The 72,089-nt window shown below is 45.8% G+C and overlaps 5 non-coding genes across 5 annotated transcripts; all 5 read left to right on the top strand.

The window, feature by feature from the left end:
• The first annotated feature begins 4,235 nt into the window (after positions 1-4,235).
• On the top strand, positions 4,236-4,398 carry LOC146205660 (U1 spliceosomal RNA). Its single transcript, XR_014704607.1, has one exon. It is a non-coding gene; the product is annotated as a U1 spliceosomal RNA (small nuclear RNA).
• Positions 4,399-10,456: 6,058 nt separating this feature from the next.
• On the top strand, positions 10,457-10,619 carry LOC146205661 (U1 spliceosomal RNA). Its single transcript, XR_014704605.1, has one exon. It is a non-coding gene; the product is annotated as a U1 spliceosomal RNA (small nuclear RNA).
• An 8,939-nt stretch (positions 10,620-19,558) lies between these two features.
• Positions 19,559-19,720, top strand: LOC146205662 (U1 spliceosomal RNA). The gene has a single exon (XR_014704603.1). It is a non-coding gene; the product is annotated as a U1 spliceosomal RNA (small nuclear RNA).
• A 5,968-nt stretch (positions 19,721-25,688) lies between these two features.
• Positions 25,689-25,850, top strand: LOC146205663 (U1 spliceosomal RNA). The gene has a single exon (XR_014704610.1). It is a non-coding gene; the product is annotated as a U1 spliceosomal RNA (small nuclear RNA).
• A 5,592-nt stretch (positions 25,851-31,442) lies between these two features.
• Positions 31,443-31,604, top strand: LOC146205664 (U1 spliceosomal RNA). Its single transcript, XR_014704575.1, has one exon. It is a non-coding gene; the product is annotated as a U1 spliceosomal RNA (small nuclear RNA).
• The last annotated feature ends 40,485 nt before the right edge of the window (positions 31,605-72,089 follow it).

Consider the following 72,089-nt stretch of genomic DNA (forward strand, 5'->3'; position numbering starts at 1 on the left):
TCAGTGGGTGAAAACGGTGTGTTGTAAGTGCTCCTAAATATACACGAAGTTGTTCGTGTGACAAGGATATGGATATTGGGCGAGCATGTGAATCTTTGAATCTTCAATTGTGCCTTTGTTAGAGGTGCAGATGGGCAGTCCAAGGCATATTTTCAGTGCCTGCGCTTGCACGCTCTCTAAAGTCCAGAAATGCTCATACTCGAGAGTACTGTGAGTCTGTACCGGATGTAGCCAACCCAGAGAGTCTCGCAAAGCCGTATTAAGGAGCGCTCAGTTGGACCCGATTTGATGCCAGGTATGATACAAAGTACATGGCAAAAATTGATTAGCCTTTTCTTCACCATATTAATATGTTTCGACCAAGATAATCGGTGGTCAATAATTACTCCCAAGAATCTGTGCCTGGATACGTATGGTATTACGACTCCATAAAGAGTAATCGGGTAGCGGCTGACACATTTATCCGTAAATGCGATCGCTGGACACTTTTCTGTCGCTAAAAGCAAACTTTGACACCGTAAGTACTTCGATGTCGATGACAAAGCTCGTTGCAATCTCGCGCGTAGTTGTGGGCGCGTCGAACCAGAAGGCCAGATGCAGATGTCGTCAGCTTAATCATAAGGCGTCGTTATAGGTTCTATCATGGTTAATTACTCTTAAATCGAAGGTTGAGTCCCTGATTCAAGATGCCAAACCATGCACAACCTTTCTTAATCGTGCAGAACCATGTTCAACAGCCTTGCTCGTATAAATATGTTCAAGACATGCTTAAACTAGCCCTTCCCCCTCCTCCCCCTACGTTTTCTTCCTTCATTGACCTCCATTTTTTTCCCCTGCGTAAAATCAAGCAATTACATCTGGTTAAGCCCCTATACTGTAGTGAATCTACGGGAAAATCAATGTAGGCTCGAAAAAGAAAAGGAAAGGCTTCGTAATTATCTCACTACTCGCTGGCCACCAAAACCACTCCGTAAGAGAAGGGGAAATTGTGGGTTTGAAAGGGATTCCGTACTGAAAAACTCTTGAATAATTTTGGCCACCTGGGGTTTTTTAACATGCACTGATGCTTTTGCGTTCGGCCTCCATCGATACGCAGCCGCCGCGGTCGGATTCGATCTCGAACACTCCTTCCCAGTAGCCGATCTTCTTGACTACTGAGCCACAGTTCATTCCACAACGATGCTCTGCGGTTGACGCGCATAGCTCCCGTTTGTCGACTCCCCTTCCGGAAGCTTCTTTCAGCCTACTTGTACTTCGCTACTCCACTAACTGCTGCTGCCTTAATTTGTTCTCCAATATGTCATCCTCGCTCTTTAGCATAGCACGCATTGACGTGATAAGCTACCCGTAAACTTTATATAGTCCCGCTTAATTAACCGAGCCCTACAAACGTGCCTGAATGTGTTAGGTGCTTTGTGTCTTACTCAGAATGCAAGGTTCGTGAAGGCAGGAGGCCGGTGAGATAATTTTAAACCTGACAGTGCCTGCCAGGAAGAACTAGCCGGTTACTGGGGTCATCATTGCACTTATGTTCATGTAGGTTTTGTTTTGGTGTGCCAAAGTATGGCAATAACGCAATAAATATGTTCTCACCCTGATAGGTGTGAGCAGGATTCTGCATTATGGGGAGCCAAGTTTCACCGCAGCGCCCCGCATTCCCTCACCAAAATGAGTTTGTAAAGTATGTGCTCAAGTTGTTTACTTACGTAAGGTCAATCAGTAAATGTCTCTCATAAAGGACACACAAATTTTGTTGATATCTAGTCCAAACCTATCAAATAGTGACACTCTGAATTGTTGACTTGGTGTACTGATGTTTGACTTCGCACAGGTTGTCAACACAGTGCCAATTCCGCAATTAACATTCAAGTTGTTGACTGAGTGTGCTACTGTTGTGGAGTTTACAAGTTGTATCATAGTTGTTGACTGCACACAAAATGTCAATCTTGCTGTATAACCATCCTACGTCAGCTATTGTACAGCAGTAACCACGTGACTTATCTGCAAATAATTCAAATTATATGAGGCAGGTCTGATCAGTTTTTTTTTATTTCGAAGAAAATGTATTGCAACAATCTGACATTATTTGAGCATAAACACAAAGATCTCATTGCAGAGTCAGAAAACAACACACTGTACCGCCATGCCAATAAGCAAGCTACTACGGGATTACTTCGTAACGCGGCCACAGGTACACTGAAGAGATGAAAACCCAAACATGTGGTATTATTTGCAACGCGTCTTTGTCTTTTATGCCAGAAGGGTAAAATGAAATAAACATGGAAGCAGACTCATCAGCAGATAAAAAGCAATAAAGGAAGCAAAAGAAAAATCCCTTGCAAGAAAAAAAGCTAATGGAGTCAAGCTATGAACTAAGGTCTCCCAGATAATTTTTGAAGATGATTTGTTTATGTTTCAGCCAGGCAACCCATAGTCAACAAAATTTACGCACATGTTAGTCAACAACTATATGTATTTAGATAGGTCAAAACATGGTTAACAAACTTTTCAAAAATGTTAGTCAACAACTACGCTGTTGACTAAAGGTAGATATCCATTTCCTTTACACTTGTTGTCCACAGTCAACAAACAACCCGTGTGAAAGCTGTTGACTCCAGAAGTTCTCCACGGTCTGTAAAGTCTTTGTGAATGCTCGTTTTTGCAAGGATTACTACCCTTCCAGGGCCTCTACAGCCTAAACACAGCGTGAAAATGAGAAATGGCTAAAAATATTGAGTTTGATGTCACGGAATAGCAACCCATACAAAATATTTTGCGCTTGAGAAACAAAACAAGCTTCGCCATCGATACAGAATTGGAAATTACTCGATGACGCGCTACTCAAAACGGTTCCTTAATTGAATCCCCTGCTATTCTGATGAGAAGGTGGCTTGGAACACAACAGCACAACACTTCGGTCGCCAGTATAGGATAAAAATCTGCATGACCATAACCCTGCACTTTTCAAAACGACGTACTACACAGGTCCGACAAAGTAAAGCTATGGGGGCGCCGCGTACGTGGCGACCCCTTAAAGGATTAGGGGCGACCGCCCCTCCTCCCTCCCTGCTCCCCTGTGCACCGGCCGATGCTCACCCTCCAGTCTCAGAGGCAAATCTCGATGTGGCAGTGCCTGCCAAATGGGCCATGTCAAGTGGTCATGGGATGTCAGGCATCCCTTCAAGCTATCAGCGTTCGGACATGCAAGCCAAACAACTACCACATGTCACAGCCATGCCCGTGATTCTTCGCTCCCAACTCCGACGCCGGCAACTTCGATGCTCGACAGTTGGCATCGGTAACAAGCTTTAGAAAATAGTATCACTGCCAGGCAGAGTCATTATTATGGACATAAGTGGCCTCGTGGCTAGTCTATGCTCGCGGTGAAGGCTACGCTTGAATTCTAGCGAGGTGACACTCCGCCGTACGGGAGGGTACGGTTTGGAATAAGGTCCGATGTTTGCGGCATTGTCAAGCGATGCCATGCAGATAGCACTAGTTAAATCTATTTGTAAATGGGTAGTGAGTGCAGTGCTAGCGCAAAGGCTTTCAGTGCTTATTTTCTGCCTCTGTATGACAATTCTATTCTTGTCTACGTGGCTTTCAGTCGAAGGCATCCTGCGATATATTGCGGAAGTGTAGCCAGTCAATGAAGCGCGCCTGCCTCTAAACACACGTATTGTTTCGACGGCAGAACTCGCTCTTCACACCACGTGACCGCGTGGCTCTGTGCTCGAATGTGTCAGTGCTAAACTCAAGAACAACCACTTCGGCAACGTTGAGGTCCGCACTGATGGTGGTGATTATTTCCTCAGTCATAATGGCACATACCCACAGCGGGAGTTTATTGCGGAGCTCCTCGCGCTACGTCACCTATAGTGAAAACTTCTTCCTTGTTCGGCGCTAGGCTGTGGCTGGCGACAGGAGCGCGGCGCGAGGGGCTCTTCGCAAGCACATCTCGTGATCGCGCGGTTCGGTGCCCAAGAGCGTTGCCCTCGTAGCGGAGCAAAATAAAGTGAAACGGCCCTTCAGTTATGCGATTTATCTGAAAAATTCCGTGTTTCCGCATATATTCAATTTTCAGAGGTGGGCAGCCTATACTACCTATCGCGTACGTCTCGTTTCGACAACAGGAAGCCAGGTAGTCGGGGACATTTGTTCGAAAGGGAGTTGTCCGCACCGTAGCAATATTGGCGGATGCTGTAGGCCTGGTCTCTGCGGGCACCGACAGACAACATCTTACATTGAGCTGGAACTTCGGTGCTCAAGAAGACCGAGTTCCCGGGTGGAGGCCGTCCATTACACTGCGGTCGGCTGATGCCCGCCACTTCTCCAAACTGGAGAGGCTGGAGCATTAAATTTTTGGTAGTTGGGGTATGGCGTAAGCGCCAACCCCTGCACTGAAATCAAAAGAAAGATCGAGTTTCACGCAAAGTGATAGCGGTAATGATCTTGGTCCTGCTCCACAGCCCTACAGAGCAATCCTATGTGGATGCCCTTATTGTCCTGCGGCTGCCTTGAAGCCTCCTGTTTGGGCAGCAGAACCCCCCGATTCACACTGCTAACAAATTGGCAAGATTCAAAGAGGTCAAAATTGTGAGTCCAGGCCATCTGCATATGTGCCAAACGTGTTACAGTGTCAACTAGTGAACGCACTGTGGTACGTATGGGTAACCAACTTGTGTTTATGGGTTGTACTGATGTTACAGTAACAAAATTTATTAAAATGAAAATAAAATAACGTCCGACGATTACGTTACTTCCAAATGCGAAATTTGAGCGCAGCTCTTCAGCTGTTTCACCTTTTTCGATAGATTGAGGCAAAGATTTCGAGCAAGACATGTATGTACAATTGCGGACAACTATTTTATTGTTCACTCATATTCCGTCAGGAAACACTCCACTAACAGTTCTTGACTGCCATGAAGGAAGCTTTGTGGTCGGAGAAATGTAGAGAGCAATTAAGTTATCGGGAGGTTGCAGGAGGCAGCACTTGGGCCCATAGTATATTTGTGCGGCGAAGAGATACCAGCGACTGACTGATGTCGCTCACGCCGCTAGCGAGTCAAGACCATGTGCCCGTTAAATGGCTGCCCCGCCACGGCGGTGCAGTGGTACGAAGCCCGACTACCATGCCAGAGTACCCGGGTTCGATCCCGACAGCCGGCTGCTACGTTTCTATAGAGGCGAAACGAAGAGGTGTCCGTGTGCTGTGCGATGGTAAAGATCCCCAGGTGGTCTAAATTACTCCGTTGCCCTCCACTACGGCTCCTTTTCTTCTATTTCTACTTTCAATCACACCTTCCTCCCTCGATTTACGGCGCGGTTCAGGTGTCCACAGAAACAAGTGTGACAGATACTGCGCCTTTCCCTTCTTAAGCAATTATTATTATTATTATTATTATTATTATTATTATTATTATTATTATTATTATTATTATTATTATTATTATTATTTTAAATAGCCGAATACAACAGATACTCTGCCTTTCCTTTCTATAAATCAACACACCGATTCTCTGCGGTTCAGGTGTCCACAGAAAATGTGCGCGCGCTGCCGCATCTGCGGAGCTGGTTACGAGGGACAACGCCGACAGCGACGACGACGCTAAATCTAGGAACGGGCGCCAAAGATCTGTGCTCTAAAAGTTGAAGAAAAAAAAATCGTTGAATATAAAAGCGGTGTTAAAGGTGCTTTCACTATAAGGGCGAAGCTTAAGCGTCTTAATCATTTATAGCGCGTAAGCTGTACGGATCAGGATACAAGTTCGGATTTCGCCTCCCTGGATTTCGCCGAATAATTTTGACTTTTATTAAGCGCATGTGTCCCCCAAAATGTGATACAAAATCGCGGAATTATGAATTGTTGTTAAAGGTGCTGTGGTCTCACTCTTAAGGCGATGTCTGAGTGTCCCCCTAATTCAAAACGTCGAACCGTGTACAACCTTTCTTATTCTTCGTATAACTGCGACCAACCCGCTTATCCACCCCCTTCCCCCCAAGTTTTCTCTCTCCATCTTCCTTAAATTTGTTTCCCGGTGGTAAAGCAGTGAAATATTTCCTGTCAAGCCTTGACTTCAGTGAATCTACGGGAGAATGAATATATAGTTTCGAAGAAAAAAAAAGAGAATAAAAGATAAATTATCCTGGCAATAGCACGCTTACCAACAATGGAAAGTAAAATGTAATTTGCTTCGGAGGAAAGGAAAGGCTTCGAGCCTGTCACACTCCACGCTCCACCTGACCCGCGCCGTAAGCGAAAGGGGAAAATGTAGGTTTGGAAGAAATTCCGTAGTGGAGCCCTTTTGAATAATTTTAACCACCTGGGGGTTTTTAACGTGCATTGACGTCGCGCAGCCCATGGACGCCTTCACTTTTTTCCTCCATCGAAACGCCTCCGCCGCGGTCGGGCTCGAAGTGGGCAACTCCAGATTAGTAGCCGAGCGTCTTGACCACAGTGGCCCAGCTTAATTTCCCAACGCACGTTTTGGCGGAGCATTGATGCTCTGCATTTAACGCGCCCGAGTTAAGCGGCTCCCGTTGGTCGACCCTCCTATAGCGGATCCCTTTTCCACATGCATAGACTTCGTTACTCGCCTAATTACAGCTCTCTTAATATTTTCCTTTACAATATTTCGTACTTACTCCTTACCATGAATTCTTATGTGAAAGGCCACCCGTCATATATATATATATATATATATATATATATATATATATATATATATATATATATATATATATATATATATATATATATATATATATATATTGTGAAAGAAGGCCAGGTCCAGACGGCAAGGTCGTGAAGGCAAGGCAAGGTATGCCGTCTCAGCGTTTAATCTGATGGAGAAAACCCAAGCGCGCGCCGGAGCCGGCGCCGCGGGACGATGATGATGGTATGCACAAGAGGAAGATGAAGATCATGGTATGTACAAATGAAAGAAAATCCGTGGAGGGCTCGCACAATCTGCCCGGAGGGTCGGAAGCGGCCAGCCTGGCCGCGCCTAACCAACCGATGTACTGCGGCGCACAAACGGCTTCAAGCGAGATACATGAACAATTTCATTTCCACGGGCGGTCAGCTGGGGGATCAACAGGTGTGACATGGTAGTTTACTGGGGAAGTTTGGTTGATTACCTTGTAGTGACCAAGATAGCAATGCTGAAATTAATCACTAAGGCCAGGGGTGCGCAGTGGTGTATAGAGCAGTACTTCGTCACCAGGACGTTTTGAGACCACGCGATGCTTCGAATCGTATCGACTCTTGCGGTCTTGCTGGCACGCTTCTGTGTTGAGGCGGGCAAGATGACGGCATCTGGCCACACGGGATAAGAACTGGGCTGGTAATGATGAGGAGTAGTCTGGCGTAGAGAAGAAGGAAGTGTCGAGGATTGTAGTGGGAGGGCGGTCGAAAACGAGGAAAAATGGGGAGTAACCGGTAGTCCGCTGTACTGCAGTATTATAGGCGAATGTGACGAATGGTAGAACAGTATCCCAATTTCGATGATCCGGTGTGATGTACATGGATAGCATATCCGATAGGGTGCGGTGAAATCGCTCAGTCAGGCCGTAGTCTGGGGATGGTAGCTTGAGGTTGTCTTCTGGAGGGTGGATGACGCACGAAGAACTTCGGATACGACTGTCGATAAGAAGGCCGTCCCGCGGTCACTTAGAAGCACCCGAGGAGCGCCATGACGCAATACAATTGACCTCAAAAAGAAATTAGCTACCTCTTCAGCGGAACCAGTCGGTACAGGGGCCGTCTCAGCATAGCGTGTAAGGTGGTCGACAGCTCTTATAATCCGATGGTTACCCCCATTGGAGAGAGGTAGGGGACCATATAAGTCGATGCCGACTACGTCGAATGGTGTGGCGGGACAGGAAGGGGCTGTAGGAGACCAGCGGGGAAAGAAGTCGGCCACTTGCGACGTTGGCACAGGTGACAGGAAGCAACGTATTTAGCTACGGTGGTAGACAGGCCAGGCCAAAAGAATCGTCTTTTCACGCGGTCGTATGTTTTGTTAAAACCAAGGTGACCTGCAGTAGCGTCATCGTGGAAAGCCACTAGTATACGTGGGCGAAGCACACGCGGTACGACTGGGAGACAGCGAGTTCGATCAGGATAATACACGTAGCGGCGTAGTATGCCATCTTCAAGCTTGAAATTGCGAAGCTGTCGGCGAAGCCTAGCGTTGGGTGGGCTCGAAGCGCCGATAAGGCAGTCGATGATGGGCCGACAGTAGGCATCTGCTAATTGCTGTGAGCGGAGAGCGTGCTTGTTCTCAGAGTCGTCAAAAGAAACTGCAGTGATATGCGTCGGTGGAAGCGATGATCAGCTGTGGTCAGAGGTGGAAATGCATTGTGAAGAAAAACAGGAGGCTGATTCCGAAACCGGGCAGTGAGAAGGAGCGTCGGCGTCTAGGTGTTGGCGGCCCGATTTATAAACGACGTCGAAATGGTATTCAGGCGTAGAATCCAACGGCCAAGTCTGCCTGTCAAATTTTTCAGTGAAGATAACCAGCAAAGAGAATGGTGATCGGTCACAACTGTGAAATACCGACCATTAGGTAAGGGCGAAACTTTTGAACAGCCCAGACGACGGCGAGACATTCCTGCTCGGTAATGGTGTAGTTTTTCTCAGCTGCAGCCATGGTCCGACTGGCGAAGGCAATGACTTTCTCACGTGACTTTCTCACGTTAGTTCCCAGCACATCCACCACTTGTGAAAGAAGGCCAGGTCCAGACGGCAAGGTCGTGAAGGCAAGGCAAGGTATGCCGTGTCAGCGTTTAATCTGATGGAGAAAACCCAAGCGATGATATGGTATGTACAAGAGGAAGAAGAAGATCATGGCATGTACAAATGAAAGAAGATCCGTGGAGGGCTCGCAATATATATATATATATATATATATATATATATATATATATATATATATATATATATATATATATATATATATATATGTCATTGTAGAAGAAACCGGCCGCTAATGTCATCGCGTGAAATACTATTCCAGACCGGCGGGATCGAACTAGGCTATGTGGACGTTATTTGGTACCAAACTTTCGACGCAACCGTACTCTGTGCAGCGTTCATAGTGACGTCAGACAATTTCACTTCCCATTTGTCACCCATGCTTGAGTCAAGGCGGAGGCTGTTGGTTAATTGCGACAGCGATTCGAACCGACCACGTATGTGCAGTCTTCGTCAAAAGTCCTGGAGCCTAAGGATTTTCGTTTCAGGAGCAAAATGTAGCGCAACTTCAACATTACAGGATTAAGGGACTTTAAAATGCTAGGAAGTGGTTTCTTATTGCTGTCCGAAACTATAATATCAAAGCATTTCAATGCACTCTTGCCTTTAACGAAAGCTTCATTTTTGCGGTTGATACGAAAATTGTTTGGCTTCAGAACTTTCGACCAAGACTGTATCTCCGATTGTACGCCTTTCATTTTAAGTTTAAATCCATGAAGAGTGCGACAAATAAGGCGCCTTGGTTTCCCAAAAACAACCTCCTCATGAAAATATAAAAGGAATTCGCACAATGAAAAGATGGTGTTAAGGCAGCTTGAGCGTCCCCCTATTCTTTTTTTTTTTTGGTTGTATTCTATCTCGCAGAAATGGGCTAAAGCCTTTCATGCTAATTTCTTTATTGCGTGCGAATTAGAACGATTAGCAAAAATTATCCGGAACTGTCGTTGGCCTGTAAAGCCTCCAGCTCCTGGACACCCTAAGGGTCCATATTCAGAGCTTTTGTCACCTAGGGGCGTCCAACCACCACCCACATGCCAACCTCCACCCTCCCAATTCCCCCACCCAGCTTCATCCAACCTCCACAACACTCTACTCACCCAAACACCTACAGAAGCGCCTCGATCATATCAACCAATGGTGAAAGGAAATTCACATGCCCAAAAGGCTCCTCCGGGAGCTGAAATTTGTACAAAGCACGTAACTCGCGGGACTCCGTACCCTGGTCAGAGCTAAGTCGAGGAAGAACCACTCTACCAACGTTGGGGTTCGGACTGATGATAGTGATGAAACCCTCAGTGATAACGGCACATAACCACCGCGGGAGTTTATTGCGGAGCTCCTCGCGCTGTGTCGCCTATAGTGCAAACTTCATCTTTGTCTGGCGCCGGGCCGTGGCTTGCGAACAGAGCGCGAGGTGATCTCGTGGGCACGCGGCTTCGTGCCCAAGTGCATCGCTCTTGAAGCGAACCAAGATAAAGCAAAACAGCCCTTCATTTATAACATTTATCGGAAAAATTCCGTGTTTTCGCACATACTAAATTTTCAGAGGTGCGCAGCCTACACTACCTATTGCGTACGTCTCGTTTCCACAACAGGAAGCCAGGTAGTCAAGAATATTTTTTTCCTAAGAAAGTTGTCCGCACCGTAGCAATATTGGCGGATGCTGTAGACCTGGTCTCTGCTGGCACCGACAGATAACATCTTACATTGAGCTGGAACTTCGGTGCTCAAGAAGACCGAGTTCCCGGGTGGAGGCCGTCCATTGCACTGCGGTCGGCTGATGCCCGCCACTTCTCCAAACTGGAGAGGCTGGAGCATTAAATTTTTGGTAGTTGGGGTATGGCGTAAGCGCCAACCCCTCCACTGAAATCAAAAGAAAGATCGTGTTTCACGCAAAGTGATAGGAGCCATCTGCATGCCAGGTAGGCACACAACGTATAGGCCACGAAGAGTCATGTGTGCCAGAGGGATACCTAGTGATCGCGTTGTGTGTTAGTTACTAACGTGTGTTTGTTGTGTGTACTGTATTAAAGTAATAAAATTTAAGAAGTTATAAAACAAAAAGTTTAAAAAATTATTGAATAGAAAGACGGGGTTAAAGGCGCTATCGTGTTTACTGTTAGGGCGAAGCTTAAGCGTCTTACAAATTATTAAGAGCGTAAACTGTACTAATTGGGTTACAAATTCGGATTTCGCCTAGCTGGATCTCAATGACCTTGACCGAATTAGATGTAGGTGTCCAACAAAGTGATACGTAATCGTGAATTTATAAGGTGTTATTAAAGGTTCTGTCGTGTCACTCTTAATCCGAAGACTGATTGTGCCCGAATTCAAAACATCAAACCGTTTAAAAGGTTCCTCAATCGTGCAAAACAATGCTCAACAGCTTTCGCTTGTATAACTACGTTCAAACCCCGCTTTAACACTCCCTCCCCCAAGTTTTCTTCCTCCATCTTCCTTAAATTAGTTCCGTGCGTAAAAAAAAAAAAAAAAAAAAAGAAAGAAAGAAAGTTGTAGTTCAGCTCTGGTTAACCCTAGTTTAATTACAAAAGCAACGGCAGAAGGTCCTTTTACGTGCTACATTATTCCCTATCACGCCCTATCAGTGTAAGGTGCTGCATTATTGGCGACACTTAAGCTCATCCTTTAAGGGTATGACGCGAGAGCGTAAGCTACCAGCCCACATATACAGTCACGCTTCAACCAAGCCGTATGGGCGTGCCTTCGTGTCGTAGGGGTAACGAGTATGCAAACGGTTCTGTCAGGCTGATTCTGATATCACCCTCCCATATGAAAGGAGCGACACGAGTTTGTAGCTCCTGCGCATGGCATAGGGGTAACGTGTATTCAGATGTCAAAGCAGGCCGAGTTTTTGTTGAGGAGACCGTAGCTACGGCTCTTCACGGCGTAGCTGCGGCCACCCGAGGTCTCGCTTTGGCTGTTGGAGTGTTGCTTTTGCAAAAAGAAATATATTTTGTTAAGCCCCGACTACAGCGAATCTGCTGGAGAATGAATGTATATGTTAGAAAACAAAAAAGACTAACATATAACTCTGCCGGGTTGGGGCAGTGGTAAGACGCCCGACTACTGTGCCGGAGTACCAGGGTTCGATCCCGACCGCAGCGGCTGAATTTCGATGGAGGCGAAACGAAGAGACGTCTGTGTGCTGTGCGATGTCAGCGCACGTTAAAGATCCCCAGGTGGTCGAAATTACTCCGTAGCCCTTCACTACGGCTCCTCTTCCTCTCTTTCCACTTTCACTCCCACCTTCCTCCCTTCCGTTACAGCGCGGTTCAGGTGTCCACAGAAGCAAGTGTGGCAGATACTGCGCCCTTCCCTTCGCGTGAACCAATTATTATTATATAAAATGCCCTGGTAATTGTATTCTCATTAAAGAATAATGTAATTTGGTTCACAGGAAAAGAGAGGATTCGTAATTGTCACACATCTCCTTGGACACCCGGCCTGCGTCGTAAGCGAAAGGGGAAAATGTGGGTTTGGAAGTTTCCGTAGTGGAGGGCTCTGAAATAATTTCGACCACCTGGGGGTTTTTAACTTGCACTGACTACCGCAGCACAGGGACGCCTTTGCGTTTGGCCTGCATGGAAACGCTGCCGCCGAGGTGAGGATCGAACTCAGCACCTCCAGCCCAGTAGCCGAGTGTCTTGACCACTCAGCCACAGCTTATTTCCAGAGCGCAAGTTTTGGCGACGCACTGATGCTCTACCGTTAACGCGCCTGCGATAAAGGCCTCTCGTTTGCCGACACTTTTGGATTAGCCCCACACGAAAGGCTAATACAAGAGGGGGCAGTAGTCTCCATCCATCCATCCATCCATCCATCCATCCATCCATCCATCCATCCATCCATCCATCCATCCATCCATCCATCCATCCATCCATCCATCCATGCATCCATCCATCCATCCATCCATCCATCCATCCATCCATCCATCCGTCCATCCATCCACCCATCCGTCCGTCCGTCCGTCCGTCCGTCCCTCCATCCACCAACGGCGCCATGCTGTCAACTTAGTCCTTGTCCGGCGCCGCGCCGTGGCTTGCGACCAGAGCGCTGCACGAGAAGCGCTACCAGCACAGCCTTTGTCAGAAGTTTAGAGCCCAGAAGGTGTACTTCTGAGCCATACTATGTGGTTCGTAATGCATTCCCAGTTTTTCGTACTTGCTGAAAGCAAGCAGATTTTCCGTCCTACCCTCTCCCATAGCTAGAATTTCCACGTTTATTAAAGAAGTCATAATATAGGGCTTAAGAGCCCGACTGTTTCGCCCTCAAAGCGGAACCAAATAATGTCTAACGACCTTCCCGTTTTTTTTTTTCTTTTTTTCTTTTTTTACGCAAGCTTGCCATAAGGCATGTTATTAAAACCTATGTAAACTATTGTCCGTAAGGAACCGGAGAAGGCTCCTGCTCTTATTGTTGTCGGTGAGCCATTTTGACAAGTCATCTTCACTTGTTGTGGTCAGTTCCACTTCCTGCAGAATCTTTATGCTTGATGCACTTGTCCCTGCACAAGTCCACAGCAGGTGGTGAACATCCACTTCTGCAGCTGGTGTGGAACACTTCGGGTATGTGGTGGGTCCGATGTCTGCTTGTGATTCCCATCGGCATGTTACCGACGGGGTAAGGGCCGCCCCAGCTCTTATCCTTCTAAGGGAAACCTCCTCCAATCTCGTTAAGTTAGAAGGTAGGGGGAAGTATACGGGGGAATGAGAGCACGTGTATCTTTCCTTTAAGAAGATGCTAAGATGGGAATAGCGGAGCGGGAATCAAAAGGGAGGTGCATTAGTGGGGGTGCATGCATTAGTGTTTGGAACTTCATGTGTGAGGTGATCAACGTTTTTCTGCTCAGCGTTCTGAGCATCGTCTTGTGTCCAGTGTATCTGGATGCGTATCTTTGTTTTTGTTATTGAGTGCGTGGATTTCGTGGGTTATACATAGTGTCTTTGTCACTTCAGTTATTTTACGGGAGTCTGTATAGATGTAGGCTTCTGTTATAGAATCTATTTTATTTATGGCCTCCATAGCATCGCGGATTGCATATAGTTTCACCACAAGCGGGTCCGTGCATTCTGATACATATTCATTATGTACTTTTCGTTCACTGTGTTTTGGGCTAGTTGCTGCTGTTCTACCCCCATTTTCTATAATTGATGCGTCCGCATATGCAATGCAGGTACCTGGAAGTACATCAACCAGAGGTCGAGATGCCAGGTTTTCTTTACGACAAAGCCGAGTAGTCTTATTTGTCGCTATAGTCGTGAATTTCCGTGGAGGGTGGTCAGCCATTGTTGGTGTTTGCACTGTCACTTCGTCATACATGGATGCTATGGGCATAACGTACTTTCGCTTCCTATTCCTTGTTGCCTCTCGTCGCTGAATTAATTCTGTCAACGTATTCAGCTGTGCAAATTCTTGGAGAATAGGGATAGGAGTAAGTTTTGGTAAGGCCGTGATTGTGCGCATTGCGTTTCTATTTATTGTTTCCGATTCCGCCCACTGACGCCTCGTGAGTCTTTGGAATAAGGTCTGGTATAGTATCCTCGGCTGTAACACCGATTGTACAAGACGCCTTGCCATGTCACTCGAACTCCTCCTCCCCTAGACGAAATACGTTTTATCAAGTTTAAGGAAGTCGCAGCTACTTTTTCCACCCAATGGAGCCATTGTGTTCCTTTGCCGGATTTATGAATATCTAGGCCAAGAACTCTCAACTCGTCTACCTCTTGCAATACTTGATTTCTAATCTTTAGTTACCAATTGTTTTCTTCCATTCTTGTTTGCAACATGAATGTATCTGGACTTTTGAGGTGACAATTCCAGACCTGCATCTTGAACGTACTCATCTAAGGTATTTAAAGCATCTTCAGATACAAATACTGTCTCTCAAGTTGTTTATGAGCAGACCAAATAGTGACATCATCTGCGTATATCATGAACCGCACTTCTGGTATTTCAGTTAATTTCCATGCCAATGGAATCAGTGCGGTATTAAATAGCAAAGGTGCTAACACTGACCCTTGCGGCACGCCTCTGTTCGAGGTGTAATTGCCAATGTTTTTTGCGTTTTTCCGGATAGAAAACGTCCGGTCCTTAAGCAGATTATGTACTGCTGCTATGACATGCAAAGGAATGCTCATATATTCCATGTTGCTAAGAATCTTGGAATGTAACACTTTGTCGTATGCCTTCGCCACGTCGGTAGCCACTACAGTGCGCACAAAGTGGCTATAAGGCGACAAGCATATGACCTCTTCAGACAGTATAGCCAATCCATTTTCTGTACCAAGGTTTGTTCGAAATCTAATTTGTCGAGCATGGTATTTTTATTACTTTCTAACAACCATGAGAAGCGGGCGGCTATCATCTTTTCATAAAGCTTGCAAATATTTGGTGTTAGCGAGATAGGCTGCAAAGGTTTTATGCTTGTGGGAGGTTCCCCAGCCTTTCAGGTATGCAGTTAATCTGAAAACCTGTGTGTTTCAGCATATATTCGATTTTCAGACGTGCGGATCCCTATGTGTACTACACACACGGCTCGGTTCCTCAGCAGCAAGCCTGGTAGTCGGGAATATTTTTTCGAAAGGAAGTTGGTCCGCACCGAAGCAATATCGACGGACGCTGTAGGCCTGGTCTGTGCTGGCGCCGTGTGATAGCATCAAATCAATTTTAGCGGCTGCTGGAACTTCGGTGCTCACAAAACAAGATTTATCCTTGTTGTAAACGCCAGAGTGACCACGCCTATCCTTCCGTACTAGGAAGGGAGACAGGTGTTTTTGACTGGCATGATGCCCGAATTTATAGAGAAAAAATGCTGAACAATTGTTATTATTGCAAAGAAACTGTATGAGATATATATTCAATGCATGTACATGAATTAGTGCTTGTCAGGCCAATAAGTGACCTAGAAAAAAAATGTACTTAGTTCTGTAGAATAACATGGACAAAACTTTCTCTTAAAAGAGGCCTATTTCCTGGGTGGAGGCCGTCCATTGCACTGCGGTCGGCTTATGTCTGCCTCTTCTGCGAACTGGAGAATCTGGAGCATGCAATTGTTGGTAGTTGGGGTATGACGTACTCCTGTACCTAAATCAAAAGAAAGATCGACTTTCGCCCAAAGTGGTAGTTGTAATGCCACTGGTCCTGGCTCCACACAGAGTAATGGCGTTACCACAACACGATCTCACGTAGGAATTTCAAACCTCTGATTCAGATAATGCTTAGTTATTGGTAAATGTCGAAATGGGAGAGCCCGAAATTGGCGACAAGGCAATGAGGTTATTTTTTAAAATAGAAGTAATTCAATAAATAAAATTTGTCGCCATTGAGGTTCGAGCCCGGGGCCTCTGCATTCCAGGCAGGCACTAAGTCCATAGGCCACGAATTGTTTGCGAAGTGTATTGGAGGCACCTAGCGAAGCGTTTTTCTGCCTATGGCTTACTGACGTGTGTTTAGCATGTGTACCGAAGTCACAGTAATAATTTTTCTAAAAAAGGTAATTCAAATATTTTTTTTTTTTAACTCGCGGAATGAAAAGGTGATGTTAAATGCGCTGCTTGGCAGTGCATGGCCATTGAGGAAGCCCGTTAAATAGTACGAGCCACCGCGTCGTTCCATGTCTCGATATACCCTCACAAAGGTCAAATACAGACCCTCTCCCCTCCCCGTAGAACCTCCTCGGCTTTTAACAAGAGCGTAGAAAACTATATCAAGATTGTCGGGGTCCTTTGGGTGCCACGAAATGTTATTGGAGAAAATATATTCATTTCCCTGTTGGAGGAATGTCCGAGGGGAACATATGTGGGCTGGTACAGGCCCTCGATGTAAGTCGTATTGTATATGGTGTCCCCCTACTAAGTTGCGCTCGAACAGGAAAAGAAACAACTGCAGGCAATCCTGAAGAAAGCTAGATGCGCTTGGACTTCCCTGCCGCATAGTCCGGATACAAGAAGAGATGAAAATGGATGCGCGCTTGGCTTGGGGATGGACTGCAACTGTCGGGAAGCCTGCCGGAGTTTCAGACAGACAGAGGCGATTGCAAGGTGTACCTGGAACACCTGGAAGTATTCGCTGCGGCTATAACGGCATCAAGAATGACAACAAACTGCAAGTTTTCTTAATTGCTATCGGTGAGAAAGCTTATGTCAAGCTCCGGAGCTTGCTGTTGCCGGCGGCACCCGCCAAATCTTCTTCCAAAAAAGTTCACTGAAGAAGCAACGCTTGCTTTTCACCGACCGATATCGGTTCAATCAGCGCAAGCAAGAAACCGGCGAGGGAATCGCAGACTCTGTAGTCCCCGTTGAAAAAACTAGCGTCAGCCTGTGAATTCGACACATTTTTGAATCCCTCGATGAGGGTGCAGCTCTATATATATAGCAAGCGCTATATATAGCGCTTCTCCCGTTCTGCTTCTTCCTTGTGTTTCTTTGTCGCGCTGTAAATATCTCTCATTCAGCAGCATGAACCAACTCACCCAACAAAACGTTTTGTTAGGACAAGTTCCGTACGCTTTACGCCAGCAAGTGGAGCAAGAATTGACAAACCTTGAGAAAACTGATATATATATAGGCATAGTCCACAAATATAACAGTAACGAGCTTCGCCCTTACCGCGATTATCGCATCACTATCAACCTAGCTAGTAATTGAGGTCGACCATTATTCCACGCTGCTGCCTGAAGATATTTTTGAAAGCTTCCAAGGCGGAGCCGTGTTTACTGTTACTGACCTGTCTAAGGCATCCTCCATCTCGAGCTGCACAAGCAAACTCAAACTATCAACACCACTCGTGCTTTTTTTTTCTCTATAGGTTTTCCATTTACCGTGGCTTGTGCCCCGCGCAGCGTTCCAAGCCGTCATGAGCGGAATATTCTATATGCCGGGCACAGTTCGCTACTTGAATATCGTTATCATCGCAGGCGAGGACAACAAATAGTGCCACGACAGTGTGGATCACGTTCTGCGGCGCCTGAGTGAACACGTCATACGAATGAATGAAAAGAAATGCAAGCTGTTTCAGCAACGCATAAAGCACTTGACACACTATAGGCTCTACTAGCGTAATGAAGCTTTCGCTTCAACACTGAATTCGCGTTTACAAGAAAGTAAAGGCGCAGTATCTGTCAAGGTCACTTGAAAGTCGAATGTAATGCCACTCGAACACCGGCTGTACCTAGCGTAGTGAAGCTTTCGCTTGAAAGATTATACGCTCCAGACTGTACGAACCTGTGTAGCGATTTTTAACTTTAGCTTATAAATAAATAGTTTTCCAAAAGAAGTAAAGCAGCCACCGTGCATTTATTTCACATCCCCATCAGAACTAACTACATGCACTCTTAATTAAGACAAAGCTTAAGCTAACTTCTCATTTCACCCAAAGCGTATACACAGCTCGTTCGGCCGAAAAGCCTTAAACCAAATTGAGAAACACCGTTTAGGAAAAAATACGCGCGTGATTTTGCATCCCAAATTGCGACGCAGCCATATCCGGCAGCATTCAGGGTGGTGTCATATTATTTCCCTTCCGATTTAACATCAATCTGATAATCAAGTTGGAGGCTATAGTCTGCGATAGAGATTCGATACGGCGACTATATGTATATTCCAATTGTTTGCCGTTAATTGTTATTGTAGGTGCCCACGGAGAAATGAGATACTGCGTCTTCCTTTTCACACACACACACACACACACACACACACACACACACACACACACACACACACACACACACACACACACACACACACACACACACACACACACACACACACACACACACACACACACACACACACACACACACACACACACACACACACACACACACACACACACACACACACACACACACACACACACACACACACACACACACACACACACACACACACACACACACACACACGCACGCACGCACGCACGCACGCACACGCACGCACGCACGCACGCACGCACACGCACACGCACACACACACACAATCAAGTTAACCGAAAATAAAAAAGTATGCGCGCAATGAGCAGGCTGTGTTAAAGGCACTTCGCATCTTATTAAAGCGAAAGGCTGAGCGTCCACCTAGCTTTCTTTTTTTTTTTAATTTCTTCCTTCATTTCCTCCTACTGCAAGACTATTAAATGTATTCTGTAGAGCCCCTATTCAGTAACGGGTGTGCTGGGGACTGTAGCTGTGGAGACAAACAAATAAATATCACCGAGATCATAGGACTCAAAATCTGAGGGGTATGTCGTTATATCTGAGGTATATTGCAAGAAGGGTATTGCCACAGAATGTCATGCAGAAAGCTCTCAGGCTGGTTACATCTACATCGGATGGGTATAGTGCAATGCTACCGCAAATATTTTCAGCGTTTATCTTCTGCCTCTGCATTAAAACTGTATTCACGTCTACGTGGATTTCAGTTACCCGGCGATCCCTTCTGTACAGCCTGACAATGAAGCGCGCGCCTGGCTGTGAACACACACATCGTCATCGGCGAAATACGCTCATCCCGTGAGCTCGTGGCTCCTGTGACCAAGTGCCTCAACCTCGAAGAGGAACAAAATAACTGAAACGGCCTATCAGTTGTGCAGTTTATCTAAAAGTTCTGTGTTTCTGCACATAGTCAAATATCAGACGTGCGCAGAATGTCTATACCACTCGCGTACGTCTCTTTTCCAGAATAGGAAGCAAGGTGGTAAAGAATCTTTTGTCAAAAGGAAGTTGTCCGCACCGAAGCAATATTGGCGGACGCTGTAGGCCTGGTCTCTGCGGGCACCGACTGAGAGCAACTTACCTGGTGCTGGAACTGCGGTGACCAGGAAGGCCGAGTTCCCGGGTGGAGGCCGTCCATTACACTGCGGTCGGCTGATGCCCGCCACTTCTCCAACTGGAGAAGCTGGAGCCTGTAATTTTTGGTAGTTGGGGTATGTCGTACGCGACAACCCCTGCACGGAAATCAAAAGAAAGATCGAATCTTACCCACAGTGATAACAATAACGATCTCGGCCCTGGCTCCACACGCGTCTGGAGCACTCCACTGTGGACAGCCAATAGTTTTCACGGTAGAGTCGTGAAGTCAGCCACGTGACTTCACGCGAAGATTTCATACACCCCCATATCCAAATAATCTTAACGAATTTTAGGAGAGTCCAAATGCGGCCAAAATTGGCTGGGAGGTTAATCCCGTATATCTAATTAGTTTTACTTGAGAAAATAAATTCCTAAATGGAAAACTCCTCAACGTTGAGGTCCGAGCCCAGTTCCTTAGCATACCTGACAGATTAAGCAACGCAAAGGACACGAACGTTCATTGCATACCAGTAGTGTCAAGGGCACCCAGTAAACGTGTTGTGCGATGTCTTCGTAGCTTGTGTTAAGGACGTAAACTGATGTTGCAATAACAATATAGTTTTAGGAATTTAAGAACACGACAAAGGGGGATGATCGAGCTTCGCTTCAAGAGTACACGTGAAGCGCCTTTAACCCTTTAACCCCGCCTTTTCATAAAGGGAACACTGTTTAAGTTCTTTTTTGTGGAGAGGAAGGCGCAGTGTGTCACTTCGTAATGGACACTTGTCAGATATGTCGTCGGTTCGCATCGAAATCTAGCCTTCAGTAATTGACTACAAGATGGATGCTAAACGGGAAGCACAATTATATCACATCACCCTGAAAGCTGCACAGATTACGGGTGAGTCGCAAGTTTGACACAATATCCTATGCGTGTTTACTAAGATACACTTTCTCTCAATTTGAGTCAAGGCGATTGCTTCTTTTCCGAACGAGCTGTAAACGCCGTTCGTAAAAAAAAAAAAAAAAAAAAAAAAAAAAAATTAAAAGCAAACTCGGAGACTGAGAAGAAGCTTTTGCGTCTACTGTTAAGCGTCCTCCTAATTTTACGCGAAGCGTACGCAGCTCTTTCGTTCCAAAAGCCGACGCCGTAACCCAAATTGAGAAAACCCGTTTAGGAGAAAATACGTGCGTGGTTTCGCATCCCAAGCTTTCACTCTCCCGTTATTTAGGATGGGGTCGTACCATTTGGCTTCCCATTATCGTCCCTTCTGTAGTCAAGTTTGAGGCTAATTGGCGATAGGAATTTGAACCGACGATATATATGGCTCAGATAAGTATGAAGCGAGACAGATGCGGCGCCTTCCCTTGCCCAAAACCCAACCTAAACAAAAATATTTTCAAAAAGGAACACCAGTAAAAAATATTACAGTACGCTCAAACCGCCTTCGGAGTAGACGCAAAGATTTAACAACGCCTTTCTTCCTGCGAAAATCCCAGCAAAGTCTACATGGACGAAGCAAGGATCAACGCAGATCGCTTGCCCTGATAACGAACGCAGAAGGGAAAGAAATAAGAAGCGCAGCGATAAGCAATCCAAGCATAAATGCAGCTAAAGGAACCGGCATCGCTCTGGCAAAAGCGCACGGCAATGCAACACGAAAGAACCTCATTAGAGTGACGGACTCCAAACAAGCGTGACGAAAATGCCCAAGGGGCAGAATCGACAGAATCACCAATCGCACTCTACAAACGACGAGAAGGCATGTAACTAACTCTAAACATAGTAGAGTATGGGTACCGGGACATGAGAGGATGAGGGGCAACGAGGCAGCAGACGAGTTAGATCGAGGGTATACGTCGACCGAGGAGACACAATACTCTGGACCACATGAAACTTTCACCGTGTTATCCACACGTACCCAGATTACTCGATCATAACAAGGGCCGACGGAAACTAACCAGGCCCACACAGAGGGCAAATCTAATAGGAGGCAGTAGACTGGCGCGGATTACAAGCCGGTACATGGTCCCCATCACAGACAAACGAGTCTGACGCAGTGGGAGCTCTTGCTGGCCAGCAAAAGGACGGGGAAGCGCAAAGATTTATCAGACGACGAGCCACGCAGCAGTGAAGTGCGGCATCCTGGACTGAAGATCGGCCACGCCGAACAAGTGACCAGGAATGGTCATGAACACCTCAAATATGTTTGGGCGGCAGTTATGACGCCACAACCATATCACCTCATTTAAAACCCAATGATTCAAATAATGCTGACAAATTGGGCAGATTCAGAAAATCCATAATTACCGACGAGGTTCCTTTATTGAGTTTGCTTTATAAGATTGAAATAAGTGAACAAATAAAATTTATCGTCAATAAAGTTTGATCCGAGGCCCTGTGTATGCGGGGCGGACACATCAGCCATAGGCCACGAATTGTATGCCAAGTGTGTTAGGGCACCTATAGTAAACGCGTTATGGCGCGTCTGGCTTACCAACGTGTGTTTTGCATGTGTACTGATGTTACAATAACAATATTCATTCAGTAAATAATTAAAACAAAATTGATAATCATAATGGAATGAAAAGGTGCTGTTAAAGGGGCCACCATGTTTACTCTTAAGACGAAGCTTAAGCGTCTGAGAAATTTATAGAGCGTGAGCTCTGCTACTCGAGTTGCAACTTCAGTTTTTGCCTCGCTGGGTCCGTATGACCTTGACCTAATTAAGTGTAGGTGTAGTAACGCCGGCGCGCAAAGAGCAGGAGCAGAGACGATGGTCGACAGTGAACTCCTTTGTTATCAAGAACCGATATTATAAATACCCTCGCGAACTGAGAGGGTTCTAAAGGGGAGGGGGAGCGCGATAGCAACGCGGTCCAAAACAAAAAGAAGGTGCGTGCTCAGCTGGCTTTCTAGCGCAAAAGAATACATTTCTTCCCTCTTAAAAATGAATCTGTAGTACTGGTTTTCTTGTTTTGCTCGATCGTCTTTGAGTGGGCTGGAGGGGATCAGCAATACCGGCCGTGACATCTGGACGCTCCGCGGAGCTGGAACCTCGTTCCGGTCAATGGCTACCGGCGGCTCTGGGCTTTCCTGTTGCCCCGATTTCGTGGTTGTCGGTGTATTTGCAGGTGACAGACCCGCACTGGTCACACTGTCATAACCGCCGTCTGTCCGAGCGCATGCAGTGGCCTCACCAGATGCCGCTCCTGTCATAGACTCCCGACGATGGCGGACTTGGTCGACGTGGCACCGCATGGCTCCCGTTTACGTGTCTGCTGCTACCATCATCGCACCCGAAGTGGATTTTACAAGCCCTGGCTCCCATTTTTGGCCGGAGCCGTAATCCAGGACGTACACGCTCCTGCCTGCCGAGGTGGTCATGTCGTCAACGTCTGCCGATGAACCCGTAGCTCTGGGTGGCAGACATGTGTCTACAAGGGAACGTGGCTGATATCCGAGAAGTATCTCGGCTGGTAACCTTCCTCCTTTTTGAGGGGCCCGCTTATAATGAAATAACAACCGCACGAGGTTATCATCTAGCTGCCCGCCTCCCGTTTTCCGCAATCCGTCCTTCCCAGTCCGAACCGCTCGTTCTGCTGCTCCACTCGATTGTGGGGGGAATTAAAGGCCCTGTACTACAAGGGGCACAATTTTATTTCTTGCTTTAAATGGGGCGAACTACTGACTTGTGAATTGCGTGCCATTATCGGAGACGATTGTGCGCGGCACGCCGAACAGACAAATCATGCTCCTTAAGCCGCTGATTGTACAAGCTGTATTTGCTTGAATTATGGGCACTGCTTCAATCCACTTCGTGTGAGCATCCACCACTATTAGTTTCATCTTGCCGGCTAGCGGGCCTGCAAAATTGATGCGGATCTGAGACCACTGTCCCGCTATTTTTCGCCAACTCACTGGTGGGGCTGCTGTATAGGCATGTATGTGTACATGTTTTCCACGCAGTTTCGGCACTGTGATGTAATGTACTGATGCAAGGGCGTACTCTGGTGGCTCACCCTCGGTTACCGGTCCCTCAGTCGGCGCTGGCAGCCTACTTAGGGCATCTGCTGTCAGTATACCTGTTTCCCTGGCACGTCTGTAGTGGTAGCCACCCGAGAACAATGCCCACCGTTGAATTCGTGCGACGGTCATAAATGGCGTCTGGCAGTCAGGCCTGAGCGGTCTCAGCAGTGGTTGAAGGTCGGTCACCAGGGTTAATGCCCGGCCTAGAAGATTGGTACAAAAACGAGAAACGCCAAATATGAGGGCTAACGATTCCCGCTCCAGCTGCGAGTAGTTTCGCTCTGCTTTTGTTAGTGTCCTGGACCGAAACCCAATTGTTCTGTACTCATTTCTTTTCGAATAAAAAAAAAATAAAAAAAAACACAGTGCACACGCCTTGAGGGGATGCGTCTATACCAAGTTTCAGCTCCTTGTTAGGATCAAAATGCACGAGAAGTTGTGCATTCTTCAGGATTTGTTTAGCTCGCTCGAACGCAGATTACTGCGGCTGGAGCCATTCCCAACGGGCTCTCTTTTCCAAGAGCTTATACAACGGGCTGAGCACACTCGACATATTCGGCAAAAATCGTTCGTACTACGTCAGCATACCAAGGAACGAACAGCAAATCAATCACGTTACTTGGGCGCGGGGCTTGCATGATGGAGATTACGTTCTTTTCGATAGGGTGTAAACCTTGTCGATCGATACGATGCCCCAGATAAGTGACTGAGGTCTACCTGAACTTTCATTTGTCGAACCTAAGTTTAACACCATGTTCTCTAAATAGTCCTAAAACTTTTTCGAGACGCTCTTCCTAGTCGCATTTGCCTTCCGATATACTAATACGTTATTAAGGCAGACTTGGACGCCTGGTAGCCCGCCGAGTACGGCGTCAATCTTCCTTTGAAAAATAGCAGGTGCAGAAGCTATACAGAACTGAAGTCAGTTGTAGCGGAACAGTCCGCGGTAGGTGTTAATGACACAAATTCCGCATGACGCTTCGTCTAGGGGCACCTGGTTGTACGCATCTTTCAAATCTAGGGTGCTGAAGCATTCTCCTCCATTTAAATTTGCGAATATGTCTTCGATAACTGGGAGTGGATAGATAATGCCCCACATCACATGCAGGATTAACCGTGGCTTTAAAGTCGCCGCATGTTCTGACGGTGCCGTCCTTCTTCCGAACAACTACGATTGGCAACGTCCATTCTGAATGTTGAATGCTGAATACTCTGGACCACATGAAACTTTCCCCGCGTTATCCCCACGTACTCAGATATACTCGATCATAACAAAGGCCAGCGGAAACACTACCCAGGCCCACACAAAGGGTAAATCTAATAGGAGGCAGTAGACTGGCGCGGATTACAAACTGGTACCTATATATCCACCCCTACACAAATGACATATTTTCTCTACGTAATATGCAGACGAATGCCCGTGGTGACACGGTAAACCTACCCTAGAGCATGTCACATGAACCTGTCCTACGGCAGACTTGGACACCATCATAGACAACACGAGTGTGACGCAGTGGGAGCTCTTGCCGTCCAGCAAAAGGACGGGGAAGCGCAACGATTTCTCAGACGACGAGCCACAATGGCAGCAGTGAAGTGCGGCATCCTGGACCGACAATTGACCACGCCGAACAAGTGACCAGCAAGGGTCATGAACACCTCAAATAAGTGGCAAATAAAGTTGTTTCCATCCATTCATCCACGGCGGGAAACTTTTATTGCGCTCCTCGCGCTGCGGCGCCTAGCGGCAACTTCTTCCTTTTCTGGCTCCGCGGAGTGGCTTGCGACCAGAGCGCGGCACGAGGGCCCGCGCCAAGTTCTTATATCACGTCAGAGTGCCGCTCCGTGCCCAAGTACTTCACCCTCGAAGCGGAAAATGTGAAACGACATTACAGTTACGCTGTTCATCTGAAAAATTGTGTGTTTCAGCGCAGATGCAATTTTCAGACGTGCGCAGCTTACGTATACTCCTCACGTACGACTCATTTCCACAGCAGCAAGCCAGGTAGTCAGGGGTATTCTTTCGACATGAAGTAGTCCGCACCGAAGCAATACTGCCGGACGCTGTAGGCCTGGTCTCTGCTCGTACCGACTGACAAAAACTTACCTGGTGCTGGAACTTCGGCGACCAGGAAGGCCGAGTTCCTGGGTGGAGGCCCTCCATTGCGCTGCGGTCGCCTGATGCCCGCCACTTCTTCAACTGGAGAAGCTGGAGCATTTCATTTTTGGTAGTTGGGGTATGGAGTAGGCACCAATCCCTGTACTTAAATTAAAAGAAACATGGGCGAAACATCGACTTTCGCCCAAAGTGATAGTTGTAATGCCATTGGTCCTGGCTCCACGCAGTGTAATGACGTTACCACAACATGACCACACGCTGGAATTTCAAACCTCTGATTAAGATAATGCTTAATTATTGGGAAGGGTCAACATGAGGCCGAAATTGGTGACAAAGATTCTCTATGAGGTTATTTTACAAAATAGAAGTAATTAAATAAAAAAACATTTGTCGCCATCGGTGTTCGAGCCTATGCCCTCTGCATGCCAGGCGGGTACTAAGTCCATAGGCCACGAATAGTTTGCGAAGTGTATTGGAGGCACCCAAGCGTTGTGGTGCCTATGGCTTACTGACGTGTGTTTAGCATGTGTACTGCAGTTACAGTTATAATTATTCTAAAAAATTTATTTCGAAGAAAATTTTAAAAAATCGCGCTGCTTGGCAGTGCATGGCCATTGAGGAAGCACGTTAATTAGTACGAGCCACCGCGTCGTTCCATGTCTCGATATATCCTCACAAAGGTCAAATGCAGACCCTCTCCCCTCCCCGTAGAACCTAATCGGCTGTTAACATGAGCGGAGAAAACTATCAAGATTGTCGGAGTCCTCTGGGTGCCACGAAATGTTATTGAAGAAAATATATTCATTTCACTGGGTAATTTGACAGGGCGTATACCTTCTAAACGAGCCTCAAAACTTTATCACTCTCATCTGAGTGCGCTCGACTCCTCATCGTATAATTGGCGACTTGAAATCCCATGTCTTGAAACATGGATAACCATTTAAACTGCCCGTTCGACACCCAAACATCCGGAGAGTCCACTGGAAGCGCCGTTTAGCTGCTTAAATGTTTGCTAAACTCATACATGGATGAATGCACTGCAGAAAAGTGGAACCACAGGCAAAGTACGGCACGAGTGCTCCTTTTTCGACTGTTTTTTTTTTTTTCAAGTGTGCCCGTGCGTCGTGTAGACAGCGTGCGCTCATATACGTAAACGTTCTTTTTTTCCTTTTTCGTGATTTGCTCGCGCATGTCTTGGAGTATGGTGCTGCGCACGCCCAGGCAACGCGTTGTAGTTTTATTGCCCTGGAACCCGAACTTCCGCGCAGCGCTGCCGCAGCCCGGCAGCCGAAGCCCCGCTTTCTCTCATTCTTGTCTGCGAGCGCCTGTACAGGTGCGGGGAAATCTAAACAAAACATGCCAATGCAGTTAAACATTTTTCACACGTTTTCTAATTAATACTGGCAGCTGTGGTACATGCAGGCTGCAGTGGCAGGCGGCATCCGCTTTCTCGGATGCATTTTTTTTTTGTATGGCGGAAAACGTGAATGCAATTAGAACAGAATGACGTGCTCCGTTTATTTACATTCGCACCTGTACGTAGCTTGTTGGTTTGAAGCTGCCAGTGGGCACTTCGTAATAAAGCCCCATGTTGCCTGCCGCAGCATTCGGATACAAGTAGCGACGAGAATGGATGCGCGCTTGGCTTCTAGATGGACCGCAACTGTCGGGAAGCGAGACAGCGGCGATTCCGAGGTGTACTTACCTGGAACGCTTGGAAGTATTCGCGGCTGCTAACGGCATCAAGAATGACAACAAACTGCAAGTTTTCCGAACTGATATCGGTGAAGGAGCTTATGTCACGCTCCAGAGCTTGCTGTTGCCGGCGGCACCCGCCAAGTTCTCTTTCAAAGAAGTCGTAAGTGCGCTGAAGAAGCAACGCTCGCCTGTCACCGACCGATATCGGTTCAATCAGTGCAAGCAAGAAACCGGAGAGAGCATCGCGGACTCCATTGTCCCGTTGAAAAAACTAGCGTCATCCTGTGAATTCGGCACATTTTTGAATCGCTCGACGACGGGACCAGCTCGACGCGCGTGGCTGCACGCCGGAGGTATAGGCTGCCGACCGCGCCGCCCTTCCGGACGAAGAAATAACATGGGAACGCGTGTGTAGCGTTGTCGTAGCCATGTAAGCTGCGAGACAGGGCACTATGGCCGTGCTGCAATCGCCAAGCAACAGAACAGCGTTTTCGGACAGCACCGAGGTTTAATGGAAGCAGGAGGCCGCAATACAGCGCAATGTGGAAACAAGAGAAACGCTGTTCAAAGGACAAGCCCTGTGGGGACAACGTCGCGAGCGGACGAAAACATCTTGCCATCGGTGTGGTTGACAGCACTCACCCGTGAGTTGCCGTTTTGTAAAGAGTCGCTGCTACAGTGCAAAGGGTCGCGTTGAAAATATAGCAGAACTAAATAATTGCAATATGTTAGTCCAGAGAGCAGTAATGAACTTCCTTTCCTCTCATTAAATTCATTAAGTATTTTTGGTGAAACTACGCCTCATATTCGCAAGTGATTAATTACGAGTGCCAAGATTTGCTTGATTGCCTTTGCCTTTTCAGTTGTTTCTCTGTTTCGCTTATGCTAATTTAACCTTGCGGTGTCGTGCTCTGCCCTTCGTTCCTTCTGACAGTATTTTCTACTTTTTTCCCTCAATCTTTGCTCTCTTTATTCCGTTCACAAGTTGCGACTTGGACTAAATTTTATTGTGTATAGCCTTACTTGACTCATTCGTTCCCTTTTCAACGGCTCCCAACCTTTTCCCAGCATTTTCAGCGGTGAACTTCATGCAATCTTCTATTATCTTCAAAATGCCAAAGCGGTCGAAGGCACTTGCTAAAAGCATTTCGTTCCTACGACGATCAAATCGATCGGGCTACCGTATGAATTCTTTGATGTTCGGATGCAGCAGGAGCACGCCATTGTTGCAAACCTCTTCACGGGCGTCCAAATATTATGTACCTGTACAGGATATTTGCACCTTTATCCTGTACCTGCAAATGACCATGTACGGTCACCTTCATTATTTGTACCATTCTGCGCACCAGCTTATGAGACGGACTCATCCGTATGTGCACCCTAGAAAGAATGATAGTTCCCGGCGACGCTTTGTACTCATTTGCCGTGTAGGTGGGTGGGCTCCAGACTTCTTCTTGTTGGATAAATACGCCGGGAGGTCGTCGAAAATCCTTGTGATGGCGAGCAGCGAAAGTTTTCGACCACCGCGCTGCGGTGTCGATCTCAACCATAACTTAAACTATAGCCACTGATCCACGCCGCAGACAATGTCACTCGCGTCGAAGCGTTTTTCACAGACTCGCAGTAGCGATGATTCAAATTTAAATTCATTTTCTTCCGCTGGTGCACCACTTTTCAACATTTCTCGCGTTTTTTATCAATCGGTAGGCAGGACATCGAAACTTTTTCTTCGTTTCCCCTGTATGCGGACGACGCCACCAGAGATGCGGTATCGTTCCCGAAGAAACGAACGCGTAATTCCGTCTCCTTAACAAGGGTCCCGCAACCTTTTTCTACTCATTGGTTGCCTCTCAGCGGTTTAAACGCCGATTGTTGCCGATTGGTGCCTCTGAACGCAGCCTATAGGTAACATACACTCAGTGAAGTCAGGAAATGATTAGGGTGAAACTAATTAAATAGTGTTATCGTTGTCATGCTGTCACCTCGTGGGTCTGTTCACGACTGGTTTAGTGGCTATTAAAGCATGGCTTGAAACTATAGTGATAGGGCGAAAGTTCTGAGTGTTGCAGCGATAGCCTCTGTAACACCGCCTTTTCAATCCGCGGTTCCTTCATATGTTTTTCTTTAAGTTAGCATTTGGGGAAACGAAGGCGCCTTATACTTTTGAGTTATACCTAACCAGGTCAAGGCCATGTTTTCATTTTTTTTTTTCTTGTAAATTGTAAATTGGTCTGCAAGAAAGGATCTGTCGGACTTCTCGTGGGCACCTGCATCGCGCCGGGATGGAAGAGAGGAAGGTGGGGATGAAAGCGAAAAGAAGGAAAGAGGTCCCGTAGTGGACGGCTACGAAAATATTTCGGCCACCTGGGGGCTTTCAATGTGCGCTCACATCGCGGAGCACAGGGCTACCTCTCCGTTTAGGTTAGGATTTGGGGAAATAAAGGCGCAGAATTTGTTTGGGTGGACACCTTGTACTCGCGAACACACACAATTAATTAGGTAAAGGTCACTGAAAGGTCAAATTTAGTGTCACACAAATGCCGGCTCTACGCTAGGCTCTACCTAGCGTAATGAAGCATTCGCTTCAATAGTGAATTCGTTTACGAGAAAGTAAAGGCGCAGTATATGTCAAGGACACTTGAAGGTCGAATGTAATTTCACTCGAAGACTGGCTGTACTTAACGTAGTGAACCTCTTGCTTCATACGAGGATTTGTCTGGTCACCCTGACGAAGCAGCAGCAACAGCGGTGTGGAAGGCGACGCATAAAAGATACACTCCGGACTGTACGAAACTGTGTAGCGAGTTTTAACTTTAGCACGTAAATAAATAGTTTTCCAAGAGAAGTAAAACAGCCACCGTGCATTTAATTCACGTCCCCATCAGAACGAACCACCTACACTCTTAATTAAGGCAAAGCTTAAGCGAACTTCTCATTTCACCCAAAGCCAATACACAGCTCATTCGGCCCAAAAGCCTTGACCCAAATTGAGAAAAACGGTGTCGCAGAAAATACGCGCGTGATTCTGCATCCCAAATTGTTATTCATGTATACTCTGTGCGGCATTCAGGGTGGTGTCATATTATTTCCCTTCCCATTTAACATCAATCTAATAATCAAGTTGGAAGCAAGTTTGCGATAAGGATTCGATATATATATATTCCAATTGTATGCCAATATTTGTTATTGAGGGTGCCCACTGAGAAGTGAGATCCTGCGCCTTCCTTTTCACACACACAAAAAACAATCAAATTAACCAAAAATATAAACGTATGCGTGCAATGAGCAGGCTGTGTTAAATGCACTTCGCATCTTATTAAGGAGAAATCTGCGCGTCCATCAATTTTTTTTTTTTCATTTCTTCTCGATTAAATACATTCTGTTAGGCCCCTGTGCTCTAATAGGTGTTTGGGGGAATTTAGCTATGAAGACAAAGAAATAAATATTCTTGCGATCATAGGCTTACTTCCAAGACTCAAAATCTGAGGGGTTTGTCGTTATATCTGAGGTATACTGCAACAAGGGCATTGCCACAGAATGTCATACAGCAAGCTATCCAGCTGTTTAAATCTATATTGGATGGGTGTGGCGCAATGCTACCGCAAATATTTTCAGTGTTTATCTTCTGCCTCTGTATGATAACTCTATCTATGTCTACGTGGCTTTCAGTCTTCATGCGATCCCTTCATTACAGCCTGGTAATGAAGCGCGCGCATGGCTGTGAACACACACATCGTCATCGGCGAAACACGCTCATCACGTGAGCTCGCGGCTCCGTGCCCAAGTGCCTCGACCTCTAAGAGGAACGAAATAGACGGAAACAAACTACCAATTGTGGAGTTAATCTAAAAAATTATCTGTTTCTGCACATGTCTAATATCAGACGTGCGCAGCATATGTCATACCACTGGAGTACGTCTCGTTTCCAGAATAGGAAGCCAGGTAGTCAGGGATATTTGTTCGAAAGGAAGTTGTCGGCACCGAAGAAATATTGGCGGACGCTGTAGGCCTGGTCTCTGCGGGCACCGACTGACAACAACTTACCTGGTGCTGGAACTTCGGTGACCAGGAAGGCCGAGTTCCCGGGTGGAGGCCGTCCATTGCACTGCGGTCGGCTGATGCCTGCCACTTCTCCAACTGGAGAAGCTGGAGCATGTAATTTTTGGTAGTTGGGGTATGGTGTATGCTCCAACTCCTGCAATGAAATCAAAAGAAAGATCGAATCACACCCACCGTGATAGCAATAACTATCTCGGCCCTGGCGATCATGACGTCATGTAGGTCACAGCCACATGACCTCACGCGGGGATTTCAGACATGCCCAGATCCAAACATGGTTAACGAATTGGAGGAGATGTCCAAATGCGGCCAAAAATGGCGAGGTGATTTCTCTCCTATATCGAATAATTTTTTTTTTAATTCCTCGCCGTTGAGGTCCGAGCCCAGGACCTCTGCTTGTCTGACTGCTTAAAGGCCCACTGTCCACCCTCCGGTCGAAAATATTTTCTTCCCCGGTGGCTGTGAGACTTCGCCCCTGGAACGCAAGGCCGCAAAATGTTTTTGAAAAGAGTAACTAATAACGCAGTTACAGCCACCGCAATCACCCGATTCCATCCTGCCTCTCTCCTTCCGTTCCCTCGCAAAGGTTTTTCACTCTCCTGCCCGAGGTCGTCTAGCCTCCGCAATACAAATTCCCCTTCCTCCTCCGCGTTTGGCGGGTGGTGGGGCGTGGCTCTCCGCGAGCGCGAAAAAAAAAAAAAAAACGGTCGAGGGAGCGCGCGCCGCTGGATTCAGTCTGGCGCGTGGCGAGGGAAAAGCGCGCTGCGAGCGGTAGACACCCATCCTTCTCCCGTCAGTCAGCGAGACGGACCAATGGACGTCGTTCCCGGTACGTACGTCATTATCGGGGCCCGTCGGGCCAACGCAGGAAGCGGTGAAGCTGGCTTCTCAAAGGAGAGCATGAGGGAGCTTTGAATTGTATTTTCGATGTTTTGCGGCGCGCGTGTCGCTGTAGAATTTTGCACAGACTATCTCCGGTACCTGATCGAAACACTGGTCTCCTTTTCTTAAAAGGGCCTTTCCTGGACAGTGGCCCTTTAAGCAATGCAAAGGACACGAACGGTCATTTTATACCAGGCGCGTTAAAGGCACCCAGTAATCGTGTTCTGCGTATGTCTTCCTAGCTTGTGTTCAGGACGTATACTGATGTTGCAATAACAATACAGTCTTAAAAATTTATGAATTAGACATAGGGGAAGATCGTGCTTCGCTTCGACCGTACACGCGAATCGCCTTTAACACCGCCTTTTTTCATAAAGTAAACACTGTTTATGTTGGTTTTTGTGGAGAGAAAAGCGCAGTGTATCACTTCGTAATGGAAACTTGTCGGACATGCTGTCGGTTCGCATTCGCATCGCAAACTAGGCTTCAGCTTGACTAAAAGATGGATGCTAAACGGGAAGCACAATTGTATCACATCACCCTGAAAGCTGCTCAGAGTACGCGTGCGTAACAAGTTTGATACGAAATATGTGCGTGTTGACTAAGACACACTTTCTCTCTATTTGATCCAAGTGATGACTTTTTTCCCAAACGAGCTGTAAACGTTGTACGTAAAAAAAATGAAAAAAAAAATCGGAGAACGAAATGGTGCTGTTAAAGGAGCTGTCGCGTCTACTGTTAAGCGTCCTCCTAATTTTACGCGAAGCGTGAACAGCGTTTTCGTTCCAAAAGCCGTCACCCAAATAAAGTTAAATTGGTTCACAGGAAGGGAAAGGCGCAGTAACTGTCACACTTGCTATGTGGACACCCGAACCGCGCCGTAGGGGAAGGGAGGAGGGTGGGAATGAAAGTGGAAAGAGAGAAAGAGGAGCCGTAGTGGAGGGCTACGGAGTAATTTCGACCACCTGGGGATCTTTAACGTGCGCTGACATCGCACAGCACACGACGCCTCTTCGTTTCGCCTCCATCGAAACGCAGCCGCCGCGGTCGGGTTCGAACCCGGGAACTCCGGCACAGTAGTCGGGCGTCTTACCACTGCACCACCCCGGTCACCCAAATAGAGAAAAACCGTTTTGGAGAAAATACGTGTGTGATTTCGTATCCCAAGCTTTCACTCAACCGTTCGTTCTGCAGCGTTTAGGATGGTGGCGTACCATTTGGCGTCCCATTATTGTCCCTTCTGTAGTCAACTTTGAGGCTAATTGAAGCGTGAAGTGAGACAGATGCGGCGCCTTGCATTGCTCAAAAACCAACCCAAACAAAGATATTTTTAGAAACGGACACCAGTAAAGAATATTAGAGTACGCTCAAACCTCGCCTTCAGAGTAGACGCCAAACTTTAAGCACGCCTTTCATTCTGCGAACACATCTATATTTTTGTTGATAGTTGGTTCACAGGAAAGGAAAGGCTCAGTATCTACCACACTTGTCCTGTGGACACCTGACCCGCGCTGTAGAGGGAGGGAGGGAGGTGGGAGTGAAAGTAGAAAGAATTGAAGAGGAGCCCTAGTGGAGGGGTACGGAGTAACTTCTTCCACCTGGAGATTTTTGACGTGCACTGATATCACACAGCACACGGACACCTCCTCGTTTCGCCTACATCAAAACGCAACCGCTGGAGGCGAAACGAAGAGGCTTCCGTGTGCTGTGCGATGTCTGTGCACGTCAAAGATGTACTACCAGTTATTAACAAAAATATAAGTGCGTTCGCAGAATGAAAAGGAGTTGTTAAAGCATCGCGTCTACTCTGAAGGCGAGGTTTGAGCGTATACACTCTAATGTTTTTGCTGGTGCTCGCTTTTGAAAATATGTACCAACTATAGCCCAGATTTCAACTCTCGTGCAATGATTCGCGCACCCCACACCACCCACAACATAGGCGACAAGTTGCAAAATGCGCTCTTAGTCACCACCATACTTTGAGTTGAGAACAGCTGCCGCCTGTCCGACGCCCCCGAAGAACCCATTCGAGAGGTCAAATTGCAAAACAATTAAATCATAAAAAAATAAGTCATCGTTTTGGCTTTGTTAAACCTAATTATCCGAGCTTAAGCTCTGTTTAGCATGGCTAAGCGTCAACCTGAAGCCTGAGCCGAAGTGATGACGCACTCGGACCGGCACGCGGCTCATCCAGACTGGTGGAGCAATCGAGCGCCGATGAAGCAGTTGGTACCACCGCCAAGTTAAGTGGTCAGCGCACGTTAAGAATTCCAGGTGGAAGAAAAATCCGGAGCATTCCACTACGGCGTATCTCGGCTCAAGATCAAGTTTGTGACGCCACTTGACTTTGGGAGTTGTAGTGCGGAGAGTAGAGCTCGCGCTTTCAACTGCAAATTAGATTTGACGACAGCAAAGGACATAGCGATTGTCGAACTTCCCGGTAGACACATCCAGCCACCGTCAGAGAAGCAATATTTCAGAGAGTAAAATAAAGAGTGAAGGTGCCGTTGTGAAAGTATCAAGGATGCTTTCGGCCTCATGATATTTTAATTAAAGTGACATCGCACAATCCACTAGTACCTTTTGCGCATTGCCTCCTTTAAAACAGAGCTGATGAGGCCATGGTCGAACCTACGTCATCAGGCTCAGCAGCCGACAGCGCTTATCATGAGAACCACGACGGCCATGATCAAAATCAAAGCGGAACCTTTCATTACTACAAGTATTTTTCCACTTGTATTCCCTTGCTTCTGCTGAGAAAAGTCTTCGCGGAAGTTATTTTGAAGTATACTCTTTGCCCCCTTATAACTGCCATGCCATCTCTGAGAGGTCGCTTCTTATTGTTGTAAGACCTTGCCATGACCCCTCCGTCATTAGTGACTCTGACGGAGGCAGTTTCTACAAGATCTAATATTAATATGGACATTCATAGGCTGTATACCCTGCAACAAAGACAATTTGTTGGTTTATTGTGGCAGTCATAAAACAGTGTGCTAATTACCTTTAGCGCTCGTACATTTTTAAAAGCGAAATCATTAATTGCGAAGTTCAAAGACTGGCAAAATCGTCTGACGCTTAAATGTCCGCTTCCAGTGCTTCAAGGCCTTTAAAAAAAAAAAAAAAAAAAAAGAGTAGAGGAGACGCTTCAGCTTCGCCGTAATATAGGCGCGATAGTATTTTTATACCATTCTTTCGTTCTGTATTTCATTATTTATTTTACTTTTCTTTGATCTTTTATTGCGTTTAAGTTATTATTGTAACATCAGTATACATCCTAAACATATGTCAGTAAATGATACGCACTACGAAGCGTTCACTAGGGGCCCGTCAACACACTTGGCAGAACCTTTTTTCCGGCTGAAACACCTACCAGGTGTCCACCCGATTCAAAGAACTGCCCAACATCGTCATCATCACCACCACCACTAACGACCCTTCGTGGCTTGTGTTTTATTGTTTCAGATTTATTACAGATGAAACAGTCGAGCAAGGGACAAAAAAGGCCTTTGTCATCAATCCATGTTTTAACTGATAATGTATGATCAATCAATCAGCCTTTTATTTTCTCTATATTAGAGAAGGAGACAGGACTAAAAGCTCGGAAGCTTGACAGAGGTCATGCCCCCTTTTTTACATTGGCATTGCATCAGACAAGCGGCAATAAATTCTGCGCTATACATTATAACACAAAAGAAAACACACCTTGAAAAAGAAGCAAAAAGTACCAACACAAAAATACATGCAGCGTCATCACACAAACTTGTTCAGAAAAAATTTCTTAACAGTAGTTGAATGCTGGAAAGGGTCAAACATTTCTTAGTTTAATTTATTTAATAGCACTGGCAGGGTGTAAGAGATAGATTGCTCTGAGTAATATGATCTAGGTGTAGGAACTAACCACATTTATTTCTGGTTTGTGGAATATGGGTGTTTTTTGCAAGTTCTGCCAAACTATACCAACGTAATTTTCATTGCTCCGCGAAGCACTTTTGAAGCTCATTAAAAGTCTGCATTCGTGTAAAGCGAAGACTGGCAGGATTTCGTATTTTAAAAACAGGTCAGTCGTAGGGAAACAATAAGGAACACCAGCAATGCATCTCACAGCTCTTTTTTGGAGAAAATGCAACTTGGTCATGTTCGTCATACCAGTGGTACCCCAAACGATAATACAGTATTGTAAGAGAGACAGAACTAAAGAGTTATACACCAACAGCCTAATTTTGACAGGAAGAATGTTGCGCAAGCGCGATATAACTCCTACAGCTGAGGATACTTTAGATCTAATATAATCAACATGATCATTCCAAGTCAAGTGCTTTGAAAACATGACACCAAGGATTTTGACAGAATCCACTATCTCCACAGGATCACAGTTTAAACATACATTGAGTGGCCTAAACAATTCCTTCCCTTTTGGAAAGTACAACACTATTTTAGTCTTTTTAGGAATAATCTTCAGAAAATTTGCTTTTCCCCATCTATTTAATGCATCAATTGTTCTACTTGCTTTTTCTTCAATATCATCTTCGGATTTCCCGGAGATGAACACTGAAGTATCATCGGCGTAGGATACAAATATACTATTAGGTTCACAATGCACAATATCATTTAGATAAATTAAAAATAAAAGCGGACCCAATATGCTTCCCTGGGGAACTCCTGTGCAGATATTCTGTACTGAAGACCCGCCGGGGTGGCGCAGTGGTTACGGCGCTGGACTACTGTTCCCAAGGACGCGGGATCGAATCCCGGCCTCGGCGGCCGCTTTTCGATGGAGGCGAAAAGCAAGGCGCCCGTGTGCTGTGCGATGTCAGTGCACGTTAAAGAACCCCAGGTGGTCGAAATTTCCGGAGTCCTCCACTACGGCGTCTCTCATAGCCGGAGTCGCTTTGGGACGTTAAACCCCACAAACCAACCAACCAACCAAGACAAGGAACTTTTAAAGTCTACATACTGTGTTCTATGGGAGAGGTATGATTCCATTAAGTCTAGTGCTTTTCCGCGGATACCGTAGGTTTCCATTTTATGTAAGAAAATTTTGGGACTTAATAAATCAAACGCTTTTGTGAAATCTATTCAAATGCCAGCAACTAGCTGCTTATTTTGAAATTTATATTTATTATTTCTTTTTGGGCAAGTAGCGCTGTTTCTGTAGATCGATTCTTTCTAAAACCGTGCTGAAAGTCAAGAAGATTATGCTTGTTAAATAATTACAGGACCCTACCATACAGTAGCTTCTCTATTCCTTTAGAGAATACCGGTAATATAGATATAGGGCAGTAATTTTGAATCAAAGATTTGTCGCCACTTTTAAAAACGTATCACTCGAGCAGTTTGAAGTTCTTTCGGAAATACAGCGGTGGATAATATTAAATTGTAGATGTGCGTAATGGCTGGGCATATAAGGTGAAGAACATGTTTAATAGGCGCTATTTGGAGGCCACTTGTGTCCACTGAGTTGCTATTTTTAATTGTGCCCATACACGAGAAAACTTCTGCGCAGTTTGTCGGAGTGAAGAAAAGTGATGATGAACTGTTGCTTCATTTCAAGAATGCAGTGTAATCTTGACTACTACCAATTTGACACTGAGAAGCTTGTTGAATAAAAAAGTTGTTAAACGCGTCAGCTAAGCTAACGTCATAAATACGCTTTCCCTCATGCTGAAAGTTATCAGGAGTATCAGGGATAATTGGCTGTAATAAGGAATTTAATTTCCTCCAGATAAGATCCGATCGTTGTTCAGTCGAGCTCCAAAATATATTTGTAAAATAAGCTTCTCGAGCGATCTTCAGTTTTGATGTAAGATTATTTCTGTACTTTTTGTACTGGCTAAACAATTTTTCATCTTTTGTTTTTACAAACTGTGCGTACAAGCTATTTTTATGTTTTATTATTTGGAGCAACTCAGACGTTACCCAAGGTTTCCTAGCCCTAGATGGCGCATTCACTCTTTTTAGTGGAAAGTGCGCGTCATATATAGTTTTAAATGATGTGATGAAATTATAGTAAGCAGTATCGCTGCTATCCGCCTCAAAAACATTATTCCAAGTCTGTTGGCTAATAGCATGACAAAAGGAATCGAGGTTTTTATTAGTTATAGACTGTGTATAAATTATTTGCCTTTTCTTTTTGTTAATATGCACGGGCTTTTGTTAACTAACATGAAGATTCCAAGATGATCCCTAATATCTGTGTAAAGTGTGAATATTAAAAAAAAAAGGTTTTTACTGACGGTAATATTGGCATTCGTTTAACTTTCTTGAGGACGTCTCCTCCTGGGCCTTCGCAGTGCGGTAAAGGGTACATCGGCTCTGGAAGCATTATGTCCACTAAGTCTCCATACACTTTTTTCTTCGTGACATTACTCAGGTAGTCCATTGAGAACCACACGTGCAACATCCTGTAGGAGAGTGCCACTTCTCGCAGGTGCACCCTGACTGAACCACTCATGGTTTCAGACGAGCAAACAAATTCGGGCAATGATGGTTTTGGTTCACAGGAAGGGAAAGGCGCAGTATCTGTTACACTTGCTCTGTGGACACCTGAACCGCGCCGTAAGGGAAGGGATGAAGGTGGGAGTGAAAGTGGAAAGAGAGAAAGTGTTGCCTTAGTGGAGGGCTACGGAGTAATTTCGACCACCTGGGGATCTTTAACGTGCGCTGACATCGCACAGCACACGGACGCGCCACTTTGTTTCGCCTCCATCGAAACGCAGCCGCCGTGGTCGGGCTCGAACCAGGGAACTCCGGGCAGTAGTCGGGCGTCTTACAACTGCACCACCCCGGCAGGGCTTAAATTTAAATTTGTAAGACTAAAAAAAAAACAAATAAATAAGGAAAACATAATAAGGAATAACAAGAAGAATATCAGAAGGGCGAAGAATTATAACCAGTTATGATGAAAAACGTTTTGATTCTAGAATAAAATTTTGTACGGCAGAGCATACATTCCCATCGGCACATCCCAGCATAGAAGCGCGAAGAGACAGAACAACCGCTGATTACAAGCAAAAGCCAAGTCTCTGTAATAGCATTTCTAACAACCGCCTCCTTAGCGATGTATACCGGCGACAAAAGAGCTAAAAATCTTCAATCGTTTCTGGTTCGTCACAATATTGGCACCTACTGGTGGCTGCAAGGCCAGGCCTGTAAAGGTAAAAATTTAGCACAGGAACACGACCACAAATTCTAGTGAAGGAAACCTCGCGTTTGCGAGACCGCCAGGCTTTACTCCTCAAAGTAAATAGAAGGTGATGAAAATCATCCAGCCAAGTTGCCAGAGTTGCAAGAGTTGCCAAAAACGTACCTCCGTGACAATCGCACAGGTTGGAAGGAGGTCAAAAAAAGGACCACTCAGGGCTGCTTTCACAAAAGCATCAGCAGACTCATTGAAATGAAGGCCCCTGTAACCCGGAACCCAAGCAATCCTAATCAATTGGATATGAAGGGGATAAGAAATTTAAATGTGCGAACTAACTGGTGACTCATTAGACGCAGATAGGGAAGTGCACAAAGATAATGAGTCGATAAGTATTAAAGCCGTTAAAAAAAAAAAAAAAATTGGGAGGTTGTGCAGGGCAAGAACTACTGCTAGTAAATCCGCCAAATAATTAGGTGCGAAATATATATGGAAGACGGAGAGAAAAAGACCAGTCAATGGACTGAGAGAAAATGCCCACATCTGCCTTTTCTTCAACACCGAGACATTAGTCGCAATTATGACATGTGAGCGAAATGTCATCAAGTAGTCCTGTAGTATGCCGTTTATCTATGGGAAAGATGGGTAGTTTGGCATTGAGTGGATAAATGTCATTGACGGTTATATTTACAAATGATGTGATTGATCCCACCGGCACAATTTCGGACATTCGCACATTTAGTAGTCCCAGCAAGGATTCAACGAAACAAATTTGAGGAGACTGAAAGCGACACCACCTTCCACTAATGAATTCCCCTGAATGAATAAGGAAAATCAACTTGGTTGTATGCCGCTTCGAATCGCACAATTTTAAGGATGCTTTGATCGTCAGAAGCCTAAACCTCGAGGTTAGGGATGGTAACCGTGCTTTTCAAGATATAAAACATTGTTGGAGAAATACTTAGGGAGTTCCAAACAGAGACGAAGAGCTTTTCTCTCTAAGAGTATAGAAGAGGACGAAGTTCATATGCAGCGGCTCCAGAAAACAGGACAGAGCCTAATACTAAAATTGGGTGAATATACATTTTATAAATCATCAAAAGACAGTGCCTGCGCATACCGCAGCGGGGGCTGCTGAGCCTACGAAGCATTCCAGCCACCCTGAGGCGTCATATGTAACACTGAGGTACTTTTTAGAGCACACCAGTGTTATCACGTTACGTTAGCGAGACGTTAACTTTCTGAGCCTTATTAGAAATGGGGAAAACTAACAATACACACTTGTGCACGTTAAGGCGCAAGTGGATATCCGTTAACCATTGGTCAAAGGCATCTAAGTATGACAGCAACACCCTGTAAAGGGAATATAAGACACCATCTGCTCCAAAGAAAGCTATGCCATTAGTATACACATATTTATTTATTTATTTTACCCCCAGGACCGTTAGGCGTTACAAAGGGGAGTGGGTATAACATGAACGAAAAGACACAAAAAAGTAGCCGATAATAAATTTTAAGTAGTACAGGCACACACTTATATAAAATCTATAACAGCATTTTGAAAGGCAACAGTATCAGTAATTTCAGCAATATTATGTGGAAGGTGATTCCAGCTGACACAAGTTCTAGGTATGAATGTATCATGAAAATATCTTGTGTGACAAGGAGGGATGCAAACTTTGTGGCGGTGATCAATGCATGCTGAAATATATGGTGGTCTTTTTAATAACTTGTCTTTGAGATAAGGATTATGATAAATCTTGTGAGAAGTACACAAAGAAACTATTGGCCGGCGATGAGAAAAAAAAAAGGGGGGGGGGGGGGGGTTAGCTTTCATGACAGTAACACCACTAGTGCAATGATAGTTGGAAAGTATAAAATGACAATCGCGGTTTTGAACAGACTCGAAGTCAGAAATGAGAGATTCGACCCCGGGGTTCCAGACCGATGCCGAAGATTCTAATTTAGAGCGGACCAATGTTTTGTAAAGTAGTAATTTTAATGAACTTGGCGCACATTAAAAATTTCTGCGAAGATATCCAAGGATGCGGTTCGCGTTATTTAGGATGTATAGTCAACATGGGTTTTCCAAGAAAGGTTAGAAAAGACGTGAACACCAAGATATTTATAAGACGACACAGTTTCAAGAGAGATGCCATTAATGTGGTAGATAGACTGTGTAGTAGATACACGAGAAAGGGGCAGATGCTTGCATTTAGTAATGTTTAGCTTCATATTCGACAGGCGATACCATTCCAGTACCTTGTTAATATCTGACTGAAGAACAGATACGTCGTTATCATCAATAATTTCGCGGTAAATAACACAGTCATCGGCAAAAAGACAAACGGAAGACGATATATTAGTTGGTAAGTCGAGGAGGGGCCCAAGGACGGAACCCTGAGGCACACCAGAGAAAACAGGCTCTGAATTAACGTTATTGGCTGTTACGAACTGACTTCGGTTAGAAAGGAAAGAATGCAATCATGCAAGTAATGTGGAATTGGTGTTAAGGCATTTTAGTTTAAGAAAAAGAAGCTTATGAGAAACCTTGTCAGATGCTTTAGAAAATCCATAAATATATAATCAGCCTGAAACCCACGATCTAGAATGCAATGCAAGTCATTTGTGAAGCATATGAGTTTTGTTTCACATGAAAAGATTTACGGAAACAGTGCTGGGCATTAGTGAAAAAGAGATTAGATTATAAAAAAGGTAACAAGATGAGGATATGACATGGTCCATGATTCTACACGGAATGCTGGTGAGCGATACAGGGCGAAAGTTATCAGGGCACTCACTGTTTATCTCCAGACTTGTGCAGCGGATCGAATCACCTTGCCGACCGTCCAGGAATACAACCCGTTTCCAAAGACTGGTAAAATAGTTTGGTAAGGATGATTGAAGTGTACATCTTTGTATTAACAAGAAATTTGGAATTAATGTTATCGACGCCACAGGAGGAGGAAATCTTAAGGTTTTCAATTATTATCAGAATACCAGTTGTATCAGAAAGAATTGGATCCATGGGAAAAGCATCAAGAACACGACACTCATGATTGGTATGGGAAACATTGTCAGAAAAAGCACCAACAAAAACACTATTAAGAACACTCGCACATTCGTTAGGTGAAAATGCAACACCGTCAGAAGATCTAAGTAGTATTAATGAAGCATCTTTCTTGTTGACAGTGTTTCAAAACTGTCTAGGGTTATTAATAAGTAGAGCAGGCAAGGTAGTGTTAAAGAAGGAGTCCTTAGCGTTTTTCAGAGCTAGTTTCTACTCAGCGGCCGCAGAAAGGCAGGCATTCCAACGTTGTTGGGAGGTCGATAATTTGACTGACCGAAACAAACGCTCTTTCTTGATGGATAGCCTTTTTAAAATGTTGCTAAACCATGGAGATTGGTTATTGCACCGCAAAAGTCTTAGCGGCACAAATTTATTACTGAGACGTTCAACAGTGTCCCTAAACAACTGCCAGTTAGGGTCAACAAAACGCTGTGCAAATTCTGGTAAATAATTGTTCAAAAAAAGAGCTAGTTCATGATTAATGGCATCATAGTCGGCCCGTTTGTAATTTCTAATAGACTTGAAATGGCTGCGGCGATTAGGAATATGAATTTTTACATCGAAGTGAAGCAAGGTGTGATCACTAAGACCAGGTAAATATGAAATAGAAGAGATAAGATCCGGTGCGTTAGTTAGTACAAGGTCTAATACATTGGATGAAGAGGGCGTAGTTCGAGTTGGTTTAGTAAACAACCGCGACAGGTTGAAGTCAAAATAAGTTCGCAAAAAGTTATTGCATTCAGTAGAAAAGGGGTGAGGATAAGGCAATGTATTAGCCCACACGATACTGGGATAACTGAATTCACCATTGGCGCACCCGGATAACTTATCTGAGATCATGTTAAGAGCATCATGCAAATAGTCAACAAAAGATGCGCATGAAGACGGGGAACTGTAACATATTCCTAGAATAAGTTTTCTAAAATGAACACAAAGTTCGACCTAATCCAACTCTAAAGTGTTTGGAAGAATAATGGGGGAAGACACGGTATTATCGGCGATGGCTATTAGAACACGTCCTCCACTTCTTTGACCTCTATCAGAACGATAAACATTGTAAAGCTTCTTGCAATCAAACAGTTCCCTGCTCTTTATCTTAGCAGAAAGCCACGTTTCTCTCAATAATACAACATTGGCATCACATGAATCAATGACACAATTAAGATCTTCCTGCTTACGTATTATACATCTTAAGTTTGTAAAAAGAAATGAAAGCGCTGTCTTATCACAAGGCGCCCGTGTACGGCCCCTGCCGCATCGCTATGGTGAAACCTGTGGCGAGCCAGGCGTATACCGCGAGCTGATTCTTGGTGAGGGGCCGATAAAGATCCCGATGGGCCAGCTTGCTCAAAAACGCTATCAAGAATAGAGTCATAGCCGTAGCATTTGTCGTTACTAAACAGTTTATTGTACCTCAGCTTATACTTCAAGTCAGCCTCCTTCGCGAACTGCAGAAGCTTCTTCCTGGCCGCTCTTTTCTGTAGACACATCAGGAGTGGTCGTAATAGATCTACTGCAACATACTCTCGCGCTGTGCACTGCACGTCGTCTGCGCGAAAGATTTCGCACGGCCCGCTCCGTTCAGAACTCTACCGTATTTTTCCTTCACTTTCCTGTACACATATATGCTACTTTTGTGCAATCCATAATTTTTGTTAATTTGAGGTATACCCGATTAACATTATTAACTTATTTGTCTCTCATAGCACTGTTCTGAATGACAAAAAAAAAAAAGCAACGAAAGACTGCAATAAAGATGTGTTCCCTTGTAGACCAAGCTGAATATATAAGCGTGAAAAATGAAATAGTTCGCGAGAAGGTAATTACACGACAGTTCTGCCTGAAAGAGAGAAAGGCTGCAATAGATACAATATTCGCTTGCGTTCGACAGATGAATAGATAGATAGATGGATTTATTGAAAGGATTCGGCAGATGAAGCAGATACCTTATATAATCGAGGATTTCGTGGTTAAAAAAAAAAGCAAAGTAATAAATTATGTTAATATTCGTGCTTGCCTGTAAAAATGGTCAGTGGAATTGAAAAGGTAACAGATGGCAAATAATTAAGGTCTCATTAAACTTTCAGACGACGTTTTGTGATTAATAATTATTGCAGTTCAAGAGCGAAGAATCAACACATTTAGCAAGCGCCTAAATGCATGAATACATGAAGAAAGCCGTCGGGTGGCTTTTTTTTTTTTTTAATTACAGGTTGCCGTTGTTGTGCTTGCACATCGATTTTTCATGTAATGTAAAATATACTCATGTTTCCTCAGTCAAAAATGCCGGAACCACAGAAAACTTGTTTTTCTTTTTTTTTTTTTTTGTTTTAGCTGTGAAGTACCAGAACGCTGTCAGTACGTATATGAGTCAGGGCTTTTGCCTGCGCACGTTTCCAGCCTTGTCCGTCGTCCTGAGCGCTTTGCTACTTTTTTTGTAATTCTTTTCACACTTTAGTGCAAACCATCTTGTCAACCCCGCCGGTGTGGAGTAGTGGTTACGGCGCTCGACTACTGTTCCCAAGGGCGCGGGATCAAATCCCTGCCTCGGCGGCCGCTTTTCGCTGGAGGCGAAAAGCAAGGTGCCCGTGTGCTGTGCGATGTCAGTGCACGTTAAAGAACCCCAGGTGGTCGAAATTATCCGGAGCCCTCCACTACGGCGTCTCTCATAGCCTGAGTCGCTTTGGGACGTTAAACCCCACAAACCCAACCAAACCATCTTGTCACCTCAAACACCGTCACCCTATTCAGCGTAGCAAAGCCGTGTGTAAGACCACTGAATCAGGAGCGAATTTGTCACCTATGTAACCAGGCGAGAAATGGCAAAACCCACGCCTTGCTATAGCTTTGTGGAAGAGCCTTGCCACAGTTTACCCCGAGCGCTAAGGCTGATATAACCGGCGACGACTCCGTAATGTGCTGTACTTGTCAGTACTGGAGCTAGAGTCCCGTTTGTGCGCAAGTTTTGATATGGACATGCCAGCTAACAAGGCGACAGTCATGGCGCCGACCAGTCATGAACCCTACCTTATATGCCAGAAACATGAATCCAGAGTCTGAGCAGGCGCCGTCCAGGTCCAACACTTCCCCGATTTAGGCTGAAATTGTTACATTTTGGTTAACGAGGCTACACGTTTCACACTGCGGTATTTGCGGCAAACCGTCGGTGTATAATGGACGCGTAACGAAGACCACGGTGTGTGCGTGAGTGGACTGTTGCGTCGCCTTCTTCCGCCAGGCTGCTTCCAACGCTAGCTGCTTACTGAGAAAAAGAGGGGAAAGATCAAAATATTGCGGAATAACTGTCGTCTCAGAGCCATTGTGCGATCTGTTATACGAGTGACATCGCGTTGCACTGAGCAGATATAGCGTCTCCGACCTGCTGCGAAGAACCTGCACCTCCCATGGGTCTTTCTTGGCGACTCACTGCGCTCGAGATCAAATTGTGGCTGCAGCGCCCGGAGACGGAAATAATGCTGGCAACCATCGCTTGTAATTTGTTTATGGCGTCGAACTGTCGCCGTGGGCCCCCTGCTCATCTAATTCTCACTGCACCGCCGTGTGCGCGTGGTGGGACACAAGTGGGTATTCTTAGAAAGGCGCCGCCAGACAGTGACGTGAGTGGCAGGTGCAGCGCCGGGCCTCCAGCCTCCCCCCTTTTCCAGCGACCCGCGACCCCCCTTCTCGGCAGCAGACGTGGGCATATTTTGCGCACATTGCACGTCTGATCCCACGGGAGGGCCGCGCACCTAGCCTGGCAACACTTGACAGGCACCAACCCACAAAAGAGGACACGGCGGCCCCGTCTGCCCGATATCTTCCTCTCCAGCCGCTGGGACACGCGGGCAGATAATTGGCCCACTTCTCTCATTAGTACCCGGCACCTCTGTGCCAGCACTTCCTCTGACACTAGGTTTCCGGAGTTGAGGCTCAAGAACAGCGGTGAAGATCTGCGCGTACGAAACGAGTTCTTCAGAATGTGTTATCTTTTTTTGGATTTTTTTTAAATCTATGCTCTGGCCGGCAGGCTGCAGTGTGCTCAGCTGCGCTTCTCCATATATTAAATGTCGAAATCTACTAATGCGGCAATGCATTCTTATACTACACCCGGCACTTCCCGTGTACGGTGTCCGGATTTTGAGCCTCGCCCATCTATCCGTGCCTGATATACGCACAGTCGTCAGCACGCCTGTTTAGAGCGCTGTGCTGCGGAGCAAGCTGGAATCTTTGCTCAGTCGTCAGTGCAAATAGTATGCCTTCACGTCTTCGTTCTAGCACCATCATTGCACAGTCAGGGACAAAAGTTTGCGGGACGCGGATTTGTGTAAAAATATTTATCTCTTCATTGCCAAGCTATAGTTTGTCGTCTGATATTTTTTTCTCTGAATGTGGCGTGTATGTCATCTCGTGATTCAGCACACCTCATTCTCCATATTTTCCCGACCCCACAGGAATATTTTCCCACGAACTCGCGTCTCGCAAACTTTTGTCCTTGACTGTACCTACACCTGGGACCTGGCTCAAAAATTTCCCTTTCTTTTTGCTACAGGGCGATCTTTGAGCGCTGTAGACTGACGTGCTGACAACTGCACCTTGGTACCGGAGTCGGTCTAGAGTTCTAAAATATGATTTGGATGCCTGACAGCAGTGTTGAATGGTTTCATGTCTCGAAGATGCGGAAATGCTGCTTTCCAAAATATATTTTGATGTTTCTTATAGTTGAGCCCCTGACCAAGAATGGCGTGTTTACCGCGGTGGCTCAGCGGCTAGGGCACACCGGTTGCTGTGACGGCTTGCGGACAGACACACATGGTTACTTGTACATGGCTGAAGCCATCGTCGTCATCGTCTTCATGTTTAGCTCATCTCTGCGTATCTGTACAGGGATTCATTTTGTGCTGCACTTCCGGTGTGTGTGTTCAGATTTTCTGTAAGTACCTCGACAGCAAACGTTTATAGAATGCTCCTTGTTTCCCAGTCGCGTGTTACTGTTACTGGCGGGCAGAGCATACAGATCCCATCATACCTTCAAACAGATCACTGTGCTGTGCGTCTGCGGCGAAACAAAATTTTGACCTCACAATCGTGTCCCGCAAACTTTGGTGCCGATAGCGCAGTGCCTAATGTTCGCTACCTTCATCGAGCTCACCACTTGTCCTCTTGATGCTAATGTTAAACTTTTATAATCAGTCACTGCAGTCCATTCGGCGCAGGCGGCCGCAGACCGGGTATTTTCTGTTTTATTTTCTCTCATTCATCTTGATTTTCAGGATTTTCTCAGTGCACTCACTCACTCACTCACTCACTCACTCACTCACTCACTCACTCACTCACTCACTCACTCACTCACTCACTCACTCACTCACTCACTCACTCACTCACTCACTTTAGTACGGCACCTCCTTTATTATTTACCTCCCTTTTCTATCCTTTCGGTCAGGGGCACAGCTGCAGTGCCCTGTAATCTTGCACTGGCTCTACTTGGTAACACAACTGCTTAATGATAAGTGCCCAACATGTTTTAAACGAGAATGTGAAGTCGTTAACTTGCACTCAGTTGTGTTATGGCAGGAATCTCAAACATATATTGCTAAGGGCCGCATTAAGAAAATGTCGTACTTCGCAATCCAGAAGCCAGATAATAACAAAACAAAGTAGAAACAATAAAAACAATAAACAAACAGTCAACAAATAAAATAAAAAATGGTCAAATAAATGAAAATGAACCAAAACTCCTCATTTCCAGAGCCCACCCTCCTATTCATCGTTGAAAATAAAAGTGGCGCGTGCTCAATTCTGCATAAAGACCGCACGATCGCCTCCACTTCAGGAGCTACTGATAGGGCAGCAAATATCAGTCACTTATCTTCAGGAGAAAAAAAAAAATGTATACTTGTAGATGAAAGGGAGGGCGGGTTGTCCGGCACCGTGTTCTTGAAGGGTTCATAGGTTCTTCATAGGAAGAGATCGTAGGGAAGGGATCAAGGGTTCTTGAGTGTGCATAGATTAAAGGACGTCACATCGTCTTTTCATTTCCACCAAGAACGTGTACAGTCTGGGGATGACGCTTTTGAGTTGATTTTAGTTGGAAAACGAGCCTGGTGAGAAAGCTGGCTCGTGAAGCTATCATGTCGAAGACGCATACTATACAGTACTCCAAAGCACCAAACTTTCTTTCAAACTGACCTCCCAAAAATTTGACAAGTGCCAGTACTCTTACTGACACAGCGGATGAAGCGATCATTGACAATGAACGCGGTCCGGCCGACTACTTCAGTTGCTCTTTTGCTGCGGTTTTCACTGACAGAAACTGACGTATCAAAATTCTTCAGAGTTCGCTCAGACACCTTACATTGTGCATCGCACCGATCTACCTCATCGCACTGCGCATCCTTTTCAGGTAGCTCGGAATGTCGTTCGCACAGCAACATTTTCCGAATCCTTTTTTTTTTTTTTTTCATCGAGCAGTTTGAGACCCGTCCCCACAAAGTCGCCGCCATTGCATGCCCATTTTCATTTCTTGAAGCCTTGACAACTCATTTGCAAAAGCCATTGCCTTTGCAAATACTTGTCTTGTCTCTTTTTTTTTTTTCTCAAGTATCTGTAATCACACCCCTTATGTAATGCCTTCAGAAGGGGGTCTTTAAGGAAAATAAAGAAAATTCAATTTTGCGGTTACGCCAGCGCTTTATAATAGGTCATACTTTGCAATATTCTGAGGCAAAGTACTTGCATCCAATTTTATTGCGATAGCAATACTACGCCAGGTATCGGCCCGTCGCGTAGTCCCGGCAAGGGCCACGTTTGACCTTGATCAGCCGCGAAGAAGAAGAAGACTACGAAGAGGAAGAAAATGAGACGAATAAGAAGAAGAGAACGAAGAAGACGAAGAACGCTCGGTCCCCCGCAGATAATGCTTTCGCTCCACATTTGGTTCAGCAGCATTGAACCCTTCTCATTTATATGTGGGCTGGTAGCTTACGCTCTCGCATCATACTCTTAAAGGATGAGTTTAAGTGTCCCCAATAATGTAACACCTTGCACTGATAGGGCGTGGTAGGGGAATAATGTAGCAGGCAAAAGAAGCTCCCGCTGTTGCTATCGCAATTCAACAATAGGGTTAACCAGAGCTAAACCACAACAATGTTTTTAATAAGACGTATGCTAAGCCTGCCCCTTTGGAATAGTTGCTGTCTTGCTTCTTTTTCTACCATGTTGTTTGCCAGCCACGTTTGTCGGATCGCCAACTGCGCGCAAACAGCAGAACTCAATTGAGCCCGTTTGAATGGTAAAGTAGCGCTGACATGCCACGCTCGAACGGAACGGCTCGAAAATACGGCAGGGCGCATCCACAAAAATGCCACTTCATAATTCCCGCCAATAGCAGCCGTAGGCGTGGCATCATCCAACGTCATGAAAATGACTGGCCTCCTATATCACCCAGGGACGACCGCAAATATATGCCTGCAATTATTCACGCGCAGACCGTAGGTTGCGCTGATGTAATATAAAATAGTAAACACCTGCACTTAACCCTGCACGCCCAACTCACTGTGCCTATACATTTATACACCCGAGCACGCGACCATGCGTGATAACGAGCACTTGAAGTGCGGAGCGCGGTAGGCCAGTCTCTTCGCGAGGAAAAAGATGAGGACAGAAAAGGCGCGGGCTATGGTGCCTTATCGCGCCATAAGCGTGGCAAGGGAAGGTGCACGGTGACTCTGTTGCACGGTGACACTGTTTCACGGAGCGTGGTTAGCGAACCCAGCAAGCTTAAACCGTGGCTGCGAGTTGGACGAGGTATATGAGAAGAGGAAAGGGACACGCAGATCACCAATATTTTTTCGTGTTTTAAAGTTGCTTGAAATTGTCGAAAACTCATAATGCCAAAGCACGTCCTAACACCCATCAGTCACAACTTATTTTTTGAGCGGAAAAGTGTTTTTCACAATTATGTATAAAACAACGACAAAATTGCACAGGAAAACAAAATTCCGCCTTCCGTTATGAGTGGTTATGCAGCTTTGGCGTAGTCCTCGTGTACATGCACCGTGACTCAACACTACCTGCAAGGTCTTAGTTGCACTTGTTTAGAGCCGTTTCTTTATGTCGCAGAAATCTTTATGTAAGCAAATCAGTAGATTTTAAGCCTTTTAGACGTACGCATATGCCTTGAAAGGCCTAAAATTTTGAAGAGGTGACCGAAATGGTGATATCAGTGTGGAAGTGACAAAGATTGTGTCGAGTGTCCGACGTCATGTGGAGTTCAGTTAACCTCTTCAGTTCAGTTTCGATTTTTTTCTTTTTTTTTTTCTGTGAGGGGTAATTGATCAGCAGTGAATGCCCACTTGAATATTTTTTCACCACATTTAATGCCACTATCTATCCATGCTTCAGGACATGTAATTCGCTGCAAAGTAAAATGAAAAGCTCAATGAAGACTGCTCCTGTCGCAAGGAGCAACCTGTAGCAAAAAAAAAAAAAAAAACAAATTCGACCCCAGGAGGTTGAAATTTCCGGAGCCCTCCACTACGGCGTTCCTCACAGCCTGAGTCGTTTTGGGAAGTTCAACCCCATAAACAAAGTACCTCCTTGTCCAGAAAGACGTGTAAATATGGTTGACGAGAAGGTGCAAAAGCCACCCGTTGTGCACGCTGTTGAACCGTAATCAGGAGCACCAGTGCGAGTACTGCCGCAGATGCTTATACCGATCTTTTGCGGACCCTCCCTGTTCTCAATACGAGGCCCATCATTCACAGATAGCCTGAAGAACATACTGCGTAACCAACATGCTCGCATTCAGTTCAGTTCATGCCGTAGCCGATGGGCACTTGAATCTACAAATCGTAACTCCCCTTTGTTCCATGGAGGTTTAAACACATTGGCAGCTGTGCAGAGATTGACAGACTCGGGCAGGTTCCGAACAAGCTTGAAAGTGGATATGCTCATTCGCCTCGGCGACTCCTTCCGAAACTTTACTCGTGAGCCTCGCGTCCCAAATTTGGAAAGAGTTTAGTGGACTGCACGTTCACTGCCACCATGCTAGCGCACCCTTTTATGCCCTGAAACAATAACCAACGCAAATAATAATAATTATTATTATTATTATTATATTATTATTATTATTATTATTATTATTATTATTATTATTATTATTATTATTATTATTATTATTATTATTATTATTATTATTATTATTATTATTATTATTATTATTATTATTATTTTAATTATAGTTATAGTTATAATAATAAATAGCACAACCGTACAGTCCTGTCAGCTTACATGTAATGGCAATCATAAGCGTACGTTGTACATTTGCTGCTGCATGAAAAGTATACAATGATTCGTGATGATGCAGTACATGCAGAACAATATATTTATTTCTTCGAACCCTATACATACCATGTGTTCCAGCTGAAAGGAACCAAAATTTAAAGAAAGCCGAGGTGTCCTATAGAGCCCAGTGAAACCAGCTGACTGCTTTTTTTTTTTTTTTTTCACTCTAAACTAAAATTACCAATAAATGCGAATTGTCTAAGTTATGTAACAATAGTTTCACGAATAAGGTTGTCAATTCAGGAGTGTTAGGTGATGTTGAAGAGCAACTGGTTCAAGTTTTTGCTCCAATGTATCGCACAAAAAAAACACAGAGCTTTGTTTCGTGTCCTGCCGCGAAATACCCGTGAAAATCCCGCGAAATATCAAAGCCGCTGCATAACAATTGCATGCAGGCGCAGGCATCTCGCCCCGGTGCCCACGAGAAGTCTCGTCGGCGTCAATCCTTTCGTAAAAAGAGTAGTGTCCCACGTGGGTGGATAAGGATAAAGATAAGAAATCAACATTCACTATGACAACATTAGAGAAACTCTTCGTACACTTCCTCTTCCTGATAAATCACTTACTACCACACAAATACGCATTCTTAGACGCATACAACAAAATACACTGCTTACTCCTGCCAGATCGTTTCTATACCGATTCAGACATTCCCCCGCATGCCCAAATTACTGCGAACACTATACAAACTTGGAACATTACGTGTTTTCATGCCCTGTCACTATTCAATCGCCCCCACTTTCCACACCCTCCTCCCCCAACGTGGCGGGCTTGGTTAGCATCTGACCAGCTGAATGATCAGCTGGCCTTGGTGACCCTGTCCCAGGACATTCTTGACGCTTAGTAATGCGTTGAATAAAGTTGTTTCCTCCTCCTGCTCCTTCGTAAAAAGCGGATTTTTTTCTCCGAGACGGGTCTTGCCATGGTGAAGTGGTGCAACGCTGGCTCGGGGCAGCTTTTTGTATTTCGCAGGATGCTTCTTCAGGCCCTATAAGAAATAAAAAAAAAAAAGCTTTATACGTAAACGGTACCTTGGTGTAAACGTTTTAGACGGCTGCTTTTCAAGGCTACCACGCCCACATTGAGGCTTTATTCCCGACAATAATATTTAAAAGGTTAGGTAATTAATGTCTACTAATTAAGTTTCAGGCAGAAAAAACACTGCTGACTAGGATATATGCGGCTTTGAATGGCACTCAGTTGGTTTCACGGGGCTCTCCCTCTTTTATTGTATCATATTTACTTCTAACTTGGCACTTGGTACATGAACTTATGAGGTACCGATCGATCAAATCTGTGGACACTAGCTGCCTACACACGCCAACTCTGTTGATTTCCATTACGCAACATTTAATTACCACTAGTAACACATAGCGCGCTCCGTTGACTGCTGTCCGCACCAATGTGCATATGCATGCGCCGTTAAAAGAAATGGTGAAAGGGAGCCCCCAGTGTGTGTCCAAGAGAGAATTATATCTGCATCGGTGTTAAAAATCACCCATGGGGATTATTTTTCCAGAGGGAAAACTAAAAAAAAAAAGAAAAAAAAGGAAGAATGCGTCATTGTCGCCCACATTTTTGTAGTAATCATTAGTCGAAGGTTTCATATTGCGCTGTCAGTAAAAATCCTGACTCTATTCCTACTTCAGAGTAATATTGAAATAAGCATATGCATATACATACGTACATCGATAATTAAACGACCTTTTCAGTTCGACGTGAACGTGCGTGGTTTCTTTGCGTGCGTTGAAGCGTCCAGCCTCTTCTGGCATCAGCTCCAGTTGCAGCAAACTCCATGCCGCACTACTGGCGGCCCGCTTCATCGAAGCTCAGGTGTAGAACGAGCTGCCTCGTGTCACCCATCAGACGCAAAGTCGAACGGTGCATGCTTAATTGAGACCGTACAAGTTGTACAATCCGCATGCACCCGTAGGGCACCAAACACCTGATCACATCGATATTGCATGAAATATGTTGGAAGACTGGCTTACTGGCAGCAACTGTGGATAAATGCTTTTCGTATACTGACATCATTCCCAAGTGCTCAATACAAAAACCTGTGAAGTCAGTAGTCACATTACGATACATATCTTACGAGTAGTGTGCCGAGCATATATTACGGCCCTTTGCAGTTCTCGATGCATAGCTGCTATAATCGTGACTCAGCGGTCTATCGACAAAAGAAAATACTTGCGCAGTGCGCGTATAACTTGCGGCAAATGTTTTTGCACATAGTTCGTTACTTAAACTCACAGCGATGTCAGTGATATGTACAAGTCCTCTTAAGAACCTCGTTGCGGCTCGTACATTTTATGTTCATTATTCAGCTATCATTGGCTGGCAGTAATAATTTTCCAGCAACTCCAAATCCGCCTAAATAAACCCATCCACACTTTCCCATGCACCGTACACCGAGCAACAAGAGAGAAAAAATTAACGAGGTTCTTGGTTCTCTTCCCCGTTCGCTTACAGACTTGAGTCAATTGTGCCGACGTAACTTAAAGTGGAAGGAAACAAAGGTCCTCCTCTAGGTCCGCGTGACAGATATTTCTGTAACGTGAGCGGGCGCGAGCACTTCCACTGTACTCGCATGTGACAATGCGTAAATAAACAATTTGCGGTGTCACTTCTCCCGTTCCGAGACGCCGAGCCGAGCTGCCCGCCGCTGTCTCTCTCTCTCTGGCAAGCAAGCGCTGCCGTCTTGGCCCGGCAGTGCGCCGCCGGGATTTCATGCGTCAGCGTCGTGCTGCGACGGCGGCAGGGACGCAATGCTGGCCCGGGGAACGACGGAGGGGAGGGGGACATTGATGCGGCGGTACGCGCTGCGCATCTGGCGCTCGTTGGTTGCGCGTCGCGGGCACACAATTATCCCTAGCGCCTCTCGATCCGCCCCCGTTGCGCGGGATATTTTAGTGCCCACAGTCACACTTAATGGCCGCTCTAATGAGTTAACAAAACTGTCTGACAAGTTGACACTGCTGTCTATCCCCGCGCGGCGGGAGCGTGTCATTCCGCAAACCGAAATAGCCCCGCGGCCGTTTCGCAGGAACACATGTCTGCACCCTGACACCGCCGAAGCCGCAAGGGAACGCATAGGCGGCGCAGAAGCTCTTTTGCATGCGACCAGGCGTCCGCCGAGCGCGTTCCACAGTCGACCACGTCAAGTTTCTGAGCGAGCCGAAGGGCCCTGCCGCGGACGGGCGCCCGTTGACACCCTCGCAAAAACGGATGACCCGCCGTCGCCCGAGCCTTTGCCAACGCTGCTTAGTTGAGCGGAGAAGGGGGAGACGGAAGGACTGCCTCTCATGCATCGAGACATCGTGTCTCGCATGCCATTCCGCGTAAGACCATCTCAAACACATTTGTTCTGAATATAACGGAAAACTGACAAAGAGGAAGACGTCAAGATTTCTCCAGTTTTTGAAGAAAGGAAAGCCACAAAACGCAACAGCGCGGTACAAATATGACAGGTGACATCCGGATGAACCAAAACGGTTACAACGGCGTATATGACTCGTGGTTTCACCTCTATGTCCGCGGAGTAGCTCCTCCGTTGTAGTGGAGCTGTTTCTATTGGTCGGTTCGCAAACTGGTGTCCGAATCGGGGTAAACGGCGCTGTCATGTAACGTTTTTCCGTTGTACATTTGGATCTGCCTCATTAAATAGAGTCTGATAAAGACTGCAGAGCAACTTTAAAAAAAAAATGCACGGACCGAAACAAGAGTATATAATAAAGACGTTATTACAGAACGGGTCCCAAAGTCATGCATACGTTTTTGCTGGATAATTAAAAACGTTTCATCTTTCGCAACTCTGCCCAAAGATCGAATCCAGCGGCGCACGCAGATCACCATCGCTTGTTTCTTATACTGCAATAAATTTTCGTTCAGAAATGGGCTGCAATGCTCACAGGCCGTTCGTCCCACTGTCAGCACAGTGCGGCTATAGGCGCCGTTTAGATCCACATAAGAAGAGAGGGGGGGGGGGGGGGGGGATAGAAGCCAGTAGTCGCAAAATAGCGGCGAGCAAGCACCTTCTACCAGCTGTTCAAGAAAATGTTAGCAGCGGTGCTCGTGCGCTTGCCTGGTACACACTGACGGGGACATAACTAGCGGTATAGCTGAAAGCAGCTGCGGCAACAGAATTTGTTATGACGACGCCGGCTTGCTAACACCAGCCTCTCTGCGTAGTCATGTATGTGCCTTTTGTGGAGTTCGTAGTGGGGAGGAAATATCAGGTTGGAGCTGTGACCAGTTAAACTAAGCGTTACGACGCCCCAGCAAGCATGTGATTATCCTAGCGTTATGCAGTGTACGTTATACATTCGTTACATATATGTCACACTGCATCACGCTTACATGTAATCTTACATCCGTCAGCCGAGCGGAAACAATGTGGCGGACATGTTGTATATCGGGGTCCGATTATGCCATTTGCGATTAAACGTGTGGAATTTCTCAGTCACGTCGTGCTAGACAATGCAAATTTCATAGGGCCCAGGAAAAATAGCACTGAGAAGTCAGCACAGAGTCTTATCGTAGTGGTGACAAGGCGTAGGTGGAATATGGAGTATTAGCTTCTCTTACTGGCCCTTGCCAATTCTTGATAAACATTGGTTCAGCTTATCTGCACTGGACGGCGTCGATTTAGCACCCTAATTTAGCATCCTAACGACGTAATACTGCGTAATAAAGATTTAGCCGAAGCATTTAACAACTTTTTTTGTAATTTGGTATCAAGTTCTGATAATCCTGAAACACAAAGCCATGTGAGTATAAATTCAAACACACTTTTTTTTTGAACCAGCGAGCGAAAGCGAAATCTACACAATGTTTATATAGCTCAGAAGTAGCCACGTTACCAACATTGACAATATTCAAATAATTCCTGTTAAATATGTTCTTAATTTTACCACAGCTTACACATATATACAATCTCGCCCTCTCAACTGGTATCTTTCCGGACAGAATGCAAATATCCAAAGTTATAGCAGTATTTAAATCAGGTGACAAAAATTTATTTTCTAATTACCGCCCCATTTCGATTTTGCCGGTATTCTCAAACGGCTTAGAAAAGATAATACACTTGAGAATAACAAATTTTGCAAATAAGCATGATCTTATCAGTGCATCTCAATTTGGATTTCGTAAAGGCTGGTCGACATAGCTTGCTCTTTTAACGCAAAAAGAAATAATCCTGAAAGCATTTGAAGACAAGAAAATTGCAGCGGGCCTTTACATTGATTTTTCTAAAGCATTCGACAGTCTCAGTCACCTAACACTATTAAGGAAGTTAGAATTATATGGCATGCGGGGAATTCCATTAGCAATAATGACTTCATACTTGCAAAATCGAAAGCAATGTGTAGCAATAGGTAAATATTTATCGAACTATAAAGCAGTTACGACAGGAGTGCCTCAAGGAAAAGCATCCTGGGACCTTTACTATTTAATTTTTATATCAATGATATAACGAGCATCACCTCGGTTGCAAAGTTTGTCATATATGCCGATGACGCCACCTTATTGTTTTGTAGTCACAGTTACGATTGCCTAGAAAATGACATAAACAAAACTCTCAACAATTTACATTTCTGGAGCACATCAAATTCCCTAGAACTAAACAGCAAAAAAGCTAAGGCAGTAATTTTCACCCCGAGACAATCTACAACGACAAAAGGTATTAATATATCTTTTGGGCACTCAACAATAGAGGTCGTTGATATACAATAAAACACTTGGTGTATATTTCCATAAACATATGTTCTGGGATGTCCATGTTAATAACGTGATTTCTCGAATTTCAAGGACCAAGGGTATACTGGCTAAACTCAATTATTTCTTACCGCCTGCTGTTAAACTTGATTTGTTTTATTCATTATTTATGTCCAATGTAAATTACTGCTTTCTTGTTTGGGATAACACTACATTCACAAATTTAAATCAAATTCTGATTCTACAAAAGAAAGCCGTTCGACTCATTGCAGGTGCGGAACCAAATACACACACCAGAAGCCTTTTCACGGAGTTTAAAATACTTCCCATACATAATCTTTACTCTTTCACCTTGGCCAGAAGGTACAAACCAGGTCTACATAACAATGAGGCGCTTATCACATCCATTGCAAATTTAAGTTTAAGGGAGAGTAGGTCTACATCCCGGTCACCAGAAATTTGGAAAGTTCCTTTTTTACGCACAACCTTTAGCCGTCAAATGTTGGAATTTTCACTTCCATCCTTACTATATTATCTCCACACTCACAATATAAATGTAGAAAATGTTAGTATGTCAACGTTGAAGACTTTTTTTTGCATCATAAGAGAGATGGTACCTTCGTTAAGAATTGTGTAATGATGACGATTTCTTTTTCCTTTTTTTTTTGTCCATACTGTATATATGTATTGTGTTGATTACACTGATTGAGCAATTTTTTAACATGCAAATGTAGCTTTCTTATTTTATTATGTTTGCTTCAGTTCATGCAATGCCCTTGCATATTTATTTTTTCTATAAAAGGCTGCCCTGCAGATTATGCACTGCTTATGTAAATATTTGAGACCGCTGTATGCTGTATTGTACGGCCGCTGTATGCCTTGTACACAGGGGCTTGAACCTCGTCAAGTGAAGTGTTTTTCACTTGTTCGAGCCCCTGCCGCTTTGACGGAAATAAAACTGAATTGAATTGAATATCACGAAACGTACTCCGAGAATTGGGCGCAGTCACTCGTTTCGTGTGAAGTGCGTATATCAAACGCGCCCGCAGCCGATGCAGTGTGCATTCGCGCTGCACCCTCACAAAATAGTTCCAATGATGACACATCTATAGACGCACGATCACAAGTAGAAACACAGACTCCCTCCGAGAAGCGCACGACACCCTTTATTTGGCAGCCGCCGAGAAGCCCATCTTGACGTTCTATAGGTTCGCTGCAGTGAACTTCGCGATTTTCTTCGTGACATTATACTATCAGCTTTCGGAACGAGTTAGTCGTCATAGGCATTCCATTGGTCTCCTTCACACCCTACCTCTCTCTTACTTCCTCTTCTCCTCTTCCCCAGTGTGTAGTAGTAGGCAGGGTCTCTTTACCGCCGGTCGACCTCTGCACCTTCCTTTTCACTAAAATACTCTCTCTCTCTCTCTTTCTCTCTCTCTCAGTGAAGAACCGCGGCAAGCGTGGCGCACTCAGTACTGCATGCCTTCTTGTGAAATAGCTTTCCGAGCAGGATTGAATACACAGCAACACCGAAAATCGGACACAACGATGTCAATCACGTTCTTCTGTATTTGACTTCATTGTAAACGTATACGAAGGCGGAGTTCGATACGTGAAAATTTTTGCGAAGGTCTGGTTTGGTTTGGTGTATAATATAGGGGGTAAGTTCCAAAAGTGTCAACGGCTATGACGGACGCTGTAGTGAAGGCGCTTCTGAAATTTCGACCAGCTGAGTGGGACATGCACTGACATCGCACAGGCGCCGTGCTTTTCTCCTCCATTGAGAAGCGGCCGCCGCGGCAGGGATGAGCCCAGGTCCTTGGGTTGAGCAGTCGATCGGCCTAACCATTGAGCCACTGCGGCGCGGATTTTTTGTGCACATTTGTACAAGGTATCTGGTATCACTGAGCGAACGAATCAATTCACGTGGTGGCCGCGCCTTGGCGCTGCCCGTTTATTTAAATTTACATCGGCAGGGATATTGAAATACGCAGTCTGCAATGCATCAAGAAGCAATTAAATCCTTCCATGAGAGGCGCGCCTGCTTCCATTTGGTCTAAACACGAGACTTAGCTACACGGAAGCACGCATCATAACATAATTATACCATCTTCTTTGTTATCTTTTCGATCTTGTGCTGGCAGCGTTGCGCCACTGCAGCTGATTGCAGCGAACGGCGTCGAGTTTTCTCTGCGTGTTTCTGAAGCAGACAAAAAAACACTATAATACCTAATCTAGTGGCGCTCATTTACGCACGCGTGGATGTTGAGCCCTAAATCATTGCCTATAGATACGTGTGATTTAACCGCTTCAACGACGCATTTCCTATACTATGGCAGCGTATAGTTTCGTAAAACGAAGGATGCAAGGAATGTGGCTGACGAGCATAATGGCTCTTTTTCTTCCGAATATGCGCCTTGGTGACACACTTTCTGCACTCTATCTGCGCTTCGTTCAGCGTGGCATGCGTGCAGCAGCTTGAAACGAGGGGAACAAATTAGACGGTTGTCTGAGCCATCCTAAGCGCATTAATCACTTCGTGCGCGGGACGCGTTCGTGACAGGCCGGGGTTCTCGCGACGAGCGCTGCCGGCCGATCTGCGGGCGCCGTCGGGGCAAGAATAATTCATCTGAAACCCGATCGCGGGAGCCCGAGCCCGTGTTGTTTTTCCCGTGACACGTCTCGCTACCTCTCGACCCTCCCAGCGTGCCGGCGCCGACTGCTTAGTGGAGCGCTTCTCCCTAATTGGCTTCGCGGACCGCGCGCCTTCCCGCTCCGACGGCGCTGCGCGCGCGGAAGGAGAGCGCGATACGCATCTCGGGCTCCCCGGCGACGCTTATCGCGGGCCGCGAGAATGCGCGCAGCTTCGACACCTCCCCGGCAGACGTGCGACCCGGCCGGGGCTTCCTTTCGCGGAGCCTCGGGCCCCCAGATGGGGAGAAGACGTCGCGGGCCAACTCGTCGTCTCGGAGGACACAGCGACCGCGAAGCCGCAAAAATAACCGCCGCATTTGTTGGGCCCGAGGGTCGAACAGTGGTCCGAGGCAGATCAGCTTCTAATTGGCCATGCATGCCGGGGTTTTGCGGGACGCGCAGGAAGTGGCACTCTGAGCGATGAGCTGCGCCGCAGTGACGGAAGTCGCGCCTCGCGGCCCCCGCCGTCAACTTTTCGGCTCGCCTTCTCTACCATCTCCCTGCATTCACAGTTTCGCTTACAGCTGCGTGAGCCTGGTCGTGATTCCCACTCCCCTTCGAGTGTGCATTGCGCTGCTAACGAGCAAAAATGGAGCAAACCCGAGTGTGCTGCTCCGAGCGGATGAGCGCCCAACCCATCCTACAGCGAGCACAGACAGCTGGCATGTCACGGTTATTGCAGGCTGCTAAAACTAATCATCGCAGCGAAAGAGGGGAGCGTCTTTCTTGCAGCCTTACTATTCAACCGCTTAACCGTAAGCAAATACCTCCTCCTCTCTCTCTGCTCTTACATGACCTTTTCTCTTGGCTTATAAAATTAGCATGTGTAAAAAGCTAGAAGGCAAAACCGATGTCTTCATGGTATGTCACTCACGGCTTATTCGTGCGATCATGTGACGTTACATTTTTCTCCTTTGTCGCCTCTAGACGCGAATCCAACCATATTGCTTTATTTTTGAAACATCGGTGAGCCCAGCACCGACGGGAAACCGGCTCGGGATACAGCCTTGTGAGCTCTGTTTCACAGCACTTGCTAATAACGCAGGTGCTACCAGTTTTCGTTATTCAGTATTTTGCGTTATGTTGTCGGGATTCTATGCGCGTGCTTTTACTTCCTCTTCGCTAACTGCATGCTGGAATTTCATTGCATTGTCTAGCATCTCACTGAACTGCCCACTTCCTACCTTAATGGCAGTTAATTCTCTCAAATGCCTATCAATTCCGGCTCTCGGTGGGTTTCGCTGTTTACCTGCAGTGATCGACTCATCTGTTTGTGAAAAACAACTCTGAACTGCGTAACGTGTAGTGTGGTAGCAACCCTGATAATTGGCTCCTCGATGTGGTCTCCAACGGAGCACCGCACCCTTCTCTTCGACGCCAGTTCCCACAAGAAAACTTTGATCCTCCGTATGCGCGCAAGCCAGCTGCGTTCGCAAATATAGTAACCGGAGTCTCAAGCCACCGTCATGAGGTTCTCGGGGGAGAGCCTATGCTATGGCTTGTGCAAGGCCTTCCAAACGAATCTCGCAAGCTCTCGGGGGAGCAGCGGCGAAGGGTTGGTTGCAGACGGTGATGAGCTGCAGCCGGTCAGAAGCACTTCCCGCCAGCGACGCCGATGGCCCACTCAGGGTCGCATGTGACTGCTATCGCGTGTTCCGTCAACTGCTACCGCATGTCCTTACGATGTCGATTCCCGGTAGGAAGACGCGGGGCTCGTTTTGGAACAGCCCTGCCATTCATTTCTTCAGGAGGCAGGGCGGTTGAGCGAGCGAGGAGGTCGCGCCCCCTTCCTCACCTCCCCCTCATTCCATCGTCTCTCCCGTGGACCAGTTAGCAGGCGCTGAAGCTTCGCGTTTGCGCATCTGGCCGCTCGGGGAATATACGAGCTTGTTAGCCGGAAAAACATGACAGAGCGGGCTGTCGGCGTCAGTAGGTGGGCAACGCGCGTGTGCGCTGTTTCGTGCGCTGCCTCCCCGCGAGCAGGAAGCTACGGCTTCCAGATTTTTTTCGTACGGAAGGTGCTGGCTCCGTTGAAAGGCGAGCTACCGTAGAAGAAGACTCGCCGGGTCACGCACAGCCTCGAGGAGCGCTGAGAAATCGATCCTCCCAGCCTGCCGTCTTTGACGTGGGAAGACGAAAGGAGGCAGATAAGGCTGAAATCTGAGCAGAGCTGCTGAGACGACACCAAACGGCCAAAGGGAAAATGGAAATGGCATGCACGAAAATTCTCTAGCAAACAGGCTTTCAGAGTCCGTGAAAAAGCAGCTGGACAGCACCCCCCCCCCCCTCCTCCCCCCTTCCCATATTAAAAAAAAAAGACAAATCTGATGTCTGCGGCAGATGTAGGACACATTTACGACTAGTATGGAGCACTTCCTTTTGTCTTCAGGAAATACAGAAAAAAAAAGAAAAAAGCGACTTTCTAATCAATGCAGTATAATTGCCATCAGAGGCGCCTTGTCACATATTGCTCATATGCAATGAAGTACTTTTACCGTTTTTCTTATCAAAATTAATTATCTTCACGGCTGTTAGAACACTTTTTCCTCCTTACTTTTTATTTGCACGTACATTAAAACGAAAATAGGATGGCTTCGTTACATCGCCCGGCAATTAAAGGTTAACAAACTGAACCTACGAAAACATTCAATAGTCCTCAATTCACTTGATTTCACTTCGCTTTCTTAGAAACATAAAAGGTTAGTGGGTGCTGGTGCCTCCAGATATTCCTTCCGCATTTGCGGCGAATAAAACAATAGCAGAGACAAGCAGTTTTCGAGATTTACACAAGTTGCTCATGAAAATTCGCATGTAACACAGAAGATCTGTAGCTCCAGCGCAGTGAAGCGATTTATATAGATTCGATCTTTATGTTTAAATCTCGTGATTCCATACCGTGGACGTTCTGGGAGAGGGGCTGAACTAAATACAAAGAGCAATCAAAATAAAAGACTGCACATAGAGAGGCCTCACCACATGCGTGCTGTCGCTACTAGACTAGAGTGATAGAAACGGATGACGCCTGCCGTTGTTGACTGTCCAGGTCAAAAAAGGCCAGATGTAACACCGGACGCTATGCGCGCTGGTTCTACTGCCGCTTCGTGTACGGAATTTACAACATTCGATTTTGCAGCCCGCTGGAACACAGCGAAGCGTTATCAAGTTGTCACCTTTCGGTGCTTTCACATGTTGCTCGATATCCATTCGAGCTGCAACGCCATTACACACGTGCGCTTACAGCGCTCATTTCACATTTTTCTTTATTTTTAGTGGAATGAATCTGCTCTTCCTGTGAAGGAGCAATTGAACACAAAGTAAGTACACATGATGGCCGGGCCAGCTGAATTACTCGAGTGCATATGTGAAGCTAGGGTTACACGAGTGTAGTTCATGAAGTTATCCATTTTTCTTAAAAAAATGCCTGTAAACTCATGAGAGAACCTTTTCTTTTAAAAACACTCCGTCCGCTGTTTTATTCTAACCTTCCTCTCCCCCCATGTTCTCAGCGCATCTCATTAGCTGCTCTTTCAGTGATGTTTCAGCCAGGTCCTGGGTTCTGGAAAACCTTTTAATTGTGAGGAAACGATGGGATATTACAAGATACTTACACACGTTGATTGGAGTGGTCTAAACTTCCTACGCGGGGCTCCTAGTGGAAACAGTTTCATTTTAGCGCCTTACTCCTGAAATCCGCGCCCGCTTGTCTCAATGACGGAAGAGCGACCAAAAATACGAAATAACCTCTAGACAACCGTCAAAAGCCCAAACGGCATATATTTATACTCGGGCTGACTCTATATGGCCTACAGAGTCGGCATTGTGTCTTGTTCTCTTTTCGTATAAAGCATGGTTCCATCACCGAGGAGGAGTCAATACCTTCTCAATCCTGTGTTGGCGCAACCTCTTATAGCTTCATTAATACCGTTTCTTGGGCTAGTTGGTTCATATTTGTACTGTGAAAAACTGCGCCGAAATAAACACACCACAAGAAAGAAGACGGGACAAAGGCGCTTTTTTTTGTTTATTTATTATTATTATTATTTTTTTTTTTTTATAAAATTATCCACCGACAATCCTGAAGAATTCTGAAAAGACACGTCGCCGTTTGCTTCAATGCATTCCTTTACAGCCAACAAAAGCTGGTCTTGAGGAATAGAGTAAAACAAGTCTTTAACGTCTACTGAAAACCCAAAGCCAATATCGTCAGAACTCTGTAGGTACTCAACAACATCAATCGATTTTTTTGTCAGGAAGGGATCGTCCAAAACAAGTGATTTAAGATGCTTCTGCAAAAAGCCGCTAACGTTTTTTTGCCACGAACCGCCCTCGCTGACAATGGTTCGGAATGGTAGTTCTGGCTTGTGGGTCTTGGCTGTAAAGAAAGCATTTAGGCTATTACCTCTAGATTTATTTATATCCCTAGCAAGCGCTTCCAAATTTAAATTTTTACAAAATTTAATGAACTTTGTCTTAACTCTAACAGCACTTTTCTTAACCTGTACAAAGTTCTTATTGACCGTAGCACGTGCTTTCTCGTTATACAAATTATCAGGCAAAACAACAAACCCCGTCTCTTTGTCAGCTTGAACAAGCTTTAGGCTATTCTGCATAAAGAAGTTAACGACACCTTTCAACACACGATCAGTCTGGACACCTTCGCTGTTTGATGAACAATTCCGCAAACAGTCCACGTCCTCCAGAAGGCAACGGTCTTGGTCCTCTTCATCTCTTACTTTAAGGGCCATTTTTCTGTTTGCAGCGATCAGCTCATGTGCCCGGACATCAAGCTCCAAACTGTATTTTGGTCCTTTTTCAAGAAGCCGCGTGACGTTGTCTGGCACAGAGACGTCCCCCAGGACTGTTACATTTCTCTTAATATCTGGAGTCTTCTTCTCCCCCAAGCACAATAGCAGCTGGTTCAAGATCCTTCTCCAATTAAATTCTGTGAGCTGAGCAGCTGTTTTCTTCATGGCATATAGCTTTTTTACGGCGAGCCAATCGGGATGACCATGGTAGCACAACATTCGCAACCAGTCTTAGAAAAGACGAACTTGTCGCCAAAGCTCTGAGCGCATTAGTTTACATATTCTTTTGATATGTCCCCACGACGGTTTTACAGGGCCGAAGAGAGCACTTACTTCTTCGGGAACGAGCCCCTTGCGCATGCAGAAGGCATACCGTCTTGCTTGGCAGGTTGAGTCCACGATGTGCGTCAATAAAAGGTCCTTAGTTCGAGAAGAAGGCGGAACACAAAAGAAAGGGCCCACTGTAGAAGAAAGATACTGCATTAATACCGTTTCTTGGGCTAGTTCGTTCATATTTGTACTGTGCAAAACTGCGCCGAAATAAACACACCACAAGAAAGAAGACGGGACAATTTGGAAGCGCTTACAAGAAGAGAGTGAGAAGTTTGGGCTTAAACTGAACATTAAAAAGACAAAGATCATGGCGTCTTGCCCTATCAAGTCCTGGAGCATCAAGGGACAAGAAGTGGAAGCTGTGACAGATTTTCTCTTCTTGGGCTCCAAGATTACCTCGGAAGGAGTCTGCAGCCATGAAATTAGGAGACGCCTGCTTCTGGGAAAGAGAGCAATGGTTAGCCTTGACCGCCTAGTAAAGAGCAGAGACATTAGTCTGCCAACCAAGATCCGTATAACTTGTGCTATGGTCTTTCCAGTTGTGATGTATGGATGCGAGAGTTGGACTGTGAAAAAGGCTGACCGCCGAAGAATTGACGCGTTTGAATTGTGGTGCTGGCGAAGACTCTTGAGAGTTCCTTGGACTGCCAGAAGATCAAATCAGTCAATATTGTCGACCATAAACCCTGACTGCTCATTGGAGGGTCAAATTCTAAAGTTAAAGCTCAGCTACTTTGGTCATCTGATGAGAAGAGAGGAGTCGCTGGAGAAAGATTTGATGTTGGGAAAGGTTGAGGGTCGCCGGAGAAGGGGTAGGCAGCGAACGCGATGGTTAGATGGCATCCTCGAGGCACTGCAGATGAAGTTATGTTACGTTAGGAAGATAGTGAGAGACCGGAAAGCGTGGCGTGACATGGTCAATAGGGTCACGAAGAGTCGGACACGACTGAACGACTGAACTGAACTGAACTGCTAGGGATATAAATAAATCTAGAGGTAATAGCCTAAATGCTTTCTTTACAGCCAAGACCCACAAGCCAGAACTACCATTCCGAACCATTGTCAGCGAGGGCGGTTCGTGGCAAAAAAACGTTAGCGGCTTTTTGCAGAAGCATCTTAAATCACTTGTTTTGGACGATCCCTTCCAGACAAAAAAATCGATTGATGTTGCTGAGTACCTACAGAGTTCTGACGATGTTGGCTTTGGGTTTTCAGTAGACGTTAAAGACTTGTTTTACTCTATTCCTCAAGACCAGCTTTTGTTGGCTGTAAAGGAATGCATTGAAGCAAACGGCGACGTGTCTTTTCAGAATTCTTCAGGATTGTCGGTGGATAATTTTATCAAAAAAAAAAAAAAAAAAGCGCCTTTGTCCCGTCTTCTTTCTTGTGGTGTGTTTATTTCGGCGCAGTTTTTCACACTACTCTTATAGCTTACTGTCCGGAATTCCAATTCCAGCTGAACCGTGCAGCATAAAAGTATTACTTGAAAAAAAAAAAAAAAAACTGCTGCATTCGGCAACGCATGCCGCTACGCGGAACGCGTACCAATCAGCTGAAACTCGGATTTGGCTCGAAGTCAACTCTGTATTTCCTTGTTCCCTACAGATGAGCCTAAGCGAATGACACGCATAAATAAAAACTTCGATCGCGTAGTTACGCCCGAGGCTAGAGGACACTCGAGACGCAAGCAAGCCAGGCAAAGCTGAATGAAAAGCACGCTGTCGCATTCACGCCACTGTGGTGGTGGCAGTGGTAGCGGTTTATTATTGAATAATCAAAAAGAAGGAAAAGAGTGTTACCGGCCGCGGCAACTGCTATCTAAAATCTGAAGCTCCTGAGCGGCGGCCGGCGGGAAAGAAAAGGGGATAGGGAGAGTATAGCGAGGGGAAATACAGAGGGGAGCGATCGCCACTGTGTCTCCCCTTGCCCTGTTTTCGCACCAAAAACGAAACAGCAGTTGAGAAAACACTCTTATCTTTGTTCAAAATTTACGCCTATACTATTCAAAGCAAATGCAGGTGCGGTACAAAACGGCGGAAACATTCTACTGAATGAAGGGGCGGACAATGCGACGCGCAACGCCGGAGGAACAAGCGCGTGTAGATAGAACATCAGAAAGACTGGGGTTGAACGACACACATCCAGACCTCGATGACCGTATGCCCAATTTACCAATATGTAATCAACAAAGCAACAGCCTTTTATCAGCGCCAAATATTCAAGTAAAACAAATAAAAGTTCCCCAAGTAAAAGTAGAGTCCCTAGAAGTATTTGCTAGTCTGCCGTCCGAGCGGGGTTCCCTATGGAACCGGTTGGCCGCTTCCCGGATGAAAGCGCAGGGGGCGCTGTACGCATTCGGAGCGTGGTCGCGTTGTGTACGTGGTGCTGTGGCGGTTGTGCCCTACTGCGAATCTGCGCCGCGCTGATCCGTTGGTGTCGTGACAAGGCTCGTGCTCCACGTGCACTTTTTTTCGCTCGCGAGCCGGGATGCGCGCAAATTAGCTAGCATGTGTGCAAGTGTGCCTTTTTTATGGATATGTGATCGCGTCACGTCCAGAAAACGGGGTAAGCGTGATAGCACGTGTTTCTTGCCCGGGTGCAAGACCGGGTAGCGCTCGTGCAAGGTGAAATGTTCTCTCTTCAGGACACCGAAAGACGCAGGGAAGAGACAAGAGTGGGAGCGCAACATCAAGCGCGGCTGCAAAGGCAATAACATTGTTTATTGTCTCAGCTAGGGCATAAAGGAATATGCAAAACGAAAATTAAAAGGCGTAATAAATGAAAGAAAATAGACTGGCTGTGTCCTAATAAAATTCAAGAGAGAACGATGATAAGGCCCTTGCGTGCACGCAATGTACGAAGATGGGTTGCTCGGTGAAAGGCCCACTGCCGTCAGGTGCCGATATTGTCGGCTTCAGTGGCGGGAAAACCCACAAGTGGTGAATATCTTCCTGATTATTTTGTGAGTTTCAGGCAGGAAATCCTGGACGTTGATATAAATATCGGTATATATAAATATCGGATGATCCGGATCGGGGTTGCCCTCACATTACTGTAACACGAATAAGCTAGTGTCGACGTTTGTGAGCGACACTTCAAACCCTGCTTTATTGAGCGAAGTTTAAGACAGGTAAAGGTAATTGAGATTCCACGGGATGTTACGCAACTCACGAAGGATGCCATCTCAACGTTGTTTCCTGACACTCCAAAATACTTGTTGAAACCCCTGCCTCTCAAGAGAAAGGAGCGCAACTTGTACGAGCAAAAACCGTCAGCAGGGAGACCTGCAGAGAAAGAAAAAAAGTGCACTGATCCTGAAGCATCAGTGGAGCCAGTTGAAGAATACAGCGGTGGTGGATCGTGTGACGTGAGCCTGCTCCAGGAAGGCAGAAAGCTGCATGCCACCGCCACTGGGGACAAATGTCGATCTTTCTGATGTTGAACAATGAACATTCGCATAGTGCTACTCAAATGAGGACGAATCTCCGGAGGCAATTGCCATCGGCGAGTTCTGTTCCATCGCAGTGGTGAAGCTGTCATGAATGCTGCTGTGTGCATTCGAGGAAACAAAGTCAAGGAGATAGCTGTAAATTCGACAGAAGAGGTAATTAATCTTATTCAGGACATTGCGAAACTCAGCTTGTGTCCTGGCAGCGGATTGAAGCCTATTACCAAGACCTTTCCCACCTACAATGGGCGTTGCTTAATTTGCTACGAACTGTACCATTATTTCTGATGCAACATGCATATAGCCTGCAAATACTTACGAAAGTTAACTCAGAACACCCTGTCAAGAAGAAAAAAATAAGAAACAGACTTCTATGTCTCGAGCAGTTTGTCGTACGAAGGACAAGGTGGCAAAGCTGGTAAAAGCTCTCGGTGAAATGAAAATGAACACCTTTCAAGGACAGAGTTTGAAAGAAGTGTTAGTGCCCTTCCTCTCAACTAACAGCTGGCTGTTAAAATATGTTTTAGAGGTTGCAAAACGGAAGTCAACAAAAGTGATGGCATATTCTGATGAGTGGCTACTAGGCTTCCTAAGTACCAAAGAATGCCTATCAGCAGTTTGCCTGAAGCGCGGTGCGATTTGAAGGGCTCGGGTTCCCATCTTGCGTGCTTTAATTGTGCATGCATCCGAAAGTTCCTAGTTCTACATACGTGTTATAACTTAGCTAAACGTCCGAAGTAGTTAAGATGAAACTATAGCGTGAATGAAAACGCCGGCGACAGCGCTCTGTTGCTCGCACACATGTTCCTTGGAGCCTAGAAAGTGCGTCTAGTATAGTTCTCCATGCAAGCGCAATTGTTTGCATAAGTCAAAGTCAAAGTTTATTTCCCATCTAAAATCCTCAGAAGTTTTCATTACAATACGGCACGGCGGTAGCTTCAGCAGGATAATAGGGTATAAAAAGCAGCTTCGTTACTACATCGGCTCAGGGGCATGCGCGCAAAACTTCGCTCACGAAAAAAAAAAAGTCGCATCCGTGGTTATGCCAACAACTCGGCTGCGAATTCAATATTACGACTAAACTGAAATCAAAGACTAAAGAGCGGCATTGCATGTACAAGGCACCTGACAATGAGCATGCAGCGAATGCATTTCGAAGCGCACGGGCGCGCGCGTCGTCTGCTCCGTCAGCAGTGGCGCACTCCGGTTCACCGCAGCGCCACCGCAGCGATCATTCAGCGGCAGCCCCCGCCGCGGCCGGCGGACGACAGACTAGCAATATTTCTAGGGACCCTAGTAAAAGTGAGAAGGTTGATGGCACGCCATTGAGACTCAGCGTCGGTAGCCACCAGCCTCACATGGAGAGAGAGTCAGTTTGGGTGCACACACCCCACGAGGTCGTAGGTCAAGGGATATATGGGTAAGCTTGACGACAAAATGTTGAGTGCACAGCTGTACGCCTGCATCCGCAGGCACAATTGATTAGGCGTCCTATATACAGCCATGAATGGGATTATATAATTTAGCGCGCGCAGTTTGTAGAGAGGCGAAATAACTTTCACTATTACCCGAAAGGATTCAAAATTGTTGCATATGCGCGTGTGGCAAAGCTGGTAAAATCAATGCATTAAATAAAATATTCCAAGGCATGGCCGCGAACAGAGTAGACGAAGCAGTGTTCATTAGTTCAGAGGAATGCAGCAATCAACAGCTTCTCTTTTATTGCGGAAAAGAAAGACGAAAACAGTGTTAGGCTGCAAACTGTCATATAGGGCACATCGGTATGGTGTCATGTCAACACTGCGCGCCGAAACACGTCACAAGGAATATAATGATGCACGGCCCCAAATACAACCGCTCCTCTTTCCGCGCCGGCACTCGTTCTAAAGCGACTTCGACATAAGTACAAAGAAACGCGTAACGTTTTGCACCGCAATATTAACGTGTATCCTAAATTTTGACTGTTGTTTCATTTGTTTCGCATGTGGCATAATATGGAGGAAAATAATTATAACCAGAAGTCACGTTGGAACTGAGTGACATATGAACTTCCCAAGAGTAAGCTAGCGCACTTCCAGAACAAATTCGTTTTGTACAGAGATCGCCGGTTGCTGCATTTCGATGGAGCGAAACGGAGAGGCGTCCGTATGCAGCGCGATGTCTGTGCACGACTGCACGTTAAGATCCCCAGGTGATCGAAATTACTTCGTAGCCCTCCACTACGGCTCCTCCTTCTCTCCTTCCAGTTTCACTCCCACTTTCCCACTTTCCTTTACGGCTTGGTTCAGGTGTCCACAAAAAATGTGCGATGCTGCGCCTTTTCTTACCTGTTATAACTGGTTATAACTATTAAATTTGGTCGTCGGGCGCCAAGCCTAATAAGAAAAAAAAATGACTCAAGAACGCTGCGACTGTGCCAGCGAAACCATATCACGAAGTACTATACTAATGATCAAGTCCCCGCGGGATTTCATCTTGTTCTGAAAATCTTTCAGTCGGCTACCTGACGCAGCCTAGAAAGGCTTTCGCCTTTTAAAAAGCACGATGTGCAGGCGCCGCCATCAGCGGCCGATTTTCGGGTACCGATCCCAGAGGCGCCATTACTTAGCCATTCAACTAGAAAAAGGTGAAAATCTGTCCTTTACATGGCAAGAACGTCAGGAGTTTGAATAGACTGTCGTCAAGATATTTGAATACAATTTCCTCGCCGATAAATGCGGCTTGTACTGACAGACAAACGTCAGCACAGTCGGAAAGAGCCAGAGCAAGAATTTTTACCAAGCAAAACAACTGCGTGGAGTTGACCTCAATGTTCCTTGTAAACTATTCGCACCTTACCGCTTGCTGGTGTTTCCCTGTGCAAAAGTTTTGAAGGCAATATAAAGGCGTTAATACTGCTCTCGTTCGCAGAACGCAACTGATACATTCACCTTTCTCGCGAAGCAAAGCAAAACTAAAGAACGCGTGTAATGCGGGAGGCGCTCGTTCAGACACAAGAACCACTAGGCGTTCGCAGAGACAGCTCGACTGCACAGTAAAGGATTTGGTAATCCCTCTCTTAAGTGTGCCATGGATAATAGAGTCCGGCTGTCTCTGCGTATACAGCATCACACATGTGGAAAATCGGAGCACGAAGGCTGTATTGGAAGCTGGCTGAGGTCGGTGTTAATTTTTACCTTCAAACACCATTACAAATT

This window comes from Amblyomma maculatum, chromosome 1 (assembly GCF_055883805.1).
Source record: "Amblyomma maculatum isolate TAMU_Amacu chromosome 1, ASM5588380v1, whole genome shotgun sequence".
NCBI classification, from domain to species: Eukaryota; Metazoa; Arthropoda; class Arachnida; order Ixodida; family Ixodidae; genus Amblyomma; species Amblyomma maculatum.